Source organism: Clupea harengus, chromosome 9 (assembly GCF_900700415.2).
Source record: "Clupea harengus chromosome 9, Ch_v2.0.2, whole genome shotgun sequence".
Classification (NCBI taxonomy): Eukaryota; Metazoa; Chordata; class Actinopteri; order Clupeiformes; family Clupeidae; genus Clupea; species Clupea harengus.
The window spans coordinates 1,294,515-1,366,084 of NC_045160.1; the positions used below are offsets into that span (position 1 = coordinate 1,294,515).

Genomic DNA, 71,570 nt, shown 5'->3' on the forward strand with positions numbered 1-71,570 from the left:
GATACATGTAAATGTCGGGAAAAGAAAGTTGGTGGCAGACGCTTTGCAGACTTTAAGGGACAAAATAAAGTTGAAGTTAATAAATATGGATCGCAGCCAATAATCAATGCCTTTTCCAAATATCGCTGTCCTTCTGTCTCATTTAGATGTGCTATCAGCTACAGGTCGCTAGCTTGCTCAGGACAGTTTAGGTTTGATAAGACACAGTAATTATTCACGATTGTATCACCGCCAAAAACAAATCCTAAAGGAGACAACACATAAAAAAGCACATGCTTAGATTTTAGTATGAATAGCAGTGGCGATTTTAGCCCGAAATTTCTGGTGGGGCAATTTTGTATGAAGATATGTTCGTTGTCATGACCGTGTTCGCCAGCTAACCAACCACTAGAATTTAAAAAGTCTAAATTTGAAGAAACTATAAACAGAAAACAATACTATTATAATATTATTATTATAATTATTATATTATTACTATATATTATTATATATGACTACCTAGCTACTATTGGTTACAAAAATCTTATAATTTTGATGTGCCCCTCTGGTTAAACACTGGCCCCTCCTTGGCCCCCCTAGTAAAAATTGTCTAGAACCGCCACTGCGCACACACACACACACACACACACACACACACACACACATACACTCCAATGTCTTCCAAAGCCGCGTGCACCAGGGTACCGGTGCGGTCATGGTCCACCTCTGGACGACACCTCTGGCTGTACACACTGGGCATCAGACCCCAAATGATCAGCACCCCTTTGTATCACTCCAGGGAGCCCTTCCTGACCCCTGACCCCTGACCTCAACCCTGGCTCTTTGGCCTGGGTTCTGGTTCTGATTCTGATGGGCACCTATCTGCTGCCCGCCGCCCTCCTGATGAGGCTACAACTACCCAAACCCCAGGCATGGCATGGACTGCGTGCCCTCTCCTCCAGCTGGTACAGGGCATGGCAGTGGATACACTCCTGGCGAGGGGAAGGTAGAGCAGGTTAGGGAAAGGGGGTGTGTGTGTGTGTGTGTGTGTGTGTGTGTGTGTGTGTGTGTGTGTGTGTGTGTGTGTGTGTGTGTGCGCAGTGAGCCACCCCACCCCTGAGCCACTACACCTCGCCACTGCCAGGAAAGAGGAAGAGTGAAGAGGGTGAGAAGTTCAAGCCAGCCACCGTCACCAGTTTAGATAACACGATGCCTGCGGTGCGCCAGTGGCGTCACCGGGGAAGGGGGGAGGCACCGTGGAGACATCGGACGCCAGGACAAGAGGAAGGGGGGGTGGGGGTGGTGGTGTTGGGGGGGGGGGGGGGGGGATAAAAGGTAGAGGGGAAATTCAATACCTGCCATGGCATCATCGTCATCTGTCATTGGCATAATCATTGCCACGACTACACATGTCGAAAAACAAACACTCGCCAGATTCTGGGCAGGGACCCAAGGGTCCAGCGAGAGAGGGATGGGATGGGAGGAGAGGAGAGGAGAGGAGAGAGAGAAATGAATTAGGAGGAGAAAGGGGAAAGAAAAAAAAGGGAGCAACATGGAGGGGGGGGGGCATGAGCAAACATCGGCGGTGTGGTTAGTGCCGAGGCTTTATTGCCCTGGAGACGGGCCGAGTTAGTTGGCTGGCAGGCCTGCTGGCCGAGGCAGTTCATGGCTGTTAGCGCTGACGTCTCTGGTCGCGTCGCTCCTCCGGTGAGTCAGGGCTCGGGTTTCGCACTATTTGTTCCTCTTTAATTGTTTACCGAGCCCTACCGCGGCCCACAGCAGCTGGGCTGACAGGAAACAGGAGACACGCTGACGGCAGCGTGGGGGGGGGGAGCGAAGGAAAGAAAGAAAGGAAAAGAGATGAAAAAAGGAAAAAAGAATGAAGAAAAACAAAGTTGAGACTATGGAAAGTGTTGGGTGTCCACAGGTGATTTGCAGCAGGCCTCCTCCCTCCCTGCTTTCTCACCAATATAACACAACCTGGACTAATACTAATACTAATACAAACCCGTCACAAACACTGCCCTTCTGTCTGTCTCTTACACCACACGGAAAACAATCGGGCATGTTTCTCAACAAAACCGCATTGTTCTTAACGCGCATTATGATGGTAAAGACACTGTCTGTGTCGGTCACGGTCACTGTCACTGAAACACGCATGCCACGTGACATGAACGTATGCTTAAAACAGCAGCTTCCATCTGCTCTTCACCTTCTCTAGTAAAACACAGAGAAATGAGCAAGTCCCTGAAAAAGAAACTTCTAGACTAACGTTATAGTTTTATCAGCTCCACTGGATACGCTCGCTCTTTCAAGTCAGCCTAAGGGAGCTTCTGCATGGAGGAAGCACAAGTGGTACGGAAGCACAAGCTGCAGCAGTAATTAAATTCAACTAAATTTTACCAGGTAGAAATAGAAAGGCGTGTGTGTGTGTGTGTGTGGGGGGGGTTGTCAGAAACATGGCAGATTAAATTCATACACGCATCAGGATACGTATGCTAGCGTACATTTGGTAAATGTACACGAAAAACAAACATAAGGTGGTATATACATGATGTATACAAAATTGATAGTGGATAACATGAGGACAGCCTTCAAGTATTGTAGAGCAGCTTAGTACACACACACACACACACACACACACACACACACACACACACACACACACCTGGTAGGTGTGATCTGCCTGGGGTGGGTGAGTTGTGGAGAGGCTGGAGGGAGCCCTGCTCCTCTCTGTGTGGGTGATGTAGAGTCTGGCTGCGTCAGTGTGGCGTTGTTGACTTACAAAACAAAACACAGATGAAATCCATCTGACTGCTCTGGGAATGACTACACCACCACCCCCCACCAAAAAAAAACACACACACACACACACACACACACACACACACACACACACACACACACACACACACACACACACACACACAGTGTGTTTGTGGTGCTGCCACTGCCGAGTTATGGGTGGGTGGGTGAGTGATGCAGGGCCAATAAAGCCTGATTCGGTTAGCATGAGTCCCCTGGCACAGCACGCTCCATCTCTCGCTCACGCCTCTCTCTTTCCCTCTGTCGCTCTTTCTCTGCCTGTTTCAGCTCTGTCTTCCATCCTCCACACCGAGTCTACCAGTGCAAACCTACCCACACTCACAGCGTAGTCACAAACGCTTGAGCGACTGAGCGACGCGCGCGCGCCCGGCCCACGCCTCTACATCTGTGTGAGGGTGGAACACTACCGAGGTAGTCCCCATCCACTCTTGACGAAGCATATAGCTGATCATGCAAATGCTCACTCCGCCAGTAGTCTTTCACAACCAAACCCAATTTCAACTTCTGACTCACTGAGTGCACAGAGCTCAGAGAGAGGTTTGGGTGGGGGGGGGGGGGGGGGCATGCTGGGCGACTGGAATAACTATATGGTCCAATGTTTGGGCCAAGAGGCTGAGGTTAGGCACACAATAAGTGCCATTGGTTGTGGCTCTGGGTGATTACAGAGGGCAATTAGGAAGAGAAAGGAGCAGTAGAATAGTGCATTGCATATATCGATCAAGAGCCTCTTTTGTATCAGTGACACAGAGCGGAGAAGATTCCAGAGCCTTCATCACTAAGCCGATGGGCGGTCAGTCGCTGTAGGCACCACCAGATTAACCTCCACCCCCTCATGGTGGATTCAGCCAGTTTCCTTTTTTTTCTCCCCCCTCCATTCCACAAGGTGATAAGTTACAGACTCCCACAGGAGAGGGGGAGAACCATTGCTATGGTAACGTTGCTTAGTTCGACAGAGAGAGAGAGAGAGCTGAAGGAAGAGCAGCAGCAGAAGCACTGGAAGCCTGGAGGTGGGTAGGTGGGCTAGAATGACAAAGAAGAGCAGGGAGAAAGAGAGAGAGAAGAGATTAACGTCTGACTGTAAGGATGCGGGGGCGGGGGGTGTCTATTTACGATAGGAGACGTGAGCGCAGTCATAACTCAGGTGACGGGCTGGCAGGGTGACAGTCTGTGACGCATGGGGTTAGCCTACCCCCCCAATACAATGCCCTTTCCATGTGTAGACACCTACCCACATCTGCAAATATCCCCACAGTTCACCTTCTCCAGGGCTGGACTGGAGTCCCTCATCCGCTTCAGTCATTCAGTCTCCCTGCTTCACTGGAATACATGAGAGGGCTGTGGCCACGGGTCTACTGTGGGTCCATTGCTGTGACCTGTGTGCGGTGTGCGGTCTGGGAGTCCTGATGGTTAGACAGGCCAGATCTCAAGGTCTCCACTAAACACTCTACTGACTGAACCATCGATTTGCTCCTCTATGTTAGATTTACCGCACAGGCTTGCTTTCTCGGTCTGGCTTGGCATTTCTAATCTGTCTTCAGAAGAAGGCACAATAGGCTCCATGGCAGAAAGGAACCGCACGCACACGCACACGCACACGCACACGCACACGCACACGCACACGCACACACACACACACACAGAGCTGCAAACAAGGCCAGAAGCCAGCAGCACCCATTTCAAAGCAAACCATGTCAAAACCCATCCACAGATGAAACAGAACAGGCCACTGAGAGAGGGAGCGAGAGAAAAAGGGGGGAATAAGAATCAAACACATATATAAAAGCATACAGAGTATAATGTGTCACACAAGATGGTGGGTGTGTGTGTGTGTGTGTGTGTTTGTGTGTGTGTTTGTGTGTGTGTTTGTGTGGGGGACTGTACGTATCCTAGCAGATGTTTACAAGAGATGTTTAGGGGGGGGTGGGGGGTAGAGCTGGGCACCTGGACCATTAGCTAAAGTATCGATAAACAACCACATGATTGATTCATCCCCAGCTCCACATCCACACAAAGAGGAGAGAGGGAGGAGGGGTCAGGGGAGATAGAATATAACAAAGAAAGAGCAAGAGAGAGGAGAGGAAAAAAGAGACAGGATGCAGTGAAGATAAACGGTACGACAGTGAAGAGAAGCGCGTGTGTGTGTGTGTGTGTGTGTGTGTGTGTGTGTGTGTGTGTGTGTGTGTGTGTGTGTGTGTGTGTGGGGGGGGGGGGGGGGGGGGGTGGAGAAGAGGCCAACATGGGGTGGTTATCATTTCCTTTTGTCAATCATTCCTTCCTTCCTTCCTTCCTTGCTTGCTTGCTTGCTTCCTTCCTTTCATTACATCATAGCCCCTCCCTCTGATCAAAATGTGGAGGAAAGAGGGCAGTGCACGTCTCACGCATCACTTTTAAGAGACGTCAACTACTGATGACACAAGTAGCATCATCTCTTGCTAGATTTAACGGACCTGTTGTTTTTAGACGGCATATAGAATTAAGGGATTTGAGATCAAATCAAAATATGAATTCTACTGTATGCAATTGTCATCGGAGAGGCAATAAATAACCTTTAGGGTTGTTTCAATGATTTGTACCGATTTGGATCTACCATCTAATTTCATTATCCATCATAATTTCTTTGGTCTATTTTGCCAAATGCTAACATCACAATGGCCAAGGTCTCCTTTTAAATCCATAAACCAGGCTAAATGTGTTGTTACATGAATTCCATCCTAAATAGAGAACAGTACAATACAAGTTATTATCGTGCAAAAGAAAGACAACTGCACACCAGCAATTATTATTTATATACACTGGCCTTTTAAAAACAACATGTTGTACAAGAAAAAGCTTACAACATTGTAAACAAACTCTGAATTTAATAAGGTCTCTTTGTCAAAGTCTATGGAAATTGCAGACAATATTAATCTAGATAGAAGGCCTACCATACTACAGCCATTGAGATCCACTAAAGCATGGAGAATTTTCTGCTAACAAGTCCTATTAACGGGGTGTGATATTTTGCCGCTCTCATGTCACGGTATGAATGTTTGACCGATCATTTATTGTTGTTCATAAACAACATGCTACATCTTATTTTAAATTGTGGGTTGACAGATGTGAAGAAAGAAAGAAAGAAAGAAAGAGGAGGGGAATTTTCACCCTGGGCTGTACCTCATCCATTGTGAGGTCTCTGCCCATAGGCACCAAAAGGGCACGTCGTGCCTTATAAACGCACTCATAAAACCAATCTCTAAAAAGACTTCCTTATAGGATGCGCTTGTGTTCCATCGCTCGCGGGTCCTCTGGCCTCCCTCAGCACTACTCGTTCCTCGTCTCCCCCGGCAGCAATTAGAAAAATGAGACATCCTTCATGACGTCACACTTCAAGCGATTTCTGGGGCACGCGCTTGAGGACAAGAGGAACGAGGACGGAGGAAGTATGCAAATAACGTTATGGGATGCACCTAGGGTTCAGAGGAGAGAGAGAGAGAGAGAGAGAGAGAGAGAGAGAGAGAGAGAAAAAAAGAGGCAGAAATTGAGGGGAGGAGAAGAAAAGGTCAGGGGCAAGGAGGGGATGATGTAAATGAATGGAAACTGTGAATGGCACGTCATGTTCACCACTTCATTTGAGAGGGGAGAAAAAGCAATAGTCCATTGTGCGTGTGTGTGCATGGACTTGCATCATGTGAGCGCCAATTGGAGGAGATAGAGAAAGGTGGTGATGTGGAAAAAGAGGACACACACACACAGAGACACACACACACACACACACACACACAAGGGACGATGAGTGTGAGCTCTTCAAAAGGTCAGCGATGGAGGGGTCAGCTATCGCCATGGATACACGTCACTGTCACTCCCACACAGAATCACTCTGCAAGCACCATACACACACACAGTGTCTGACCACTCGGCCGAGGACCCCAGCCGTCACTGCATTTACTCTCTCTGTCACATTCTCACAACACACACATGCGCAGAGAGAGAGAGAGATAGAGAGAGAAAGAAAGAAAGAAAGAAAGAAAGAAAGAAAGAAAGAGAGAGACTGAGGAGGTATCTGATGCAGTACTCCCAGAGAATCACCCACACATCCTGTGTGATCTGCAGCGGGCATACATGGTCATGGACAAACGACCACACACACACACACACACACACACACACACACACACACACACACACACACACACACACACACACACACACACAGAGAGAGAGAGTAATTAACATCAGGCCTGCCCTTTTAACACCAGCAAAGGGTAATTATAGTTCTAATTCTGCTGTGCATGCCTGACATGGAATGTATCACACAATCATAGTCATATCAGACTCCTCAAAGGCTTCACACTCCTTTCTGGGGGCGGCAGAAAACAGGAGCAGTGGAGGAGAGGAGGTGTGGAGGAAAGGAGGAGAGGAGGAGGAGGAGGGAATTAGGGAAGGGTCGCTTAGTGTCTTAATCTTTGCTTTCTTTGTATCCTGTCAGCCAATAAGAGGGCCAGCACTGCACCGCAGCGCAGCGCCCCACGTCACCGTGCCTCCCGCATCCCAGTAAATCTGCATGTTCAGGGAGAGCCTCTGATCTGTGTCCTTCATGAGGCTCAGCCTCCCATCTCATCAGTGTGTGTTTGGCTACAAAACATATGAATGAATGATGCTGTGGGGTTGCATTGGAGCTTGAGGCCTGGTGTGGAGAGGTTTGTGAGGCAAGGTAAGTGTGTGTGTGTGTGTGTGTGTGTGTGTGTGTGTACACAGTGCACTTTTTTGGCTCTTTAAGTACCCACGAGCCATGAGGGCACCTTCAGACAGGGGAAGTAAGGTGATTGACGCCCAGGGTTAAGAAGCTAACCGTGCTCCATTAAAATACACACATCCGTCGCTGGCTAAGGCCCAAGAAACAGTGGGTGGATAGGGAGGGAGTTTCACGGAGTTTCTGATCGAAATTGAAACGGAATGCTAAACATCAGAAAAGCTCCTCTGTATACATTATGACTCATATGCCGTAGGATTAGCCCTTTAAATGCTTAGGCTTGCTAATTAGCTACAGTGTAACTTCAATAGCAGCAAAGGGGAAAAAAGGCTTATGCGTTTGATGCATTGATATTTTCACGCCAAAACCTCACTTTTGCCTAGGTTTTACAGTAAGCCATCAAAAGGCAAGGCGCAGCATTTAAATGCCAGTACTCTCAATGGCCCCATCATGACAGCGGTCACAGTCACTTAACATTAAACTTACACAACATGCTGGAGCGGTTTTACACTAAATAATCTAAACACTAAGACATAAAAGCACATTTGTACCCACATTTGAAACATTTATTTATTGTTAATAATACAAATATTGTTCTGCATCAGAGAAAAGCAGCCGTGGTAACTTAGTCAGTTTTTTTTAAATTACATGTTATTCTTTCATTAGACAGCGCGAGTTGGGGTTGGGGGTAGGGCTGAACGATTTGGGAAAATAATCGAATTGCGATTTTTTACCAAAATATTGCGATTGCGATTCGATATGCGATTTTTTTTTTTATCCTCTTTTTTTCCCAACAAAACGTGATGAATGATTTAAATATGACCAACACAATATTAGATACATTTAGTGTAAAATATTCTTTCCCACATTTTACATTTTTATTTAACTGCTCATTACAGAAACAAGAACAACAAATCGGTGGCCACTGTGCATTTAGGTAATTAAAAAAAGTAATTTTAAGTATAAACACTAGGCATGCACTTTTTAAACACTGTGTGCAAAATGTACCATCTTAAAAAAAAAAAAAAATTATAATTTTTTTTTTTTTTTTTTTTGTGACCACGTTTTTTTAATCGCGAACGTTGCGGTTAGAAAATCGCGTTCTATCATATCGCGATTAAATCGCAAATGCAATTAATCGTTCAGCCCTAGTTGGGGGTGTGTGGGGGGGCATGAAGACATCTGCCCTTCAGTGGCCTGCCTCACAGTGGAACAGACAGCTGGCAACAGTGGTGAGGACAGAGGAGTAGTGCGTCAGCCCGCCATCCTCCATGTAAAACCATCGTCACACCAAGGCCATGAGCTCCGTGATGCGGAGCCCCATGGCAACGCACCAGGTTGCCATGACCCGGGTTATAGTTACCCCGGTTTCCATGACACCCCCTTTTTTTTCCCCACTACTGTCTACCATCTCTACCACCACCTGGCACACCAACGTCAACCGCTGCCACCGCTATGCACGGCTGGAGATCACATTTGTGCCATTCAGCGTGAGCCCTGGGATGTCACGGAGAGGGATGAGATGATGTGATGCTTCTTGAGAAAAATGAGAAATGGAAAAACCCATTTGGGTCAGGCCGCAGTGTCACATCCATCAGGGCTCAAAGAGGGTGTCTGGAGGGGGAGGGGGTGCGACCAGCTTGTTCCTGCTATGAGGACCACAGACCAACAGCCAATAGGGCTGTGACTCACAGAAAAGTGCCCAAAATGTCTCCCACACTCATCAGTTAGTGGACAGAATGACCGAGGAATAACAGGCAATAGTAATCTCAAAAGTTACATTCACATTACAGTCATTTCACAAACTATGAGGCAATGATTTAGCAACAAATGAACAAAATGCAGTTGTAATCACAACTGTCTAGTGGATCAGACTCGTTCCTCCTCTCCTTCCATGAACCACAGAATTGGCCTATATGAGGCAGCCCATGAACTCTCAGCCCAGATCAGATTCATGACCTTAGTGAATCGCATGACACTGTACCCGAAACCAAACCTTCTAGGTTATGAATGAATACTGGCCAAATGATTCATGTGTGTGTATTTCCCAGTGGAAAAGCAGCAGAAGACAGATCATGGAGAACCCCTTTGATAGGTCACTAGAACTAGAACTCGCTCAAGCTTTTTATTGTACTCTGTACAGTGCAGTTGCAGCTGTGCTTTACCTGAGCCAAAAAAAAGATGATCATCTCTGTAGCCACAGTGCCCGAAAATCTGAAATCCCTGCTTTGTATTTGTGCACGGCACCAGCAAGTAGAAAACAGCTGGACGGAGTCCCTATACTCGCTCACTCACAATAACTTCTCAAATCCCTCAATGCGCACCGTAAATGACCTCTCCATGCTACTCCTCTCTCACACACATATATATATATATTCCTTCTGGCAAAAGACTTTGTTTCCAAACAGCCTCGCAAGGCAGACATAACAGGGGATTCACAACAAAGGGCCTACACAGGGCCAGCTTCCAAACTATTCAACACCAGCCAAAAAACAGGCGCATTAAAAAGATAAAAGATTCCAACATTGAGGAAGAGGAAGAGGGAGTGTCATACCTGCTGTGGGCCGTCTCCGTTGACCATGGGCGGGGGTGGAGGCGACTGGAGGAGTGGGCGCTCGGGGCCAAGCAGCTGGCCGGACTCCAGTGGGGGGGTGTGGTCTGCCATGGCTCCCTCATTCACACCACGGACCAGGCACTCCCAGCTCCTGCAGATAAACAAGCAAACAAACACACACACACACACACACACACACACAGATCTATGAGTCTCAATAACCGTCATTGTTATGAGATCAATAGTATAACTGCCATGTATGGCACCACTAACTTCACGACATTACTTGACTACCACATTTTCAAGAGCATCATATTCAAAAGACCCTCTAGGTACATTTTCTCCCGAAAACACAGAATTGAATTCAACAAACAATCAACAAACATGACCGAGGTCTCACACACCGTTTTACTTTACAGCTATATCGATGTTCACATGGGTCTACCGTTGTGAGAGTTAGTGAATTGCCAGATTGTTTTTGGTTTGCAGAATACACTGACGGAAAATTCTGAGCATTCTTTTGTCCTACATTCATGTGATATCTAGTATTTAAGGCCAACATGGTACTCTTTTCATGACAGGAGATAACCGATGCGGGGCACGGATGAATTCTTCGTCACTCAAGAGAAAGAAAGCACCCTAGAAATGTACTAAACTTGCACACAGGTAGACATACTACACAATCACACCAACAGCTGTGACAGCTGGACTGTCCTGTTCACAGTACTGAAGCCTTGAATTCATTTGCATAGCCTCTTACAGTAGTCAACCTTAGGGTTAAATGAAAGCCTTTGTTAGTCTTTTTTAAGTTTATTTGGTCGGATGCCGACTTCTCTGGGACTTATTTATAGAATTCCAACTAACTAAGGAACACAACCACTTTTGAGTTTCGTTTTTCAATGCATCTATCTCTATCATGTGTTTTTTTGGCCTCATTACGTAGTGAAAGTTACATAAAGACTTCTTTTTTTTTTACAGCAGTAAGGTTATCTAGGGGGAAACATTCTGACTGAAGGATAACATGCAACCTTGTGAACCAACTTTTTATGATTAGAAGGACAAACAGTTCCCGACATTTATTGGCGGAAGATCAGTTCAAGCGGAAAGGTAAAGTGTACAAATCAAAAGACGAACCCAGACCTGAGAGTCCTCCTGTGAGCCAACACGTCATGGCAAACTACGCCTGTGCACTTTCCCCCAACGCTATTTTCCACTTAGCCAATCGAAGGTAAAGTACTCTTGACCATGTTGACGTAGCGACCATGAATTATAGCACTGGCCTTTTAGCATAGTCCTGGGATGTCCACGACAACATCGACAGCATTGGGAGCCTCAACTCCAAGCAGAAGCCACAAAAGGTATAGAGAGGGAGCCACAGAGAAGGTGTGAATGAGAGAGAAAGATGGGGACGGCGAGAGAAGTAGCATATGTGTGACCTTGAACCTAATTAGAATCTAGTGCACTGCTAAACCCGGGGGTGATCTGGCTTAACTGCTAGCCACACCCCCCCTCCCTAAGCTCAAACACTGCCAGGTTACAAGGTGCTGGTGAATGGACACAATTACACTAAGACTGCACCTCCTGCTATAGTGTTATGTGAACAGACACTACCAGTTTAGGCAAGAAGCCCATTGTTGCTGGTTTACTATGCTCCCTGGCATTACGTACTTGGATATAACTGGGAAAAAGAACTACTTAAGAGGCCATGTTTTGCCAAATGCATCTCTGCAGAAATGAAAGTCTTTGTAAAAGCCTGATGGTTATGATGGTGATGTTGAAAGTCAAAGCAGTCATGCCAACTGTTGCATGCTATATCCACCTGCTTCCCCCACTGGAACGTTTGTGATTGTTTTGTATCTTACAGCTTTAGAGCTTTAGGCCCGCCCATGCAAAGGATATGACATAAGAAGGCTTGCACTCATCCAGGTTTAAAGTGACATTACACCCCATCAGGCTAAGTAACTGGAACAACTCAGTTCTTTGCTTGACCATACACCGATTCATCTTCACAAGTCTTCCAAAAGCTTCAAGGTCAGGGGTGTAACGTCACCTTAAGAGAGACAGGCAAGGACAAGACGAACCAATGTAATCATTTGGACATTTCTTCTCATGCCGTCTTGTCAGTGATGAGGCAAAGAGGACACGCCACCTCCTTTGACCTCTAACTGTTGCACAAGACCATACTGTTAAAATGACACCATCACTGCTAGATCAACTTCTAGATGGCTCTGCGTCGGTTGATTTCTAAATAAGGGATGCAGCATGATGGCAGTGACATAGCAGACGTAGGCCTGCATTACTCAGAAGGGCCCTTGAAAGAGCAGAGGGAGTCCTGGGAAGTGGCAGTCACACGTCTGGGGGTCCAAAACCACTTGGCAAATGAGTGCTCTCCGTCGCCATCTCCCCAGCATGACCTCGTGGGGCAAGAGGCACTGAGAACATCATCAGTACAGTTTTTCCATATGAGTGGTGAGCTTGGTGTGGCTTCGCTTAGCTTAGCCGGTCAATCAAGCACAGCCTGAATGTGCATTTCCATACATCAGGGTCTGCTCGCTTGAGGGTGTGTCTTTAGATAAGGGATTAAGGCCACTGAGGTGTCCCGACCATAGACATAGATCTATATATGTCTATGGTCCCGACACCTTCAACGAAGTAGAGGCAAATCGGGCAACGTAAATCTACTATTTATAGCCCAGTTGCCATAGATGTATTCAGGTATGTATAACATTAACCCGCAAACTAAACATTTGGTTTAGTCCAAGGTTTCCCATTAATTACCAAAATGATGGTGGTCTACCATAGCCCAGTTTGTCCTGTCAGTTTCACAATGAACCAAAAAAATCTTTACACTTCTCGTAATAACATACACAGTGTTGTGTTTCGCCCCATTGCTTCAGCAAAGCAACGATCTAAGTATCTTACTATAAGTCAGACCCCCTCCCCTCCCCCGCTTTGCACACGCATGCTCACACACACACATGCACTGGACTGTCAGGTCACCTGCCTGCATCCGAGACAGGAGGCACTTTGAGGACAACATCGTTTGATGAGGTAGGTAAGGTTAACTTAAAAAGTATCCAGTGCAGTTATCCACTAGTCCAACACAACCCAATTGTCATCAGTGTAAGACAGCAAACAGATAACGTAAATGTAGCGGTTATCATTGATAATTAATCCTAATTAGTCTCCTCGCTTAAAAACAGGGCGCTGTTCAATTTGTGAGGTTTTAGCACAATTCACGAGTCAGAAAAGTTGTCATCAATACTGCCAAAACATGCGGTAGCATATTTTCATCCTTCAAAATAGAAATGCATGATCTAACCAGTGCTACTGTGCAGGATGGTGCATGACTACTGAAACTGAGGAAGCCCCAACATGAATATGGACATGGGGGTGGGAGGGCGGTGGAGTATTTAGCATAGGATACAGAGGGTTGACTATGAATTTGCAGTGGTGTTGTCATAACTGAATTAATCTAGATAATTTAATGTTACAAGTATATCACAGATACCTGTGGGAAACACTGTAGTCTAAAAAGAGACCAACCTGTTAAGGTGTTGTCATGACTGGATTAATCTAGACAATTTCATGTTACAAGTATATCACAGATACCTGTGGGAAATACTGTAGTCTAAAAAGAAACCAACCTGTTTAGTTTCCAAGCTAGCACTTTTTTCTTTAGTCAAATACAACAGAGGTGGCTTGGTTAATATTTATTCCATTATTTGTGTTAGCTAGTTCCTCATCCTATGTGGGCTATTTTAGCAGCTTGCTAGTTCTCCAGATAACATTTTAACCATGGACTTTATCGAGTTTATACCACTTGTCACAATGAAAAAATACATTTATTTAGTTAATTCCAATGTCTACCTAAACACACTCACTGTAGTAGAAAAGTTCACCATTTACAATCATTGTTATAGTAACTATTCAAACTTTCCAGATGAAACTTTTTAACTGGATCTGCTTCATACCCGTCTTATACAAAAACGCAGACACACTATGCAAGTACTGAATGATGACTGAGCCAACCACAAAAGAGATAGGATCTTTGGCTGAGCCAATCACAAAAGAGATAGCATCTTTGACGTCATTTGGTGCGTTTGGAGGCAGAGTCAGACCCAGCCTAATTTGGCCCTGTTCAGGAGAGGGTCCAAAATGAGCGGTGTGCAGTTTGGCGCCGTTTACCTTGTAATGGGCCCAACCCAGCTAGAACCGCAATGGAAAAACCCCACTGAGAGTCGCACCGCCAATATTGAGGGAACCCTTTGAGGAAGGACGGAGATGGGCCTTGGGAAGAGGGTGACTGCTTACTTGCTTGCTCGTCTGTCAGCCAAGTTTGTCAGCCCCAAATTACTTCACAATGGGAGGAATTTTTTCAAATGATATTTGATGCCTCTTGTGTGAAAGAGACTTCTTATTTCTCCGTTTTCAGATTATATCTTGACCTCAAAGCACTGCAGCTCAAAACAAAGCAGAAAAAGAGTGCCCCCTACACCATCTCATCCACTTGAACACCCCCTACCTCCCCACCACTGTTCCTGGTTTTTCACATTGTGAGAGGATTATAAAGCCATGCCTACATTGCCAGCATTCAGTGACTCTCAGAATTTCAAAACATACCAGAGGCAGCCATTTGGAGAGCATGAAGTTCTCCTTTATGATACGCTGCATGTTTCATGCAATCATACTAGAATATTTCTTGACGTATAAGTCCAAATTCTGAACCAAATTTAAGGCGCATGGGAAATATATGACAAGGGCTGGGAGAGTCCACTTAATCTCCAGACAGGCCAACACTTCCTTTACCTTCTTACTGTGAATACAGTGGTAAATTCCATCCGTCATCATTGGATGAAACAGCTCTCAATCAAATTTTCCCCAGTTTATCAATTTCAACAGTGTCCACTTAATCCACAGGCCAACACTTCCTTCATCTTCTTACTGTGAATAATGGGGGACATTCCACCGGTCATCACTGGATGACACTTCTCTCAAACAAACTTCCCCCAACTCACCATTTTCAACATGCTGAGTGCACATGAATTGGTTTTGATAATTCCACCAATTGCCAATCCGAAAAAAAATCTTCAGAGTGACCACATGAGGTAAAAAAAAAAAAGGCATTTACAGTCTTATGCATATACATAAGCAGGAATGTCTATTTATAAGTATGATGAATGAGAGCAAAACTGAGGGCAATGGGAGACACCTGGAGGTGTTAAAAAACTAAAACAAGAAAGTGAGAATTGAAAAAAAATGTAAGAGAGAGACAGAGATAGCATCTGCTTGTCTGTACTTTGTGAAACCGGCCATCACTACATAACATCGATAGACCATGCAAATAAGCACCTGTGGGCACTTGTTTAGGCCTAACAGTAGTGCAACAATTAGACATCAATTCATGAGCGAAATCAAGAGACAAAATGTGTCCCTGTGGTAACGGGGTTATGGTAACCAAATGTTCTACAAACCCACATCACAGTTATCAACATAGCCATGGACAAAACAGCACACGCCCCAGAGAGAACCCATTAGGCACCACACCTGTGATGCATAGGCCAATCTCTAAATGATTCATTTCGACAAGGGAATATTTGATGCCTCTTGAAAGAGACTTCTTATTTCTCTGTTCTCAGATTATATCTTGACCTCAAAGCACTTTTAGAAGGGTAAGTGCATGTGTTCCACTTAGTAGACCCACTGTAAACTTGGAATCTGGCCAACGCACAAATCTTAATTTTGTCCAAATTAGGCTAAGAAAAAAAAAAACCTTCAAAAGAAAAAACATTTTCAGCAAACATTCCATTTGCAGGCCAACCTATGACAGGTGGTCTGAATTCTGTGCATATCATGTACTATAATCAATAGATACAAAACTGCCACAAGATACAGTGGTAATGAAAAAGTAAAATGCTCAAAGAAAATCCCAAACAGATTAGGCCTCTGATCACAATTTAATACTAAAGAGCCTAGTGGCAGGTGGCCACAGCCTGTACCATGACAGATCTCAACCTTTTTATTTCATCCAAGAGCTGTTCCTTCATGTAGTATCAAAGCCTGAATAACCTGAACACAATTGCTCCTTTATGCAGAGTACTGCAACACAGCACTTAGGTAAATAATACTGCAGGACATCGTGGACATTACATGCCAGAAGTATTGCATTTGCTAATTCCCGAACTTTATTAGTTGACTTGTGAGAATGTTTCAAAAGAGTGGTAACCAGGTGGTAACTTGGGTTTGACACATCTGTCAATTAACTCAATGGTTCAACCAAAGGGCTTTGTGACACTGTTGATTGTTCAGCAACTGTTTTCCCTTAAGGCGCCCAAGACAGCTTACAAACAAGCTACCTAGTTAACGTTAGCTATTTATCTTAGGTAACGAAATGATTGACCATGACTTCATGAAACGTTGCCCGATGAGGACATGTTAGTGAGCGGTTTTCAGATGATATTGATGACTGACATTATCTGCACTTCTCTCTTAAAAGTCATAATACCGACAATCGCGTCATTATATCTCAGTGTTGACGTGGACATGTAATGCTAGCTAGCGAGCTACCAAGCTAAATAATTCCTTACAGGACAAACAGTTAGCTTGTAAATAAGCTACCTAACCAGATGCCATTGGCTGGGAGACAGTACATAAATGTTAATTTAATCTTTGATTCCAGCTTATTGATCTACGTTTAAACAAATACCAAGGTCCACTACATGGTAAACGAACATCTATAGTCAGCAGAACTGTAGCTAGCAAGCTAAGTTAATTTACAGCTAGCATGTATACCACGAGTAAAATCTCATAAACTAAGTACACAGATAGTAACCATATGCAGCTAACGTCAGTGCCATAATGCTCGGTAACCAGGCTCACCAGTCAGTTAGTTGGCTAAATGACACAACCACGCAGGGTATGTATTTTCAAGACTGAAACCAGGCAACCCGTTTGATTTCATAGCTAGCGAGTTGGCAAATGCTGTTGGCTACCTGCGCAGCTCGGCTTAACGCCGTCAACATTACTAATTTAAAGTCGATGGTCAGTATATAATAACGAGTACCATTAGAGTGAAAAGCAAACAGTAATGGAATGTGACATGTGAGGCTAATTTGGCTAGGTACAATTTTGCGTGTAATCCAGCTACTTATCGTTTGATAAACTTGGCGGATCGAATAGTTCAGACTTCGACATTGGGCAACAATGCTGTCTAGCTTGCCTGCCAGCCAGCTAAAACCACTACAGAAGCTAACATTAGTCATGCGTCCAACCCCAGTTTAGGTGGCGAAGTCTGTGACAATTAGATACCAAGGGTTGCTAACTTAGTAAGGGAAACAGTCTTTGCTACTCACCACAGCTGTTTCTCGCTCGACCCTTGTCTGCAGGCACACAAATAATACCGTCACACTCTTTGGCTGCAGTATGACTGAATTTAATCTGTCAGCGTTTCGAAAACTAGCCTCCTCGCATTCACTTGGATAACTAGCTAGCAAGCTACGTGGCTCCTTAAGCACACTTAATACATGTCTCGACTGCCTTCCTGATCCTAGAGTTTCTGATAGGTGACATCATAGAGATAATCGTGTAAAATGATATAATGATGGTTGGAGAGGTTCTTCAAATCCAGAAATCAATAGTGTTTGTGGGTATCACTAATTTCTACCTACAACAGTAAACCTCTCTGCACGTTAGTGCACAGGGCCCTTTAACCATCTGGAAGAGCGCCATCGTTTTCCCTACAAGAATGTACACAAAGCCTAAGGCGCATGCGTATCTTGGAAATCAACCATATGTGGCCTTCTCACAAACGATTTTCACAGGCGAAGTTCTAATATCACAATTGTTGCACAAAGTCATATGGGAGTCATAATTATATGGCATAGAAAAACCTGATAGATAACTGATACATTGAACAGTTTTATAACCTCTTTTTACAACGCACTGAAAATGACACGTAGGCGAACAGGACGAACACTAGGCTAGGGAAAGTCCACTGCTATCAGAGTAGTCATTCTGAACCGACATTGGCTGACATAGACAAAGCCGCCACATCATGGCCATCCACGTTAGGGGCATTTCAAATACAAACAAAGAAGATTTTATAGGATAAATGAAAACCAAGAGACACTCCACAAGTAGCTGTTCTCATAAATGTTGTCCTTATAGGCCTACCTTTATGTGTGTGTGTTTTGTTCACTGCTCACGAATCGGTGAAAGGTTTAATTTATGTGTGTGTAAACATCCTTGGCCAATAAAGTGATTCTGATTCTAATTATCTTACTAATTCCCACAGAGGGCGCAATTTACTCATGCAACTGTTCAAAATTGCATGGTCTATCAAACCACAGGCCTTGTGTGCAGTTCGAAATCTTAGTCATTGATGTAACAATGTGCATTCTTGCGAATCTCGTATTTATGTTAAAAAAAATATGCAATAAAATGGAAATTTGGTTATTTTGGAATAAAATGGAATATTTAGTTAGGCTAAACAGCACTGCTGTTAGAGTTTAAGCAAACACCTTGTGGAAGAATTGTTTTCCGAGAAACAATTATTCTGTCAGACCAGAAAACATTATTCCCTGTGTAGCCTACTAGACACAGGACAATACAAGATTCTATACTGTAGTTTCACACCAACCTTGGATTGCAATACTGCCGTTATATAATTTCTTAAAGAATACAATATGGGATATCGACCTCAACATTTTTTTTATCAATGTATTACAAGTTTTCAGATTGACAACATTGTTATTGAAATTATGAATGTTTACAGTTCAGTCAACAAGGACAAGGTGGTTGTAGTCATGTATGATGCTTTATTTGGACAGCTTTTTGTTCCCCCTTTGCTTTGTTCTCCCTTTGCTTGTTTTTACATACTGCATCACCATTTTTACTTGCAATGAAACAGATATTCAATAGACATTTTGAGAACATTTTCAAAAACTTTTAAAAAGAAAGCCATAATTTAGAAGACATATTATGAATAGAGTACAACCCATAACAAAACATACATAAACACGTTAAGAAAAAACAAACATAAAATTATGTTACACAGGGTCGATGTAGACATCTTTCTTTTCAACTTTCGTGCTGTTCTTTATATTGAAAGAGGTAAATAGAATAAAGTGACATCAACTGCCATGTTTATAGACACATAGCTATACACAAATTAACACACAATTCTGATTATCATGAATTGTGAGCTATGAAAGTCCTTTGATTATGTTGTCGAAATAATAAATATGAGCATTGTGTCATGGTCTCACACTCACTAAAGCAGAGTGCCACAACCCCCAGTGTGTTGTTTGACAGTTTCAGCAAAGTGCATGTAAATGTTTGATCAACTATGATTCATATATTTGAATACAGAGATTGTCCATTGGTCATTTGTGCGTACATTTACCAATAGAAACAAAATCCAAATCCACGGCATGTGGTTTTTTCCCCTTTACGTCCACCCATGGAAGATAAATTGAAGTTGACTGCAGAATAATTTTTCAGTTGCCTGTAAAGCTGCAACAAACACAGTGACCCATGAATCTATCTCACACTCCAAAACAATCTATCCTCTGACCAATTAAGGCAGTGTAATACATACTAATGTTTGCTTTGTTCCAAAACTACTTGTAACATTTTTTATTTGATATTTAATTGCATAGCATACATTGTACAAAAAGCCTACATCACAAGTAAACCATCAAATACCTGTCAGCTTGCCATACCCCTCAGTACCTATCAACTAACCCTTACCATAACATGTCCTTAATCCAAATTATATCCCTAAGCCTAAGTCTTTGCTTCCATCCTTACTGTCAACAGTGTATCAGCAGTATGTGGACAAAAATAACTGGCTGTCCAAACATCCTGCCCCATAATGCATTCCTGGATGTCATGTTCAACATATGCATACTGATGTATATAGGGCTGTTTTAAGTCGTCTTCTTGGTGTTTCAGCATGTCCCTCTGAAGTGTGCAGTCAGGGCTTTCTTGGAAAGAACATTTTCTTTCTCAGGTGAAATAATTCTTGACACTTTTATTTAAACACACAAATCATCTGCATGTCACAGACAGATGTAACCTTAAAATTCCTTCTGTCCATGAACCGCCAGGGAAATAGTTTGGGTGGCCTTCTGCAGCAGCCACTGTCAAGATTTTAACTTACACTAAACCTGCCCCTCAACTTGAAAGCAATTCAACCATTGATAGATTACGTAAATGCCAGAAAGGCACTTTATATTTCTTGAAATCTTTGTTGGGGCCATTTTAACAAATCTCATCTTGGGTAGCTTCGCAGTTGCACCTCTGTTTTTGTGACATCACCCATTTTCCTTTGTTCATTGTTATGGTGTATTTGTCTTTTACTTTTTCGCCAGAACTTCCTGAAATTCTCTCCAACAATAAAGTAAAGGAGGGGATCCAGACAACTATTTGCCGCAGCCAGACAGTGTGTGATGACCGCAGCTTTACGTACTCCTGTTATGTATCCACACGAGCCCCTGGTTCCGCTTGTACACAGATCCCATTCCGCCTGCAAAAATATGGTCCGTGCCACATGATAGGGGAGAAAGCAGACCAGGAAGATGAAAAGCACAATGATGGCAAGGGAACCTGCTTTTTTGTATTGCTGCCTATGTGTCGTTACATTGTTGTGTCTCAAGAGGCGATGCACCACAAAAAGGTAGCACACAAGGAGAACCAAAAATGGAATGAGGAACCCAAACAGTAATGCCCCATAGTTCATGATGATAATGGTGTTCAGTAGGTCTGCCTTTGGGTTCAGAAGCTCCAGGCACATCACCTTGTCCTCACTCTGTTTTGTGCCACTGAAGAGCTTTGGAATGCTTGCCAAGGACACCAATAACCATATGGAGAGGCATGCTAGCCAGGTGTAGCGGTAATTCTGTTGGCGCATATAGGTGAACGGTTTGTTGATGGCAACATAGCGAATCACACTGAGAACCATGAGGAAGTAGATACTTCCATACATGTTGACGTAGAAGACGTAGGACATGAGGCGACAGATGACGTCCCCGAAGACCCAGTTCGAGTTGTTGATGTAGTATGAGGCTCGAAAAGGTAGCGTACAGATCAGCATGAGGTCAGACACAAGGAGGTTCACTATGAACAGGTTGACCGATGAGAGAGTTCTCTGTGTTCTCCACATTTTCAGGAAGAGGCACAGTGATATTAGGTTAGCACTGAGCCCAATTACAAAGATGAGCAGGTATACAGCTGGGAAGACACTGTGCTTGAATTCGCTGATGGAACAGTTCTGGCCATCTTCAACGCAAGACCCGTTCATGGTTGAACCTATTCAAAACAATATGAGGAAACATTGCATCATGGCTTACAGAGAGTGGATAAAGGATACTGTAGATCAAAGTCAGTATGAATGCAGAAGGTTTTGTGCATAAACATCACGTAGATGCCCTATATTTGTGAGATATTCTGGGAATCATCTGAACTGGTATAATGCTGAGTAATGCATCAAACCATGAGCGTTCTGTGGAAAATGTTTGTCTTTGAAGGTGAGGTTTTTAGAGATTAATCTCAGTACATAACAGGAAACTGACTGTTGAAAATATCTAGGTCAGAGATCTATTCTTCTTTATACAAGGCTTTTGTAAAATCCCTTCACCGCACGATCAGTATGTTCACAGCAATCCAGAAATATTTTCACAGATTTTGCTCCTGCTGAGCCGTTCAAATGTCATATCTCATAATCTTGACAAGACACTAGTCTTAGTTCGAAAAGCATACTTCTAAGCTTAAATAAGTACAGTCTTGAAAAAGTAGTAGAAATATTTCGTCTCTGCCCAGATTGGTAAAGGTAAAACTGAAAGTGTAATTCAGTAATTACAAGCTCTCACTGAGATATCAAATGAATATGGCAACAACAGACTGTTTTGTGGCCTGCATTTCAATGGAAAGACCTCTGTAACTATGACATCTTAACTTCTATTTTATTTCCACAAATGGAGAGCTGGACAAAGATTTAGAGATCTTTTAAATCTTTGTATATATCTGTCTTTTCTGTTATCATCATCACCACTGCGAATAAGAACATTTACCAAGATGCTCTTACATTCAACATAAACCCATGACATTCGTTAAGTATCTTTATGACAGTATTGTGAAAATCACCTACCTGTGAAGAAGAGCAACTTGCATAAATTTGGAAACCCCTAAAAAGGAAATCTCTTCTCAGAGTGTGACAGCCAGACAGAGAGAGAGACAGCAGGAGACACCAGCCACAGACCATATAAATAGGAGGTTTCGTGTTTGATGCATTTAGGGGCGGTCCTGGTTGTTCTATGGTAGCGGTGTTTGCCCACGATCTGGCTCTTGTTTTGCATCCTCATTCCTTTCATTCAAACATGCATGCTCAAACCTGTACATATCTATGTTGATTGTTAGTGTCAGTGTTGCCAAATGTAATGGCAGTTATCCTATAAAGACAAAAAAAAAATCATGCTGCAATAAAACAGATGTTTACAAGTATCTTGTGCTCTAAGATGAACAGTATCCCATACAAGGAGATGTTTGTGTATCTTAAGAATACCATACTTTGTTCGCCAGTGAAGCAGGCAGAAAGGTGGGGTGGGATGAGAATTAAAAAAATAACTCACCTTAAATGGACATTGAGGTTGTGTGGAGAGGATGTGTTCATTACTGCCTCAAATAATGAATACATTGTTTTACAGGGCACACCTGTGTGGGCCATTAGCCTACAGCAGCAGAAATGTGTCAAAGTCAAAACTGTGCTTTACACTGACAGCTTTTGACTAAATAGCATATTCTACAGTCTTGTAGATTATGGCCAGCCTGAGAGGGCACTCAAAACCACACTACATACTTACTTATTGTATTTTTGTGTCAAAGATTCATATCTCTAACAATGCAGCAATCTTTTCTCCCAAGTTGTGACTTTGTTTTCAGGTTGTGTGAATGATTTGTATTCACAGGCTCAGTGTTATTGTTACTGTGCCCTCACTGTAAGTTCCCTAGACAGTGTCAGCCTGTCATTTGCAGTTCCCCTGTGGGCAACTGATTTTGGGGAACTGATTTTGGTCTGTGAAGATGACAAATCATGAGCAATGGCCAGGAGACATGAAATGAAAGATACTTGTAACAACACAGGTGATGCAGTATTTAGAAGGGTGCTATAGCGGTTTACTGAGCATACGGTATAGCCACTATAATTTCATTTTGACCATTTACTTACTTTTCTATTGGTGTGTAGATATACATGTGACATATTCACAATGGCGATATAAACAGTTTCTGTGGTTGTTTGTCTTGTGGTTTATGTTGTACCGGTTTATGTAAACCTGTGGTTTATGTTGTAGCAATGCTCTTCGATGAAAATGCTGACCATCCACAAAAGACAGCACATAAAGGAAAACTTGTGTACAATCTTTTTCATTTCAAACAATACTTCAAAATGTGCAAAGAAACAAAGCAAAGGTGCAAAGAAATAAAAAAAAGACCGTTTCTTACTTCACAGGATATGTCGGAACCCGACGTACTGCCTTGCAGCATCAGGAAACTCCCTTCTTATTACCAGAAACACACATGAAGGGATGACAACACACTTTTTCCAAAGAAACCCCAGCACCAGGTGAAAAACCACATGTAGGCCAAGTGTCTGAATCATTTGCAGTGAGAGGAGAGGATGAAAGCACATGTTTGTTTTAGTATTTATTTGGTTCGGAGTTTATTAATGGGTGTCACATCAATCACTATGGTGTCACATCAATCACTATGTTCGTCATTATTACGAGTTTCGTAAACCAGTGAATCAGAGCAGAGCTCATCATCATTGTTAACGAGCCTACCAAATAAGGCCAAATCAAATAGATAGACGTGTAAAACCACATCTGGACATTTTCTCCTTGAAGGGTGTTGCTAGAGTAGCCATGGTGGTTGCTATGGTAAATGAGATAGAGTGATTGAAAGAGAGAGACAGATTGAAAGTGAAAGAGATAGAAGAAACGAAAAAGATGGAGGGATGTTAGATATTACGATAGAGTGAAAGAAATAAAGAGAGAGACAGAGTGAATGAAAGAGAGTGAATGAGTGAAAGAGACTGAGTGAGTATAAAAAAGAGGGTGAGTGAGTGTGTGAAAGAGTGAGTGAGTTAAAGTCAGAGAAAGCTGACATGAAAACAAAAATAGAGTGGGAATTGATGGACAGTGTAGTAGACAGTGTAGTAGAAAGAAAAATGAAAAAGAGTGGCTATGCATAAAGAGAGAGTGAAGAGACAGAGAGAAAAGACGGAAAGGAGAGAAAATGGAGTGATGCAGAGAAATTCAGTGAGAGTAGACCGAGAGGATAGAGAGATAGAAAGAAAAACTAGTAGAGTAGGGAAGGTGTCTCTTATCCCTTATACAGGTAGGCCTATATTGAGAGGAACAGAGAGAAAGGGTGCCTTATAAGTGAAACAGGTGCAAGAAGAAGAAGAAGGCACCTGATAACAGTACGCGTTCGTGGCGTCCGCAAGCGAGTATATTCAAGGCTACACTTGTACACATACAGCGGCTGTTTGCAGCCCATGTGGCCGTGGTGTCACTATGTGAAGCGGTAGTCTGTTGTCATTAATGACTGTATAAATGACTAAACTGTATTTATACGAATATTTTTCGGGGCACCAGATAATTAAGTTTGAGCACAAGGTTACTTCGCAATTCATCATTCATTTTTAAGTGAATGGAGTACACTACGTTTAACACGTATGACAGAATACGTACGGCGTTGAGGTAGCCTGTCAGTATGCGCGCGACAGAGGGGTGGACAGTTTTTACACCACTGCCGGTCCGCAACAAGCAACATTGTACTTTAGTCGTTGGAAATTGAACTGTGTAGGGAATTGTGGAGTTCACCCAACTTTGGGAAAATACCTAGCGCGTAACTCTTAAGAGGTAGAGGTAATTTTGTAACCTCACACCACAGTAGTAGCCAACGTTAGCTGTGTAACAAGTTATTCTACTTTAGCGCTGGCTGTCTAGCTAGCTAGCTACTTAGGATACCATGTTAGGGTAATGTTAGCAGTGGAAAATAAAATGTTGCCATGTCAAAGGAATCGCCGGCGGAAAGACTGGATGAGGAAAGAGAACAGCACTAACATCTAACACGGGTGAGTGACGAGAGGTACATATATCCTTTAATTTCGACGCAAAAGCCTTAACCAACCAAATTAAACTGGACTTTGGAAAACTCGCTGTTTGTGAGCTAACGTTATCTAAAACCCAGGTATTTATAAACGCCTGACTAGCTATCTAGCTGGAATGTAATTCTAAAATCACATTTGCATTCTTTGGGATATGCTAGGTTTAACTTACCTGGATGGCGAAGGATAAGTTATCGTTTAAAATACTGGAGGCAATTCCAACCTACGCTCAGCTCCAATAAAGTTAATCATAATGTTATGCTAACTGTTTAAAATCGTTCAGTAACGCCACTATCCCATACCTAAATGTTAAATTAGTTTGCCTGTCAGTTTTCCTAGTTGTGTATTTTGAATGTGAAAGGCAAGATTTGTGCTGTGTGTTTTTGGTTTCTCAAGTGGCTTTGAAGGTAAACAAACTAACGTTAATGTTAATCACTTAGCTAGTTTGCTAGCTAGCAAGGTTAGCTGTAGCTAAGATAAATGAGAATCGCGTTACATTTGAGCATTAAATATGAAGATGTTAGTTAGCTTGCAAATACAAAACCAACTCACACAGAGCCAGGTGGAAAACAAGCTAGCTAACTATGAACTCACCTAGCTAGTGCTATTTAGTAGGTTACTTTGGTGAAGACATCTGTATTATTATTAAGTGAAACCATCGTTAGCTAGCTTAGCCGTTTAAACTGGCTAGTCTGCTAGGTAACATCATTCGGATTGCATTTGATGGCAATTTAATATTCATCGTGTATTAAAAAAATATATAATTTCTGTTGTGAACAGCTGGCTAGTATGCTGGACGTGGGAAAGTGGCCAGTGTTTGCACTCTTGCCCCCCGAAGAACTACGGCTCATTCGCCAGGCGTGTGTCTTTGGAAGTGCGGCTAACGAGGCCCTTTACGTCACTGTCAATGATGAGGTAAGCTGCCAGCAGACAACCATGAGTGAAGACTGTCAGTGTGGCCTAGTAAACAAGGTTAGAAAACGGAGTAGTCCGAATTGAGTCAATAACGAATGCCCAGGAGTCAGGACGCTGTCTGCTACTGCTTAGTGTCCAGCCTCAGCGGCCCTCTCGCACAGTAAGTGACAGATATACGCTAAGCAGATAGAGTGAGGCTATATTTAGGTTTATAATGCTAATGCAAGCCTTGTTTTTATCCACTGGAGAGCTTTAGTGCATGTCTACGCCACAGCATTTACCCTCTTAGCCTGATTGTTTGTGCTGGGGCATGACAGAGTTTTGAATAGTTTGTTTAAGGCTCAGTGAGAATACATTATAAACACCAGATGCAGCTTTTCCAGTAGTGTACACTCATCTGAGGAAATGTGGCACAGTCCCTATTCATTAGTGGTTTCGTTTATGACCAAACACCAATTGCTGAAGCGATTATTCTACTGTCTGTCTTTCCCCTGTTGAAATTGGATGCCCTTTTCCTTGCACAGGTGTTTGCCCTCGGCACCAACTGCAGTGGCTGTCTGGGACTTGGGGACGTGCAAAGCACCATTGAGGCCCGGAGGATAGACGTCCTCTGTGGGAAGAAAATTGTGTCTCTCAGCTATGGCACGGGACCTCATGTGGTCATTGCTACAGCAGGTGAGACATGACAGTGACTACACAAATGTTGCCTAAGGATTGGTGAGCAAACAGTGAATGGTTGATTGTCCCCAGTACCAGGGTCAGTGGACCTCACTGTGAAAGTCCTCCATGGTGGCTGGGTCTGTTAAACAATATGCAAATGTTCCTGTAGAGCAGGTTGATTTTCGGTTTTCAAGCTGAATCTGATTGGCTCTCTTATGTCATTATATTCATTAAGTGTTGCCATATTGTTTGGCCAGATCAGAATATATGGCCAATGTTAAGAGATGATGCTCTAAAATTGCGGTAGCTCATATAAGTAACGCACAACAGTTTCATCTGGTATGAGTAGTCAGTTTTACACTCAAAACAAATCATTTTGTGTGTTTCTAATGTGCTTGTTAAGGTTGGTTTATGCCTTTAATAGAAGAAGCATGAGACATGCTCAGGGGGTTGCACTGGGAATTCAGAGGCAATACAACATGACCAGTCACCCAGAATCAGAGCTGACCGAACATGCCCCCCGCCTCCACAATGATAGGCCAGATAGTAATATCGTTTCAAGGATGCTGGGAATCGAGAGCACTGTTGACCTCTACTGTGTTGTTTGGCCAAAGACATCATCTGGCACAACATCTAGTATTTCTAGTTTTATTTCAATTTAATTACGTTTATATAGTGCCAAAACGATCAAATTGTCCCAAGGTGCTTTACAAAGGAATACTGGACCGATTTTGATCATTCATTTTCCCTTGTGAAAATTATTTCCCAAAAATAATTTAAGAATAGGGTCCAGGTTCAAAGATAAAAAAAAAACTAATTTATGAATCCCTTCTGAAACATTTTATTATATATATTTTTTGCATCCATGAACTCCCTTCTCCCCTTCAGATGGAGAGGTTTACGCCTGGGGTCACAATGGTTACAGCCAGTTGGGCAACGGCACAACCAACCACGGCTTGACTCCGGCACTCGTCTCCACCAACCTGCTCAACAAGAGGGTGACAGAGGTGGCCTGTGGGTCCCACCACACCATTGCGCTCACCACAGATGGAGAGGTACTGGCTCTTTGGCGTCCAACAGGAAATATCTTTTCTGTAAGGGAGTAATGAGGGGGAAAAGCGTTTGAAATATCTTTCACTGAATAAGAACGTACACATGTACGCATTGCTTCCATAGACAACAAACTTCAGTTCATTGTTATGTTGAGCCATTACGACAAAAAAAAAAGGCATGTGCTTTTATTCACTCTCCTGTTTGACCTTCCCTTAAAAAGCATATTTGTATGTGTCTCAGTGTACTTTTAACACCCAGTGTGTCCAGTTTGAAGAACACATGTATTCTATCTATGATGTCATCCATCGATGCACACCAGGCCTTTCCATTTACACACCTGCTTGCCTTTCCTCGACCCTCATAATGAACCCATTGTCTGTGTCCAGGTGTATGCCTGGGGCTACAACAACTCCGGACAAGTGGGCTCCGGGTCCACGGCCAACCAGCCTACGCCGAGACGGGTCAGCAGCTGCCTGCAGAACAAGGTGGTGGTAAACATCGCCTGTGGACAGCTCTGCTCCATGGCTGTGCTGGATAACGGGGAGGTACGGTCCTGTTGACTCACATGTACACTGCCTTAACAGAAATAATTAGCTCAGCTCTACAACTAAACTCTGACAGTTAGCAATCTACAACAGTCCTTTTTACTGTGTAAAACCTGACAAGCTGATAATGGCGATGAAACTTATGTTGACATTATTCTAAGAACAAGTAGGAAGAGTGTCTGAGTTATACCAGTTGCTTACCTGTCGAGTTAACATGACTGATATCTGTGAGGTCAGCGATTGAAATCTGAAAATCCGTGAGCCACCCCCTCCGGCCCCCACACACACACACACACACACACACACACACAAAAAAAGAGAACACATGCAAGCATATTGTTACGTTTTTGAGGCATTTCGTAAACAGGGCTATGTTCGCCCCATAGAGATAATAAGTTGGTCAGTGATGATGGTGCATACCTCTTGAATAATGAAACATCGCTAAACAGATGTAGTGAGCCTGTGTATTGTACTAGCAATTATTATTCTATGCTATTTGGAGTGAAAATCTGTGAGATTCCGTGTCATGTACGTAAGACCTGAGAGATGTTTAAAATCGGTGAGTCTCGCGGATAAAATGTGAGATTTGAGAGGTGTGCAGTTACTAGACTTTGACAAAAATCAGCATTTTGTGGTGAGGCTACAGCATCACGTCATTTTTGCAAATGGTCACTTATAGCTAGGAAATATTTTGTGATGAGCGTGACTAGTTATGAGTGTAGCTGTATTTCTATCTTTACCCTGTATATAATTCCTGGTGCCTGCCTCAGACTTCTTGATCACCTTTTTCACCCCTGCTGAGTTTGACTTGTATGAGCTATCATTGTACACTGTCCTTGTATACTACCATGGGCCAACTGTTGATGTCGATATGCTATTACCCACTGAGGTCTGTTTTTAGATGCTGGTTGCGTAAGTGAAGTGGTTTGATTGATTTTCATTTGCATGCTTCTATAATGCCTGAAGTCACTGTTCATGACATGGACTCTCCAGCCAAACAGATATTGAAAAAATATGTTACATAGTCTAATTGCTTCTGGTCATTGTGACTTTGTGTAGGGCACAAATGCTCTCTCTCTATTTGTACCTAGTGATTTTCCAAGCATACTCATGCAGTCAAACTGTAATTCAGTTCTGCTTGTATCTCTGCTTATAATTTAATGATGCTTGATTACAAGGGAAGGTAATCAACACGGTCCTCACAATTACATTTTGTCATGTTCATGAAGTGAATATGAACTTGTGTTAATATGAAGCTGCACAGGCACCCAGAGCATTCCTACCTATTGTAGCTCTTTAAATATCCTGGGTATCTTGCTTAGGGAACCGTCTTCACAGTTGGCAGCTGCATTTGTATGTCTGTGGAAAACGGTATTTCCTGGTTGCTATGGTTGTGAAGTTGCTATGCTAGCTGACCTGCTAGCTAACTAAGACAAACCTGTGCAGCTTCATATTCATATCATATAGTTCATATTCACTTCATATACAGTGCCCTCCACAATTATTGGCACCCCTAGTGAATATGAGCAAAACAGGCTATGAAAAAATATGTCTTTGCTGTTTATCCTCTTGGTCTTTCACTCGAAATATTTATAAATAAATATTTTTCCCCAAAACATGTGTGCCACAATTATTGGCACCCTTTAATTTAATGTTTTGTGTAGCCTCCATTTGCCAAGATAACAGCTCTGAGTCTTCTCCTATAATGCGTGATGAGGTTGGTGAACACATGGCACGGGATCTGAGACCATTCCTACATGCAGTATCTCTCCAGATCCTTCAGATTCTGAGGTCAACGTTTGTAGACTCGGCTTCAGCTCATCCCACAGATTTTCTATGGGGTTTAGGTCGGGGGACTGTGATGGCCATGGCAAAACCTTTATTCTGCGGTCGGTGAACCATTTTTGTGTTGATTTTGAGGTTGAGGATCATTGTCCTGCAGAAAGGTCCAACCACGGCCCATTTTAAGCTTACTGGAGGGGGCTGTTAGGTTTTCATTTAATATCTGCTGGTATTTGATGGAGTCCATGATACCATGTATCCTAACAAGATGTCCAGGGCCTTTGGAAGCAAAACAGCCCCACAACATCAAAGATCCACCACCATACTTCACATTGGGTATGAGGTGCTTTTCTGTATGGCTATCTTTCTGTCTACTCTAAACCCACCTTTGATATTTGTTACCAAAAAGCTTTATTTTGGTATCTTCTGACCATATAACTCAGTCCCATTGAAAGTCTGACTTACATTTGGCAAACTGCAGGCGCTTTAGTTTGTTGTTGATTGACAGCAGAGGCTTTTTTCTGGCAACCCTCCAAAACAACTTGTGGTGATGTAGGTGGCGTCTGATGGTAGTTTTGGAGACTTTCTGATCCCAAGACTCAACTAACCTCTACAATTCTCCAGCTGTGATCCTTGCAGATTATTTTGCCAGTCGAACCATCCTCCTCACGGTGCGTGGGGTCAATGTACAGACACGTCCTCTTCCAGGCTGATTCTTAACATCTCCTGTCGGTTTAAACTTCTTGATTATTTCCATGATAGTGGAAATGGGTATTTTCAACTGTTTAGAGATTTTCTTGTGTCCATTTCTTGATTTGTGCAGCTCAACAACTTTTTGTCGCACATCGTCACTGTGTTCTTGGGTCTTTCCCATAGTGATGAATGACTAATGAAATTTGGCCTGTGTCACCTTATATTTGTACGCCAGTGGAACAGGAAGTCATGGTTGACCTCATAAGAGTTCCTTATCAAACAGGTGAACTTAAAAATGTAAAACATGACTGGAACTACTCTTGAACTACTACTTCAGTTAGATTTTAATTACAAGATTGTTCTAGGGGTGCCAATAATTGTGACACACATGTTTTGGGGAAAAATATTTATTTAATGTCAACATTTTTTTTTTTTTTTTTTTTTCAATAATTTTACTTTAATAAAAAGGTAAGATTTTTGTGAATATTTTGAGTGAAAGACCAAGAGGATAAACAGCAAAGACATATTTTTGTATAGCCTGTTTAGCTCATATTCACTAGGGGTGCCAATAATTGTGGAGGGCACTGTAACAGGAGTTCACATTACACATGGTAGCAACTACTAACTGTTAAGATCGTTCCCAAAGCTAGAATAGTTCATGACACGACACCTGTTACTTTATCGGTGTGGAAGACTGAGTGTGAATGAAAATCTGTCCCATGTTGTTTTTGCCTCATACATCAATGGGATTTGTATATGAAAGAGGTAGGGAGAGAGAGACCCATTAACCCTTTACCTGGCAGAGTTACTGTGCGGATTATTAACTTAGCATTCCCATCAATAAGCTGCACCCTAGCTGCAGAGATTTTACAAAATCAGTGTATAATCTGTGGTTAATAGTTGGGAAATTAAAATACTTTGTAGAATTGGCCAAAGTCATATAGTGCATGTAATGACTGATATACTGTTAGTTGGTCCAATGTGCTGCTGTAAGTGATTCAGTTGTGATGTATAGCTCAGGTAAACACAGTGGTACTCACGTAATCTTTTTCTCTCTTTGTTACTGTGTGCAGGTCTATGGATGGGGCTACAACTGCAACGGGCAGCTGGGCTTGGGCAACAATGGAAACCAGCAGACACCCTGTAGAATCGCCGCGCTTCAAGGCATAACCATCGTACAGGTGAGCGTTTCAGTATGGAAATGGTTGACTGCCTAAGTTTGGTAAATACTTCATGGTTTTGTTAAAGGGGACAAAAGACTGACTGATCACAATTCATGGCCCTTTCAAGTTTTGCCAAGACTTGCTAAAACCAAACATGCTGCAACACAAGTTGCCTGTCCTGAGGTGCCCCCTTTCTAAAGAAAACTCTGTCTGCTGCTGTTGGGAAACATTATTTTTTATTATTATTATTATTATTTATTTCTCTTGGTACTCCTTTGTTGTTTACTTTGTGTGATGGTTTGATATATTTCTGTTCTTTGACATTTCACATGAAGACAACAATGCATTACAAACACGTGTGCCTAGCATTTCAAAAACGATATTATCGAAACCGGTTTCCTTTGTTTTCATACTGCTCTTGTCAACATGCAATGATAACATGTTTTAGTTTCTTTCCCTTCAGTGCCTCTGCATGGGGAATATATACTGCATTCGGCGCCCTCTCTAAGCCTTTCTGCTTCCCGCTCAGGTGGCCTGCGGATACGCACATACCTTGGCAGTCACAGACGAAGGCTTAATTTACGCCTGGGGTGCAAACTCCTATGGGCAACTCGGCACAGGGAACAAGAGCAATCAGGCAGTTCCCACACTTATCAACATGGAGAAGGAGAGGTGAGGACTATGTTTTAAAAAGAATGTTTATTCACACCAACAGGAATTTTAGCACCTAAACAGGGGTGCAAACTTGGCACCTTTCAGCGAAAATCGCTGACTTGAATCCAAAATTGATGTTTTGTGTGATTTTAGTTTAGATCTGATACGTTTTTCAAGGGGGGGGGTTGTATTGTTAATTAGCCTGATGAGGATGACTTGTTTTGATTTAGTGAACACGAACCATTACAATTTGGATGTGGTGATAACCTTAGACTCCATGGAGTCTAATGTTATTCCAGTTTCGCATCTTGTCACCTTTTTTCACCATTCCTGAGTTTGCTCCCCTGCACTTATATTTATGACTTCTGCAATGACTGCGCTCAAGTGCCACGTTCATGGGTCTCTCGAGTGGTGGTCTGATCCGTTAATTCCTATAAAATCTCCCTGCAAGCGAGCTAGAGACCATCTTTTTTAAATAAGGGATGATTTGGGATGTTTCATTGGAGAAGGCAAATGGCTAGAAAAAAGTAACATTAGTAACATGTGGAGATTCATTTTAAATGGCAATTATTACTTGGAAATTACTTTTATGTTTGATCAGGACATTTTGACTAGGCAAATTTAATAAACGTGATTGACTTGGCAGATTCAAAAGTCAGAATAAGGTTGACCCAATTGGGTAGGCAGAGCAGAAATTTGGGTGACACTTTGAGACCTTGTTACATGCTGCAAATGCATAATAATACAATGGCTGCAGTTTTTCTCACTACAAAGTTTTGGCAGCTCAGGATGGAGATGTTCGAACATGTTGCTGCGTAACAGTCAATGTGCTCTAGGCAGTAAATAGCTGGTGTAAGAAGTCCCAGCATGCCGTTTCATCATAAAACACATCTGCCATCAGCTGATAGACATGTAAGATAAAGATGTGTTGTGAAATATAGGGGTGAGAAGAGTGAATTCTTGTGGAAAAACAGTTTAACAATATTGAATTTGGTTCTTCAGGGTGTCCGCGGGGTTTTAAAAAGTATTAAAAGGTGATGAATCAAAATTGCCAAATTTAAGGCCATTAAATGTGGTTTTAGAGGTGTTATTTTGTTTTAAATAGGTATTATTTTTTCAGACTATCAAGTGTCCTATTCTGATTGAAATTCTATCTGCTAAAGTTTGCGTTAGTTCGTTAAAATGCGGGCTTTAGCAAAGCTGGGCACATAATCAAAGATCTTCCGTATCAATCCTGAAGTCTCAACTTTGTATGTTTGATGCTGACGTCATATTCAATGGTCCTTCGACATCTCAAACACTTTGCGCGCTTCAACTGGGTAGCCAACTGGCTGGCTTACGTTTTTCACTTGCTTAGGCATATCTTCAACGTCCAGACAACCATCGTCGTCGTCATGGGTAAATGCAAGTTTTCTGACAGCTGGGTGCAAGACCCAGCGTTTAAGGACTGGCTCAGGCCGGTAGTAGGGAATAACCGGCAGGCTTATTGTTCGGTTTGTAAAAAAAACATCAATGTCAACTGGATGGGAGCTAATGCACTTCGGTCGCATATGCAATCCACTAATCATAATAATGGAATGCGTGGTCGGCGAGAGCAGTTATTTCTACCACTCTGCCAACTGTCTGTGCTGCTGCACCACCACCACCGAAAACTAGTGCCACGGTACAAGCCAACGCTACGGCTCCAGCAACTACGTCTGATCTCCGGGTGACTATGGGCGCCACACCAACACTGCGTGCGGAGGCTCTGTGGTGTTTAAACACTGCAGTTAAACACCACTCATTGAACTCCAACGAAGGAATTTCAGGGCTGTTTAAAAGAAATGTTTCCCGACTCTGACATCGCCAAGTCATTCACGTGTGGTAAAGACAAAACCGGCTACATCATCAGATTTGGATTAGCATCGTTCTTCAAAAAACAGCTTGTTGATGGCATCAACAAGGCTGGGCCATTCGTGTTGATGTTTGCTCATGAGCTCATATTAGGCCTATAGCACAGGTTTATGTTAAAATCAAATTATAGCAGTTCACCAGTTCACGTAGTGGATGCCAGTTTGTGAAGTGATATCAGCAACAATTCATATAGCAGATGCCAGTTTTTAATGCATCAACAGTTCATACAGTGAATGCCAGCCAGTGTGCTGGAACTATCTTTCCATTGCACATTTAATGTAGTTTGTTTTATTTGTATTCACAAAATGAAATAAATGTCTGCAATATGTGGTCAACATCAGTGAATCTCTAAATCTATTATGTTGTGTATAGTGTTGTATATGTCAAAATCTGCGTAAACGTTAGAAAGGTCGCTGATTAACACTTGCAACTCAGTGTCGTGATGGTTTTAAAAAAATTCAGAAGGTAGTAAAAAAAAGGTATTAAATTTAACTTAAGGATTTCTGTATATACCCTGTTCTTAGCTACTTCACTACACTGCATTTAAGAAAGGGACTTTTAAAAGGATTACTTGTTGTAAGTCTATGCCATCTAAGGCAAGGCAAAGCAAGGTTGTTTATATAGCACATTTCATGCAGAGGCAATTCAACGTGCCTAACGTAAATACAAGCAAAAGGAACACCCAACGGAAAAAGACAAAGTGCTTAAGAGTGCAAATCAATAAAGGATTATAATTAAAAGAAACACAGTACATAAAGTAGTAATTAAAAGAACAGAGACATAAATAATTAAAAGAAAGTACACAGTACGTAATTAAATATAACTGATATAATTAATTTAAGTAAAGTAAAATGCAGTAATAACAGAGTGCAAGTCTTAGAGCTCAATCATAGGAACATGAATGTTGTTAACCTGAATCATGTTTTAACATGAATTTAAAAAATGTATACAGTTGGGGCACATCCAAGATATTCTGGCAGTTTGTTTCAGTCGATAACAGCCAAATGCTGCTTCCTGGTGTTTGGTTTTGTCTCTGGGCTCTACTAGTTGACCTGAGTTCATGGATCTAAGAGTCCTACTCAGTTTATATTCTTTAAACACATCAGAGATGTATACTCAGGATTTAGCAAAGGACTCAATGGAATGGGTAGGGTGTCTGTTTATTCTGTGTATTCTAGGCAGCATATCTGAAGTGCACACAACACTGTGTATCAGATAGGTGAAAAAGAAATGAGTATGTAAATACCTCAAGGCAAAACCGTTTCAGTGTCGATGTAGTGCCCAGATAAACATGCTGGCACATATTTCTCTCCCCTCCAGGCACTGTAACCCCACACCTTAAAGGCACTCTCCTCTCCTCTCTCTCCTTATATCTGCACTCACTCCTTGTGCTGTGTTCAGGATGGTGGAAGTGGCCGCCTGCCACACCAGTCACACGTCCGCTGCCAAGACCCAAAGCGGCCAGGTGTACATGTGGGGCCAGTGCCGCGTCCAGGCTGTGGCCGGCCCACACCTCACCCACTTCTCTGCCACCGATGACGTGTTTGCCTGCTTCGCCACGCCTGCCGTCACGTGGCGCCTCCTCGCCGTGGGTAAGTGGCTTGGGGGGGGTGATGGATTCTCATAAGTGCCCACTTACAGATATGGTTCAGGATTGATTACATTTCATGGAGTCCAGAGATAGAATCGAATAGAAAGCCTTTATTGTCATTGTATTTATACAACGAAATTTTGAGTGCTTCTCCTGTTGGTGTGACGAGGGACAGCATATAACACAACAACAACAACATATAACATAACAATGCTACCAAAAACAGTAGGAAAAAACAAAAACAGTAGGAACAGCCCCCCCAAAAATATATATATACATTAAGAGTAGAACAAAGTGCGGTGGCATAGACTAAAGTACATCAATAAATACATCAATTAATACAGCTTTGTTTATGCACATGTGTAAGGTGACTGAGATGGTATGTGACTTGTAGTCAATAAAGTGCTTAGTGTTTAGTGCATGTCGGTATTTAGAGTTCTGATGGCTGTCGGGAAAAAACTGTTCTTAAGACGCGTGGTCCTTGCTCTAAAGGATCTGTACCGTCTGCCTGAGGGCAGGAGAGTAAACAGGTGGTGGCCTGGGTGAGAGGAGTCTTTTAAGATGTTATTGGCCCTGCTAAGGTAGCGGGAGCGGGCAATGGATTCCAGGGAGGGCAGTGAGCAGCCAGTGATCTTTTGTGCTGTGTTGATGACCCTTTGGAGGGCTCTCTTGTCTGCTGCAGTACAACTGGAGTACCACGCCGAGATGCAGTAGGTTAGTACACTTTCGATAGTGGTGCGGTAGAAGGCCACCATCAGTTTACACTCCAGGTTGTTTTTCCTGAGTACTCTCAGGAAGTGTAGTCGCTGCTGTGCCTTTTTAACTGTCTCTGAGGTGTTGACAGACCATGAGAGGTCATCTGATAAATTGGCTCCTAGGAATTTGAAGGTGGACCTTCTCCACACAGTCCCCGTTGATGTAGAGTGGGGCCGGAACTGCACTTTGACTTCTGTAGTCCAGAATCAATTCTTTCGTTTTTGTGGTGTTCAGTGACAGATTGTTGTCTGAGCACCACACTGTCAGTTTCTGTACTTCATCCCTGTACGCTGATTCGTCATCTTCTGATATGAGCCCGATCACGGTGGTGTCGTCAGCAAATTTAATGATGGTGTTGGTGGGATGGGTTGGAGTACAGTCATGGGTGTACAAGGAGTACAGTAGTGGGCTCAGCACACAGCCTTGTGGAGAGCCAGTGCTTAGAGTGATGGTGGAGGAAAGGTGGGGACAGAGTTTTACAGTTTGTGGGCGGTTTGAGAGGAAGTCCTTTATCCAGGTGCAGATGGAGGGGGAGAGGCCTAGTGCAGTTAGTTTGCTGACTAGTATGTCAGGGATGATAGTGTTAAAAGCTGAGCTGTAGTCAATGAAGAGCATTCTTATATAGGTTCCACGGAGTTCCAGGTGGCTCAGTGCGGTGTGGAGGGCTACGTCGATGGCATCTTCCGTGGACCTGTTTGCTCTGTAAGCAAACTGATGCGAGTCAAATGTGGGGGGAAGGGTTGATTTGATGTGCTGTTTCTCAAAGCACTTCATGATTACAGGTGTAAGTGCAATCGGTCTATAGTCATTCAAGCTGTTGATGGCTGGTTTCTTAGGGACGGGGATGATGATAGCTGATTTTAGGCAGGGTGGGATGGTGGCTAGAGTGAGAGAAAGGTTAAAGATCTTAGTGAAGACCCCAGCGAGTTGGTTGGCACAGGAATTGAGTACCTTTCCAGATACTCCGTCGGGGCCAGCAGCTTTTCTTGTACTCACTGATTTGAGCACACATCTCACCTCGTGTTCTTGTAGGGTGAGAGTGTGGCTGCTGGGGGTTGGAGGAGTCAGTGCAATTGTGGTGGGCCTGTTGACCTCAAAACGGGCAAAGAAATGATTAAGTTCCTCTGCCAGTGAGGCATCAGCGTGGACAGTGCTGGTGTTGCTGTTCTTGTAGTTGGTGATGTTTTGAATTCCCTGCCACACTCTCCTTGGATTATTATTCGTGAGATGGTCTTCGATTTTTTCCTTATAAGACTTCTTGGCATCTTTGATGCCTCTCTTCAGGTTGGCTCTAGCAGTACTGTAAAGGGCCTTGTCACCTGACCTGAAGGCGGAGTTCCGCTCCTGGAGTAGGGTCTTGACCTTGCTTGTCATCCAGGGTTTCTGGTTAGGATACACCCGAATCCTTTTGGCTGCAGTCACAGTGTCTGTACAATGATTGATGTAGGACAGTACAGTTCCTGTATATTCCTCCAGGTCCTGTTGTTCGAATATGTCCCACACTGTATGTTCAAAGCAGTCCTGCAGTTGAGAGAGAGCTCCCTCGGGCCAGATTTTTATGTTCTTAATGTAAGGTTTTGTCTTCCTCCTGAGCGGTGTGTATGCCGGGATGAGGAGCAGTGAAAGGTGATCTGACTGTCCTAAGTGGGGGAGGGGTGTGGCTCTGTAGGCATGCTTTAAGTTGGAGTATACGTGGTCGAGTGTATTGTTCCCTCTGGTAGCACACTTGACATATTGGGTGAACTTAGGTAGCACTGTCTTCAAGCACGCTTGATTAAAGTCACCCGCTATGATGTGCACTCCGTCTGGATGAGCCTGTTGATGTTTACTAACGGTAGCGTACAGCTGAGAGAGTGCTGCGCTAACGTTTGCATCCGGTGGTATGTAAACAGCTGTTACTATGACAACCGTTAGCTCCCGTGGCAAGTAGAAGGGTCTACACATCGTTGATAGCATTTCTAAGTCCGGTGAGCAGTGACTGTCTATTGTGTTGCTGTTGTTACACCAATCATTGTGTACATAAATGCAAAGTCCCCCTCCTCTGCTCTTACCCGAGTCCATGTTCCTGTCCTGCCTATGGATTGAGCGGTCCGCTAGTCTCACTGCAGCGTCAGGAATTAACGGGTGAAGCCAGGTTTCAGTTATGATCATCACGCAACAATTCCGAATTAAATGGTTTGCTGTGACATGTAGCTCCAACTCATCCATTTTATGGGTGATAGATCTAGCATTGGTGAGAGAGATGCTCGGAAGCGGTGGTTTATGGGGTTGTTTACGTAGCCTTGTAAGCAGACCTGCCCGGCTTCCTCGTTTTTGCTTCCTGTCCCTACGCCGCCTACGTCGCTTGCTAGGTCCGCCAACAATCCACGGAGACCCCGGTAATCTTGCAATGTCCTCGGGTATTTTGTGGGTCCACTGAAAATTCCGTGTTACGGATAGCTTCTGCTGCCATCCAAAGTCAATTAAGTCCTGGCGGCTATACACGTAATTTGCTTCACAAATATTGACTAACAAACAAAAAAACGAATACAAAAACATAAAAACAAAACACCAAACTGGAGAACTAGAAGCCGCTGCGTCCATACGCGCCGCCATCACCATGACAACCACAGATCCACAGATCTTTATACTTCAGGAATGTTGCATTGCTCTTATCTACTTCACAGGAACAGATTATACTTACTGTGCTTACTTTGACATGACATCTGAAATTAATCCCACTTTGTGGGATTTCATGATGAGCCAAGTCACCTCATGTTCACAGTGGTTTTTCCAGTAATGAATAAAAAGGAAGGAAGGAAGATATTTCTTGTTTATATGAAAATCTACATGAAAAAAATGCACATTTGTACCCACGTATTCAAACCATATCTACTCTAACAACAGACAAACAGAGCGTTAACAGCCCCCTTTGTCTCCTAGATGGGGATGACTACTTGACGGTCGCCCAGTCACTCAAGAGGGAGTTCGACAGCCCGGAGATCTCTGACCTCAAGTTCCTGGTGGATGGGAAGTACATCCACGTCCACAAGGCCCTTCTGAAGATCAGGTACGTGTTTTCATGTTAAATCATGCTTAGGGACCACATCTACTGATTTAAGGAGATGCTTACCAAAGCACTGGGGAAAAACAGGAAGGTTTTCAGGCATACATTGACTTTAAAATACACAGGTCCTTCTGCTATCGACATGTGATTGTCCACTACATCTTGCCTCATAGCATTCCAAAACAAGCACGGGCTTAAAAAGCTACCACTGGTTTCCACCAACCTAAGATACCTCTGGAATGTTTGTTGAGAGGACTCCAAAATCAACTGCATCCTTATGTTGTCCTCTCAGTTATGTTTTGTACTGCCTGACCACAACGGCAGTCTATTCGTAGTGCATATATCTCTGTTGCGCTAGCAACACTCTGTGACACGGTGTGTGATGTCACAAGGAACCACTTGTTTGACCACTGAATGGGTGACATTGCAAGTACACTGTGGGCATTGCCATATGGTTTGCCACTGATTCTTTGGCAGAATCCATCAGAGGTGTCAAGACTCTGATTGCAAAATGAACAGGCACTGAATAGTCTTCTGAGTGGAACCTTGAAAGTGGTCCCATCCCTCTACTCTCAGTTTAGGCTCATGTGTGGGGGGCATGCAGTGCCATCCTGTTTACTTCAGGAGGAAGCCACCTCGGGGAAACAAGTTTCCCCTTCCGTTGTTTTCCAGCCCCCCAACCACACACACACACACACCTTAGTCTGCACATGGAGTGATGTAGACAATGTTGAGTTAATGCATGTATTTTTGTTATGGGAGTTTTTTCAGAGGTAGAACCAAGCAAGGCACCTCTGTATGTCTGCATGCATATAATGTAACATGGGGAGGACTACTTGGCCTGTGCAGATCGAGCGTCAGGAAAGTAATTGCTGATGCTGAAGTGTTGCCGGGTCGGGGGTAGTTGCAGGGGCTCTTGTTGTAGCAGTCTAACCAGTGTGCAGTATTACAGATTTCATCCTCTTAAAGTTGAGTTTTTTAAGTGCGAAAGCTTCCTTATTTTGCCTCCCCCGCTCGTCTCCCTTCAGGTGTGAGCATTTCCGTGACCTGCTGAACGAGACAGACGAGGACTCCATCGAGATCCACCAGTTCTCCTACCTTGTGTATCGCGCCTTTCTGGAGTACCTGTACACAGACACCATCAACCTGCCACCAGAAGATGCCATAGGTAAGCTTTTCTTCCTCCCAAGAACACATCTCTCTGCCAGGGCAAGAAGATGAAAACATCATTATGAAAAGGAAATGTAGTCTTTATTATTATTATTATTATTAGGTTTGGCTGTGGATGGAATGTCTGGACAGACTGCCAGCCACATCATCACAAACCAAATCGCAGCCTGTAGTCATCTCGCTGCTTTGTGATTGAAAAGAACAAATGGGCCTCATTCTCGAACGCAGTTAAAAACAAGTTTAGAAGAAATGTCTTCTTTACTCCACCTACGTTTACACCCACCTAAGTTTCCAGGACAAATCTGGCATTCATGAAAGTTTTCTCATCTGGGATTGGTTCTTAACTTAGACCAGATTTCCCTGGGGACAAAGGCCTGTTAGACTTTTTTAGGAAGCATGACATGCCTTGATGTTTTTGTATATTTCTTCTACCTAAAAGCATTGCTGCACAAGTGGCATATATGTAGAAGATTAAAGGTTTCTGGGGGTGTTCTTATGACTCTAGGACCAAAACTCACAGAGCTTTAAAGGCATATTGACAACAAGAACAAACATTGAAATATCCCTCTACAGGGATATGAGCCCCAGAGGGCTGAATTTGTGAGAAACCGTGGGTGATTGCGTTCACATCAATTCTACAGACATCCTCGGATATAAATAATTATAATAATAATAAATACGAGAATTTATAGTCATGATTCTACGAGGCATCGCGATGTCCTAAAATAAATTAAAAAAACTACACCAACACTGCACATGTAAGTTAATACGTAAATAAGCACTAAATCGTGTGGATATAGCCATAGTGGAATTGAATGGACACATCTACATTCTGAAACAGTACCTCCACCTCTGTACCTGTGAAGTTAGGTCTGCGTTTACTCGACCGGTGCTCGCTTTCCGCTTTGACATGATTTCAGTCTGATGTTGCTTTCGCGTTGCCTTTGGAGTATGTGGATTGTGCACAGGTCTCTTCAGTTGCATGCCCTTATAAGGAGCTGGCGGGGCGGTTCTATATGAAAATTCAGGTGCACGAGAACACACGTTCAATTTAAGAATCAGTGCACAGCTACGGACACTTTGGCGGTTTAAGAATACATTTCCAGGCGTTCATGAATCCGGCGGAGATCTTTTCTTAGGTTGGTCTTTCGAAGTCCGTAAGAAGATATTTAAGAAGACACTTAAAGCAGCACAACGGAGGAATTGCTAATCGCTAACGAGATGCTAGCGGCTAAACCTAGCAAAACCTGTTGAAATTTGATTACTTTGACACTATGACAAACTAGTGAGTCAACAACTTTCCTAACACAGTCAAACATCAAGCAAGTGCAACACAAGACAAAGCAAGACGGCAAATAAGTTACTTACTAGTCCGGCAGAGAGTAGTACCCGGGCGGCTTCCAGAAACCTACATAGCGCAGTAATAGGCCTACAGACCCTGGTATGGCAATGGCACAGAGGCCATTTTCCAAATTAAACGCCATTGTAGCGCCCCAATTTTTTTTAAGCTGTTATTTTAAGGTAAAATTGCTAATCCTAGCCCTAACCCTGAAGTACAATTGCTACATACTGTTACTTTAAGAAAATGTTTGAGAATGAGGCCCAATGTCCTTATGAAATGGTAAACATGTCAGCCTGTCAGGTCATGTATTGCTCTGAAGAGGGTTTTGTGATGATGACTGTCCATTTTCCATCCTGCTACTTCCCAAAGAAATACAAATGTATTTATTTACATTTACTAGCAACAGTCTGATATACTGCTCAGCTATTTATAAATATCAGACCTCCAAACACAAGGAAGTATCCTTCATTCCAAGCTGAGTGTTTAGTCAGTTTCACCACAGTCTTTTGGCATGTTTGTCTTGCTGAGAGGATATTGTGAAACCTTGGGTTTGTGAAACTGGCACTGGTCATGTTGTGCTGTCTTATGCAGTTGCTATGCAATACATCTTTTCAGTCTTAGCAAGTACTATGTACATACAGAACAAGGTACCCTGTGTGTTTCATTTTGAATAGCTTTCCCTGAATATCCTGTGATGTGGTGTTATACTCTCGCTCTCTCTCTCTCTCTCTCTCTGTGTGCGTGTGTGTGGTCAGGACTGCTGGACCTGGCCACCTATTACAGAGAGACTCGGCTGAAACGACTCTGCCAGGAGACGATCAAGAGGGGCATCTCAGAGGATAATGCCATCACGCTGCTGTCGGCCGCTGTCAAGTATGAGGCCCGGGTAAGGTTGCACTCTCAGCAAACATACTAACGTACACAAATACATTCTGCATGTACAGTACATGCATGTATCACACACATATACACACATATACTCACAGCTCACACACTGAACACTTTCATATACAACCATGAGCATGCACATCCAAACACACACTCATGTCCTGACTCAACAACAGTGTGTGTGTGTCATCATGGGTCCCTGTCCCTCCCTTGGTTTATACCTCCTCCAGCTCTGACCTTTTGGGTTTGCAGGACCTGGAGGAGTTCTGCTTCAAGTTCTGCGTCAATCACCTGACGGCTGTCACTCAAACCCAGGCCTTCAACGACATGGACCACGACCTGCTCAAGAACTTCATCAGCAAAGCCAGCCGCTACGGGGCCTTCAAAAACTAAAAACTCCTGGCCAAGAGGCCATGGAGAAAGGGATGGACAGGGTGAGAAAGAGAGTGAAAAAAGATGGCTGAGACTGCTGAAGTGGCCGTGGCCGTGGACTGTGCACTTTCTCCTGCTGGCATACAGAGCCAGGGCAGTAGGAGAAGGCCAACGCCAAACAGAGACGGTCCAATCAGAGCTGAGATTAAGGTCAGCCTCACTGGAAAGGGTTCACCACACACCTACACACACTTTGTTCACTTTGTTTGTTGTTTTTTTTTTTTGTGGAGTTTATTCAAAGTGAGTGTAGCTGTTATAAGTTCATACAGCTTGTCAAAGGGAGTTCTCAAAAGGAATGCCCCCTCACCCCCCCACGCACACACACACACACACACACACACACACAGACATCGATTGATAAAATCTCCCCCGATTGATAAAATGGACGCAGTGGTCAAATGATTAGACGGGGCTCCCGTGACCCAAAAGAAGGGATCACAACGTTGCCACTCTTATTGCTGCCCTGTGGATTCTTTTCATCCAAAGGAAACAGACTTCATTTTGCTGGTAGTCGGTTTGAAAACGGCAGAGCTCTCCCATGTAATCCATGAGGCTAGTGAGGGATGTGGTGTGTTCAGTTCACCTCCTCATAGGCTGTCGCCTGCGGTGTAGTCTGTTACGAAGTCACTTCCACATCAGTGCTTTCTGTCACTCTCTCATGTCAAAGGAAAACAAACCTTGCAACTGAGAGGTAAACAATACCACAAACAACAGCAGACTGAGTGAATTGGTGAGGTCTTCAAATGCTCAAACATGTTTGGATTCTCCCCCAAGTGTCATTTCTGAAGGACAGCTTTGTATTCATATATATTTTTGATTTATTGTATCAATTTACTGGAAAAATCTATTTGTTGAAAATCCGACAAATGTAAGAAATATGCACTTGTCTGTTACCTGTGGCAAAATGTCTATATTTGTGCTTTTTGTTGAACTTCTGTTTTGCAATAACATCAAAAACGTCCAACTACTGCTTCATGTCCAGTATATGACTTGCAAAGCGATGTCACACATGTTGTAGTATTAATGTGTTACATTGTGCTTTATTGAAATATGTTTTGAATGTACTTCTGTCCGTGTGTTTAGCAAGGATTTAGCGATGGTGGTGTTGACAGAGTGGGGGCGAGGACCTTAAATGACCTAACTCTGTCAAACATTAACTTTCTGTGCGCAGCTGATAGCACTTTCCTGACTCCTGTCGACCATATAATAGACATTATAGCAGGATGTCCACGCTGTTGAGCTTTCTGACCAACATGCCAATGTCTCAGCATTTTCCCATTCTCCATTATCTCCAAATCACAGCCAGCCATTGTATGTTTACTTTAGCTGTTACATGCATGAGCAGTTGATTTATTTTTCTAACTAGGAAATGACAATGGGGTAGACTCCTTTGCTTGCTTATTGTTTACATATGTATGCTTTTTGGGGGGAGAGAAGGGGTGGAGGCTCTTTTAGATGCATCGGCGCTCTTTTGGCGCAGCGATCCCCCTAACAGACCAATGGGTAGTCAGTAGACAGCTGTGACGGTTTGATTTGCCCAATGGCCAGTCCAGTGCAGTCCTGCCTATGCTCCAAAACTGCTGTGCTGGGAACCTCTTTATTGTTTTTTTTTTCAACTGGAAATTTACAATGGCCCAATGGTGTTGGCACACCACTGAAATAAGTGAACTTGTGAAAGAAGAGGTCTAACTACTTGGTGATGTGCAACGAGGGGGTATTACAAAGTATGTGGTTTAGTGACAAAACTGGGTAAGTTAACTCAGAGTAAGTGGTAAACTTCCTCAAAGGAGAGCCCAGTGGCTTTGTTTTGGAGAAGGGGTGAATGAAGCCATAGGGCTCTCTCTGAGTTAACCTACTTAGGTTTGTCAGTCACCAAAACACATACTAGGAATACCCAGTTTACCGCATTTTCAGTGTGTAAATAAACATCCGTGAGAACACAGCCTCAAGGTGGCCCTGTTTATGTGTGAAGGAGGAAGTAGTAAAAGCACTTGTGTGAGCTGTGATGAAGGCTGGCGTTTGAGAATATTTATAAAGCCACCTGAGCAGTACTTGCATCCATCGCTGTGAAGCCATACAGCAATAATAGACCATGGAGTCTACATGGTAGTGCCTACATTCATTTATTTTATTCTGAATAGCCTTTTTTCCCCCATTTAAAAATGTACTTTTGACTTGCACACAGATTCAGACCGCATGTCCAATTTGCAATACGTCCTATGGCCTGAGGAGGGCAGTGTTACACTGCTAAGAGGCAGTTAGGTTAAAGTAGGAGAGTGGCCTACTAAATTCTTACTAAATCCTCCACCCCACTATATATCCTCACCTTGGACTGTGCTGTGACGTGCTCATCTCCATAATTCTTGGGCTGTAGCACCCAGCTTGTTATGAGCCTAGTGACTATGTATGTTGGTGTGTGTTAACAGGAGTGTTGAGAGATTAGATAGGAAGGCCTGAGTGGCTTAACAGTATGTTGTTTTACACATTTCCCAATACATGTCTTTAAAAATTCTTTAAAATAAATGTGGTTACTGTAAGTTTTTTTAAAAAAGGTTCAATGTTCAGTGTTCAACCTTACATGTAGGAACAGCACTTTGAAGTCTTCACAGAGCCCTCACCCGCATCGCATTTCGGTCTTCTATCCCTTTTTCCCTTGGTTTATCTTAAATGTTGAACTTTTAGTGAGATTCTCCTAAGCTGTCATTGCATGAATATCAGGCTGCTCTGGCATTTGTGTTGCGCAAAACAATTTGTGATCATTCAGCTTTCGTCCATAAGCTCTTTTAAAGTGGATTTGCTTCGGAAAATGACCATGCTTGTCTTTTCCCTTTCTTAATCCACTTCCTCTGGCAGACAAATGTCGCATTTTATTTAAACAGTAAGCAACATTATCAATATTTGACAAGCTGTAGAAATAGTCTCAAACACCCCATAGCAATAAGCTAAATGTTTGAAATCCTGTTTAATCCTATAATCTGTCACCCCTCTGCTTTTCCTGATGGTGTTGTGGTGCGAAAGTAGGGGACAGAGGCAAGCATAGGCCTGCCACTCTTGACACGAAGTTGATCTGTATCTGACACATTGCACGCACTCTGCTATGAATAGTTTTATGTCACTCAGATCACTGAGGTTTCTTTGCTGTGAAGTGCTAAAGAATGGTTTTTAGAAACCGCAAGTGAAAGTAAAACAAACTCAAGGCCGTTTGTCTGATCTTAACGGAATTTGATGTGTGTCATCTACAGATCATGCCGACAAAACTTTTCTTGATTTTCTTTATTTGTGAAATTTGTATAGTTATGCGTCAATTAAATTCGAAAGAGTGGCCATTAATGACTTTGTATGTAAAGGTCCAAATGTGATGCAGTCAATCCTCACAACAATCTTTGGACGCATTCCAAATTTGGTGAAATTTCGTTCATAGAGGGCACAACAACATGCACATTTTATTATCATTGCTTAACCCAAGTATGTGGAATTTGGTGTACTTCTCCTTGACCCCATTTGCTCAAATGTTCTAAAGGTTCAATGTATTCTTTAACTTGTCAAATTCTTTAACCTTTTGCTACTTCGGGCACTTCGCACATGTTGCTTGGACCGTAATGATAACGGGGTGTGGCTATATTTATTTGTTAATGTTTTGTTGTTGAAAATGATTTGGTGTCATTTGTAGCCTAGCCAACTAAAACTCATTTAAAGTTTTGTGGTTGCATAACGGCTGATACGACGTTCAAATACCTTTTATTTAAAAAAATATATATTCTCAATGACCTTTAGACACCTTAAACCACAGAGAGACACAAAACATGTCTGTTAGGTAAACAAGGATGACAATAATCTTTTCACACCAACTTCCTCTCCCTGGTGGCGTTCAGGGATGCGTGCTCTTTCAGCACAGTTGGTCCCCAAAATAGCACTTTCGCAATCCCATTTACTTGGCACAAGGAAGCCTTTGACATGAAACAACCAGGAATCCCAATGGCCGCAGCAAATGACATCCCTCAGAAGAACACAAAAGACCCTTGGAGACACGCACACAGAGTTCCCCTTGGTTTGTGTGATGTTTCCCAGCTTTCCTCTTTGCCTGGAATCAATGTCATATCTGTTTGTTCCTTGTCTTGAGTGGTTTCTCTCAAGGCCACAGACCCTGTTGTAAAATAACTGCCCACCATTGTGCACTTCAAGGCTAAAAACATTAGATAGCAGCACGTGGCAACTGACACCAAGAATACATGATGTAGTATCAAGAATGAAACAACCCAAGCATGTTTCCCCTTTTTTTAAATTCTGTATATATATACTGTGTTGTCTGAGGACCTCTTTACTATTTTGATATATTGATAATAGAAATTACATTTGTTCAGTAACAGTTAGATCAGGCACATTAAAGTTTCCCATACATTCACCCTCTCATACATTGACATCGCATCAGTGAAACAAGCCATTGGTGTGCCTCAATGTCTCAATTTCCTCTGATTTCTCACTCTCACTGAGGTTAGTGGTTTCATCACGTGCCACCTCACTTCTCATCACAGCAGCATTGCTCACAGCTGAGTTAGCATCTGTCGACAGCGGCGAGGCTTGAGCAAGCCCCACTGCTGCTGCGTTTGATCAGATTGAAGGAGCTAGAATGGGGAGGCAGCGCTTGCATGCGATGCGGGGGAGAGCGGCCCAGTGGGAGAGCCTTCGTCTGGGCTTGCTCAGGAGGTTCATGGCCACCCCATGTGCCTGTGTCCAAGGCCTTTGTGAACTTACAACACACTGTCCATCAGCATGCTGTTTAGCAAGAATGAGATAGACAGAGGTGAACCTTTAAAACATCACAGCTGCAGTTCTAGTTTACTCATCATAGTGTACGTTTTAACAATACACAGAAACATTTCGATTCTTGCCACGGACATAATCTGTTAAACTAATATGATATATATTGCATCATTTTCAAAGTTCTTCAAGCTGTTTGCTGAGCAGATACAATTCCAGAGGCCACAGGAGAAAAAAAGAATTAGTTAGCTGTTATTTTGGTATCCTGATGACAGAATGATGACTGCTCTGAAAGTGCACCAGAGGAAATGCAGATCATGCTCACACATGGTCTTCTTAGGAAATGTACTTTAATATTTATATAATACATATTTGTTTCACCAGGTGTATCTGCAAAATAAGCTAAAGCTGATGTACTCATTCAAGGTGGCAGGATTAGTTGAGAAAACAAGGATTGAAAGCAAGGCATGTGTGTTTGACTTGCAAATGTGAGGGAGAGGCCAGTCTACAGATGATGGGGAGAGATATTCTCTCTCTCTTTCTTTCTCTCTGTTTAGATTGGCTTATCATTCACTATTCCAGTGGTCAATTGAATAGGCCTGCATTATTTGTTTCCTGCGGAGGTCCAGTTGGAACCAAAAGTGTACATTCACCAAAAATATTCAAACTCAGATTTTCAAAACCACAACTTTATGGAATATTATTACCCAAATGACCAGTGATGTCAATAAACTAGATGCCCTAAACAACTTGCACCAAGACACCTATGATGATGAAACACGAAATGAGCATGTTGTGAAAGCTTCAGCCAGAAATGTTCCTGGGTGTGTGAAAACACAATACCATAGCTGAAGTTGTAAAAGTAATCACATTAGTAGCAGCATTAGCAGTAGAAAGTGTTGTGTTGTAGAGACTCAGATGGGTTTGGAGACATCTGGGCACATGTGGAGTCTAAAAGTGGTGTGTAGGAGTGTCTGCCACCAAGGAGGGAACTGTTGAGGAACCACAGCTGTTGTTTCCTTGCAGCTGTCGCTGTATTCTTGCAGGCTTCCTTTTTACAAGCCTGCTGGAACAGCATGCACATATTCAGCCCCATTGCCTTTCTGTGTTTCAGATCAGTCTCATCCGAGAGCTGTGCGTTCCTGCTGTTTCTCCCTCTGTTTCTCTCTCTAAGACACTCTCACACACACATTCACAAACAACACAAACAGAAATAGGCCTGAAAACTCCCTTTTGGGTTATAGATGTATGTATGATATATATGATATATATGATGTTTCATTTAATTAAGGAGAATAGAAGTAGGGGAAGACCGAGGGTTTGTAAAAAAAAAGGGTGCCTTTAAAATTCCACACATTCTATGTTTGTCGGCGGTACCAGTTGACTGCCTGACCCTGGATGTTCCGGCCTTGGTGAGAAACGTAAACAGATCCTTAAAACTTGAGCAAAGTGCTCGGTCTGGAGACGGCGCTGGTGGTGCCGGCGCACATCAGGAAGTGTTGATCTTATCCTCCCGCCCCGACGCAACCCACCCCTCTGACCTGTGTGTTGCACTGCATCCAATTTAAGGAGCAGTCTGTCACATGATGATGTGGTTAGCATAACTGTAGAGAGTCTGCAGAGAATTCCCCTCTGCACATCACCGATGTCTCATACTTTCCCCTTAGTGGTTGGGTAAAGGTGTGGTCAGGATTTGTTGCAGTGATGGTTACCACCCAGATGACGTGGTCATTTGTTTTTTGGATTATGTACAATTACAATTGTGCTTCCAATGAAGTAGCTGCTGGTTGTGCATCGAAGTTTGTGGGGAATAAAACAAAAAGATAGACCACATCATGTTCACCCTCAAGGATGAGTAATATAATTGTTGCCATCAATCCTCATTATCCATTAAGTATCCAGTCCACCAGATAGGCTAGGGGCTTGTGTGTTTTTGCTGTTGGAATACATGGAAAAAGTAACCTTTTGCTACATAACTCTGTTCTGTTATGTTGTGTTGTCCTGCTGCTCTTGCAGTGTGTGGTTTCTGTCTGTGTCATGTAATGGGGAGAGATGTGTGTTGTCCTGCTCGGCTGGAGTGCAACTGTCTTGGCCTTGGTGTTTTGACAGCTTCCTGGAATTGTAGGAAACTTCAACAGTCCTGGGACATGAAAACCACATGTTTTTATTTAGTGGCCTCGCTTGCATGCATGTGAGACGCTTCTTTTCATGTGCTCAATGGAACATTTTCACTTGCTCGCGTGCAGAGGAAAACGGCACAGGCTTCTTGGTGTTTTTGTGTCCAAGAAAAAAACGTTTTTCTTTGACCTTGATGCTGTTTGTCTCATGGAAAAAATGAACAAGGGGAGAAACAATGGGTTTAAACTGGCCCCAGCCTTTGACCATGTCTGATGGATCACGTGACATTTATTTGTTTGTCTAATTTATAGCCCAACGGCCCCACTGTGGTTTTAATGCCAAGGAAGTCAAAAAGGGAAATGGTAACCGTCCAAACGACCCCAGCCCAGTGACTACAGATGAAAATGAATCATGAAAAGAAAACCAAAGAAATATCAGTCAATATACAGTATTTGGACGAGAAATGCTAGTGACTTACGATATGACTTACGATAGACCACAGCCATTTAAACACAAGCCAGAGGACACTAATCCGTAAAGGTTTAGGTGTCCTCAGTCTGTCAATTACAATCTAAGCACGTTTGTGACAGACAGCTCCATAGAGATTTGGCATGGTGTCAAACAGCCTTGGGAAGAGCCAAACCTGTTATACTCCCAACTGAAGTCAGCTGAAATGTTGTGTGACCGTATCATGCAGGAAACTGTCACTTCTAGAAGTTGAGTCAAATCTGAGGATCACAAAAGTGGAAGTAGAGTGGAAGTCGTGTCTGTGTGCGCCCGAGTAAAGAGGAATAGAGCTTAAAGGTGTTGAAAGGGAAGTTAGAATGGCAACGATGGAAGGAAAGAGGGATAGAAAGAAAGGCATGCTGTGACTTGTAGTCTCCATCTAGTGCCTCACTTCCTGTGGGTTCTTTGCAGCCTCAGACTGGTTCAGTGGGGGTGGGGATGCAGGGAGGGAGGAGGATTGTCTGGGAGGCTCTTTGTACTCTGCTTTCATTTAGGCAGAAACAACACGGATGGAGCCTCCACTTGTTACATGCCATTAATCCCTGAGCCAGGGCGACTCCACTTGAAAGCTGGAGGATTATCCATCAGAATGAAACCCTCTATTTTCACAGCTATGCCTGCCAAATATCTCAAACGTCTGTGGAAGCCATTTAAAAAGAGATTGTGTGTGTGTGTGTGTGTGGAGGGAGTGTGTGTCGGGTGCATGGGGAGGGGTAATTATTTATTAGCCTGGATCTCCCTGCTCTCTCTGGCTAAGCTCATTCATAACAATAGGCCGAATGTCTTTAGGGACTGCAGAACAGCGAGGGTCCATGAGAGGAGGGGGCTGTTGAGCAGCCTGTTTACAGGTTGTTGTTGTTGTTGTTAAAAGTGTGTGTGCAAGCTCATAAAGCCATCTAAACAAGTCCATGTTAGTCCCTGTTTATTAGGGTGTATGGTGTAAAATACTCTTGTTGAGTTTACTGGTTGGGCCAGACCTACAGCAGACAACACACATACATTTTCTCAGGTCTGTTCTCTCTCTCTCTCTCACACACACACACACACACACACACAAAGGAACATGACATTTACAAATTCTCTCACGTGTAGTTTTTCTGAAGAAAAAATAAACAGCTCTTCCAACGGTTGGCTAATCCTTTAGCTTGCTGGACTATTAAAGGGAAAGAAACGGTTAATCTCACTCCTTGCAATACTGACCACATGCTCCTTAACCTGTAGTGTGTGCAAACAAAAACGGAGAGGCGGGTACTCATAAAAGGCTTTGAGGAGTGGCTATACCGGCTTTACAAAAACACCAGCAGTTTTTAAGTCTTGGAGCTGCGAGGCAGTCCTCTCTTTAACTTTCCACTCGGCGTCCCTAAAATGTAAGAAAACATATATCCCTGAGGCTACGGAGACAGGCGAATAACGAAAGACAGAAGAACGAGGGGAGGGGGAGCAGGAAGCCGACCACAGAAAAAGCAGGACGCAAGGGAGGATGACGCTTACTTAAAGACTGACACACTCGGGGAGGCAAGAGAGAAGTTTTGTCTCTCTCGCTCGCTCGCTTGTACATTCACACGCTCAACGGTGCATTTAAATAAAGCACAGTTTAAACAACGCAGGTGCTTCCAACCACCAACGGATTTCCCATGCCACACCAGGATTTTTTTTACGAACAAAAGGACACATCTGTGACACTTGGATAAGTACAGAAAACATCAGACAAAGAGTCACCACGAAGGTAAAGAAACTTCTTGAGGAAACTTTTTGGACCGCAGAAAACGTTTATACATTTTCTTTTCATCACTGTCGAGGGACATTTTTAAAGTGGAATTTGAATTAGCCTATCCTGCGCTTCTGAATCCTTTGTGATACAGCCATCGGGAGGACTGTATTGAGTGGGGCTCGCGTGATTTCCTCTTACTCTTGAGTGTCTGAGTAAGTAGAGTTTTGATTCCACAAGGCTCGGGGGCGTCTGGTGGGGTGTCTGGGCTGCCGGGTAGTGCAGAGGGGGGGAGAAGAAGCTGAAGCTAGAGGCTGCAATCTTTTGGAGGGAGCTCTTTCAACATGAGCTAAAGCAACTCCCCCCATCTCAAGACACACAAACACAACCCTGTAAGGCTTTGGCTAAGCAGCAAAGAATGTGTCAGGCAGCATTTTGATTGTATGCAATCAGCCTCAAAACATTAAAAAAGAACTCATGAAAGACGCTCCTTTGTGTCACTGCACTGCCTGTCAGGAGAAATTTCTACACAAGTTGTTTGAAAGAGCCCCTTCTGTTTGTTGTCGCTTTTGTGCTCCACTGACCATTCATGGTGGACCAGGGGTTGAGGGAAATCCTTTCATTGTGTAGCTGTTGCATAACTGTCACCTTTCGCCACCGGTCCCCCCGTTTTCTCAAGAGATGTACAACGGCACCCAGCTGATGGACAACATCACCCAGCCATGGGCCTACGGCAACAGCAGCACCACGCCGGCGGCATGGGATCTGTCGAGCAGTGCGCCCCCTTCCACGCCATGCCCCAAGAACGACAGCTTCAAGTACCCGCTGTACAGCACTGTATTCAGCATCGTGTTCGTGGTGGGCCTCATCACCAACGTGGTGGCCATGTACATCTTCCTGTGCTCGCTGAAGCTGCGCAACGAGACCACCACCTATATGATGAACCTGGTGGTGTCAGACCTGCTGTTTGTGTTCACACTGCCACTGAGGGTATTCTACTTCATCCAGAGGGACTGGCCGTTTGGTGGGACTCTCTGCCAGCTGTCCGTCTCGCTCTTCTACACCAACATGTACGGCAGCATCCTTTTCCTCACGTGCATCAGCTTCGACCGTTTCCTAGCCATCGTCTACCCCTTCCGTTCACGGGGGCTGCGCACCAAGCGCAACGCCAAGATTGTGTGCGTGGGCGTGTGGGTCCTGGTGCTGTCTGGGAGCTTGCCCACAGGCTTCCTGCTGGACTCTATGCCCCAGAAAGTGAACTCCAGCAGTGGCGTTGGTGGCCAGTTCTGCTTTGAGAACTTCTCCTCCAAGCAGTGGAAGTCGCACCTGTCCAAGGTGGTGATCTTCATCGAGACGGTGGGCTTCCTCATCCCCCTGTTGCTGAACGTGTTCTGCTCCGTCATGGTGCTGCGGACTCTCCGCAAGCCTCAGGCTCTGAGCCGAGGCGGCAAGCTCAACAAGACTAAGATCCTGCGCATGATCATCGTGCACCTCTGCATCTTCTGCTTCTGCTTCATACCCTACAATCTCAACCTGGTCTTCTACTCGCTGGTGCGTACCAAGACACTGAAGGGCTGCCAGGTGGAGTCGGTGGTGAGGACCATCTACCCAGTGGCACTCTGCCTCGCTGTGTCCAACTGCTGCTTCGACCCCATTGTCTACTACTTCACGTCGGAGACCATCCAGAACTCAATGAAGCGCAAGTCGCAGGGGAACCGCGCCTATGATGCCAAGTTCTCAGAGGCCTTGCAGTCGGAGACCAACTCCAGCCTCCGTTTCAATCTGCAGACGCTCAAAGCCAAGGTCTTCAACAACGAGTCCACAGTTTGAGAGGTTTTAATGGGGACGGACAGTTGTTGAGGTTGACAGGTGCTGTGTGAGTGAGCGCTCTGAGACCCGAAGGCTCTGAGAGACATGTCGAACGGGTGCTTGAGTGTGGACATGTGGTGAGACCCAAAGAAGTGTTTTGAAGTTCTCAGGCCGGACAGACATATAAACCACTTCATGATGCACCAACACTTCCCACATATTCCAATGGAGAACAGTTTTTTGGGTGCAAGAGTGCGGCGAAAGGAATGCTTATAATCCTCAACTGGAACTAAAACTGAACACTGGAGTCTATATGGAAAATATATATATGTAAATGTGTGTGTAGAAATGTATTTGAGTTGGTCTTGTGGTAAGTGAAAGTCAAAGATAACCTACAACTACTATTTAATTTCACATTAAACCATGTAATGCATTTCTCAATGCTGTTTCTGGCCACTGGTCCTGTCTTGTATGTCACTAATGACAGAGAGGTATGTGATCCTTTAACCATTAAAACAGAGCTTTTATGGGCACTTAATGTTGGAATTCACATTATATTGCACTGACATTTAATGTCTATGACCAATGCCACTGTATTTTTTGCAAGAAGCCATTAACTGGTCAAATAAAGCAAAATGTGTCATAAGGGCGTTGCCTATTTTGTTATGTGGCATGTTTTGGCATGGCAATTTCCAAATAATTGTTTCTCTTCTCTGAGAGCAGAAACCCTGCACAGATGACTGACACAACTAAATGTCAAGAGGACAGGTTAGCCGGGCAGTGTGAAAGTAGAACACTAATTTCTCTCGGGTCTGTCTGGGGAGTGTCCATCTCCTGCTGGCCTCCGAGGCATTCCTCAGCTACTCTGCAGCATAATCTACTTCCAGTGCCTTTGAGTACCAGGGGCAGGAAATACTTGAAAGACTAAGAGGATGTTACTTATTTTCACAGTATGTCAAATAAAAGCAGTTGCCTGTGACATTTTCTATAAACTAGCCTGACCAGTTGGACACAGGTGTCTCGCACCTAAGGGTTCTTGTCATCTTTACTGTTACTTATTTTGTAGCCTCAGTTGGCGTCACTGCGACTTGCTAATACTGATAGGGAAATGTGCTCACACTGAACCTATTTAGTGATGGTGTATACACAGCCTGGGGAAATGGCATATTGGTAAAAGCATCAGAGGCCAAACAACTGAGATTGGGCAAAAGGTCAAGAGGAGAGCCTGAGAGTGTTTCGTCAGTGTAGTTCATTTGTTAGATTCATGACATCCACTGGCCTGCACCAGTGAGTGAGAACCTCTCCTTGCAGGGGGGCCAGACGGGAGGCCCGGCACCAGACCAGAGACATTCTGCTCTAAAAATATCCTGTGAAAAATACACCGGGTCATGTTGAGTCAGACTCGCGAGTGCTCAGTGAACAGTCATTTGGGGGAAAAAAGGCTTGAAATCTGTGAATCGCAACCATGAGGGCTAAATAAGAATCAAGAATTCAGTCACACTCAAGAACAGTGTGTTCTATTCCTCGGGTTCCTCTGTGCATGTGTGTTTGTATGTGTGAGAGGAGGTGTGGATGACTAGTATGAACGTCTCTTGAAGACTTCCACTTCCTACGTTGCAACAAGTAGCAGCTCACCAAGAGCACTCAAGCCTGGCACATTTTTGATCAACAAAGGATTAGAAGACTAAGCACCCGATTACACTCATGTTTTAAAAAAAAAAAAAAAAGGAGTTATTTTTCCACTGTTTTGCCCCCCTGTGTTCTGACCTGGCAGAAGAGATTGGGCCAAACATCAAAGCTCCGACGAGAGGCTTCAGAAGCAGGCGTGTTGTTGCACTTCTTCGTTACTGTGAAGACCTTGTACCTCAGATACCACAGATCTCTGTGCTGTTCTGAATTTTGCTCAAAATAGCAGTAAGGGATCTCTTGTTGTTTGTTTATTTTCGGTGTGAGGAGGGATCGAGAGCAGACACGATACAGACAAACAAAGGTCGCTGTGACTGGGTGTTCGTTGTGCACGTCTGGATGTGTGGCTTACCTTTGAACCAGTGGCTTTCATGGACAAAACCACCTCTCTCAAGCAGGAGTAGAGTCCAGAAGAAAAACACAAGACAGAGAAGGCAGGGTCTGTGCAGACTGTCTGACTGTAGGAAAAGAGAGATCTTACATGTGTCTCTGGAGTTGAAGATAGCGGCAGGAGGTGGGAAGGTTGGGGTGGTGGTGGGAGGGTCGTATTGAAACATATGCCCAGCACAAGCAGTGGTGGAATGTAACGAAGTATTTTTACTTCGTTACTTTACTTCGTTACATTTTTACGTATCTGTACTTTACTTAAGTAAAAATAATAGTGCATACTTTTTACTTTTACTCCGTTACATTTTGCAGCTATTATCTATACTTTTACTCCGCTACATTTCTACAATATGTGTTGTTACTCGTTACATTTTAATGTTGCCTACACAAAAATATGGATTGCGTTGCTGTTTTGGAAGTTTAAACCAATCAGGTGGCTCTATCAGCTCCAATGACAGCAGAGTGTGCATTTGGCAGCAGCACTAGCAGTAGCCTTGCCTGTTTTGCTTAAACATTCGACAGACAGCCTGAATAACAAACAACTTTTCAACATGGATCCAGAGTCAGCCTCATCTGAGCCCTCGGATATGAGCCACCCTTGGCCCTATTTAAAAAAACATGTTCGATTTCAAAGGCCCCAAGAATGACTCGTGGAGATTTCAATGCCTTTCCTGTCTACCTCAAAAAAAAGGAGTTGCTAGCATTCAAGAATTCACCTTCGAATTTAAGGAAGCATATCGAGGTAAGCAGAGTTCTTGCTATGCTAAGTTAATGTCCCTGACTTTTTGAAAAATTATATATATATTTAATTCGGTTACTGACATGATATTATACTGTTATCTAGCGAAATGCATGTTGACATACAGTAATAGCATCAAAATAACATGATTGTACCTTTTATTTATTTAACGTAGTGGTAAGATAAAGCTGGTAGGTTAGCTATGTCAAGCTAGCGTGATAGCTCGACCTCATGGTCTGCTTGGTACAGTGGTGCTTACCGCCTGTCTCATGGTCAGTGGCTCGAGTTCTTGCTATGTTAAGTTAATGTCCCTGACTTTTTGAAAATTAATATATATATTTAATTCGGTTACTGACATGATATTATACTGTTATCTAGCGAAATGCATGTTGACATACAGTAATAACATCAAAATAACATGATTGTACCTTTATTATTTATTTAACGTAGTGGTAAGATAAAGCTGGTAGGTTAGCTATGTCAAGCTAGCGTGATAGCTCGACCTCATGGTCTGCTTGGTACAGTGGTGCTTACCGCCTGTCTCGTGGTCAGTGGCTCGTCTTTTACTAGAGATGGTGATCACAAGACACCACGTAACATCGGCCCTTGTCTTTCTAGGTTGTTAGATAAGTGTTAATGAACTTTGCTTATAAGGTGCTATATAAATTAGTCTTGTCCCTGCAAATGTTTTTAATTAGGTTGTGAGAATTTGAGTTACAGGTTAAATAAATTATGATGAAGATTAACAGTATATTATTGTAATTGTTACTATTTTTATATAAAGCACAGAACACTTCTTGGGAATTACAATGACCTGACAGCAAACTCAACCAAAAGGAAGGGGACATTGCCTGCTGGTGAGGGTCCTTCAACAAGTAAGCAGTTGAAACTTGAGGACATCAAAGCCTCTCAGAAGAGCACAGATCTGGCTGTACTGAACTTTGTTGTCCAGGGTTTGCACCCTTTTGGTGTAGTAGGGCAGCCTGGCTTCATTGCTTTAATGCAGCATATGACATCCACACCGAGTACAACATTCGGGATAAGATTGTGAGGACCACGACTGACAATGCTTCAAATTTGATAAAGGCCTTCAGGGTTTATGCTGGTGAAGAGGGAAGTACAACTGAAGAGGAGAGGGAAAATGGGAATGACAGTGAGAAGGATGATGAAGATCTGGAGGTGGAGACAGAGGCCGTTGAAGTGGAAGCTTTAATGGAAGAAGAAGATGAGTGCTCTGAATACCAACTACCAAAGCATCACCGTTGTGCCTGTCATCTGCTGAATCTGATATCAACAGTGGATGCCAAAAAAGCAGAGTCAAATGATGGCTACAGGAAGATCTCCCGCGCAGCATTTGCCAAGTGCTCAGCTCTCTGGAACAAGACTGCCCGCTCATCTACTGCTGCAGAGGTAGTTGAAAAGGAGTGCAAGCTGCAACTCATCCGCCCAGTAGACACAAGGTGGAACTTTCACTTTCTATCAGTTGAAAGAATACTGAGAATAGTTAGAGAGAGTGGAGAAGGAGCCATCAGAGCGGTTACCATGGCACTCAAAGTCCCCATGTAAGTATGGCTCGGAGCAGATGCGCAGTTATGATATGGGTGTTGTAATATTGTAGTTGACTAATCATGTACACTTCATTCAAGTCAACTGCAGTAGAGTAGCCTATTATTATTTAGATAATTTAGAACACTATTAGCTTATCAGCCATGTCTGTGTCATGTCTCAATGCCTATCCCTTATTATGAGACGGGCTGCTGATAATATGTAGCTGAACACATAATCTTGCATAAACATTTTGGTTGGAATTGCTATTGTTTTCAGATGTATGCTCATGCATGTTGAAATATTCAGAATAGCTGAATATTCACTTGTTTAATAACACTGTGTATATCTAGGTATGTGAAATATTTCTCATATATCTCTTAATGACATTCTGCATATTCTGATATTGTGTATTACAGGTTCAGCCCTGCAGAACTTTCTTTCTTGACAGAATATGCATCAACCATGAACCCAATCTCAAAGGCACTAAACATATTGCAGGGAGAGGTGGATGTTCACATGGGATGGCTGGTGCCCACTATAACCCTCCTACCTGTGAAGCTTGACCGCCTCAGAACATCATCCAAGTTCTGCCAGCCAATGATTACTGCCCTTCAAGAAGGAATACAGCGACGGTTTGGAGACATGCTTGCTGACCCTGAGCTCATTGCTGCAGCAATTTTACTTCCGAAGTTTCGGACATCGTGGACAAGCAATGAGGACTTGCTGAAGCTGGGTAAGTCATTTAAAAGGTTATTAAATTGACAAGTGTTCAATTGGAAAGGAAGCCTGGCAGAGGACCTACCCTGTTCCAGACAGTTGATCCAAAAATATGTTATAGTCACTAGGAGAAAAAATACCACAGCCATAGTTATCACGATTATCATGATGGTTATAAAGACAAACAGTACTCTTAAAATAATGTTTCCTTTATTCTGTGTTTGGGTTGTTCTATGTAGGCCTGGACTACATCAAGAGAAACATGGAGGAGGATCCGGTCCCATCACCAGTTAGCAATTCCGGGTCAGAGGAGGAGGACTTCTTTGGCCTTATGAAGGGAAACGTCCAGGAAACCACGAAACAACTGGATGCCTACCTGGCAAACTCGGCTACCTCCATGAACACCCTAAAGGCAGTGCCCACAGTTGCCAATGTGTCCCTTAAACTGAACACGCCGTTGCCTGCCTCTGCGGCATGTGAACGGCTCTTTAGAGGCAGAATAGGGTCAAAATTTTTGGAAAATCAACTATTGTTGAAATTGAACAAAAGGTTCTGTTAATGCAAAGTTGATGACAGGGCTTTGAATGGCACTTATACTGCCATGTTCTTATTATGGCCATTGTTTTTGCACTAACCTTTGGCTGCCTGACCAATGGTAAAATTTTCATTTCAGGTCCTTAATTTAAATTTCTCGTTCTAAGATCTGCCTTGTTCTGACCAGTTTTACACTTGTTTTTCATGTTCCATGTTTCCGTTTTTTACACTTTTATAATTAAATAAAATATTTAAAGATATAACATGTTGTCTTCATTGGTTTGGCTTAATGGTATTAACTTTGCAGATAATCCCTGGTAGATAACTTGTCATCCGCAGAATTGTAAGATAGAGTGTGCGAAGTATTACAGAGGGTAAGCACAATAAGTACACCAACCTTTCCAATAAACAAATGTTGTTGCTTATAATTATTACTATTAGTGACTTCTGTAGAGGCATAAGTATTACCAGTAGCTATATCTGCCTTCTTTATCAAAATGGTACAGCCCTAGACATGGAGAGACAACCCATTTGCGTGAGTACTTTTACTTTTAATACTTAAAGTAAATTTAAAAGTAAGTACTTTTTACTTTTACTTAAGTAGGATTGTTGATGTAGTACTTTTACTTTTATTTTCCTGGGTACTTGTACTTTTACTTAAGTAAAAAAACGTCAGTACTTCTTCCACCACTGAGCACAAGACACAGACACTGACAAGACACTGTGCAAGCATGCAGAAATATGGGGAAGGTATTGATAGAAGCCTCAAGGCCAGGAGGATAAGGTTACTGCCTCACCCCTAACCCGCTTTCGCAAGCCACGTGACTGGGCCGCCTTGAGTCAGGAGCAGGGCCTGCTGGGCCGCTAACAAACAAATACAGGACCGGGAGGGCGGTGGGAGGGAGCCCCGCAGGCCTTGAAGCCTATCCAGCACAAGCTCCCTGGGTAAACACTGAGGGGTTTTCAGCAATATTGTGATAACAGCATACTTGAAACAAAATCCTTCAGACCAGACCCTAATTCCAGTCGGTGAAGAAGCGAAAGCGCTGGAAAGAAAAAGAGGAGTTAGGAGCAAAACTGTTGACAGCCATTTTTGTTTAATGCCCTTGTTTACTTGTGCTGTGAGCCCCAAGGGGACACATTAAACCCGAGTATCCAGGGTGATGGAAAATACAAACTGTTGTGATGGCGGCAGGGATGGTGCTGTGGGGTGGACACCTACTCCCTGCTTGTGTTTAGGTCAGGCCCTACCCACAAACGTGGATTCCCCTGAATTTAAAGCGACCCTTTTGACCCCAGCTTGGCTCAGACAGACAATGAGCAGGTTGTGATGTTGGGACGTGGCCGGGGGCCCTTATCTGTCCATCAGGTGCAGGGAGCAGAGAGACTTAGGCTGCATGCCTGAGAGAGCATGGGAGGTCAAAGGTCAGCCGAGTCAGAGCGACCTACATGAGACCTGCCATGCACCCTTATCTGAGACAGATGAATTATGGGGTGGGAAAAAAAAATCCCCTTTCCAAATGTCTGTCTGTGTCTCTCTGTATATCTGTATGTCTATATGTGTGTTTACATGAACATTTTGTCATTTGGCAGACACTCAAAGCAAATACCTTGTAAGCAAAGGGCCATGAAAAGTAGGTTTCATTTTCTTAGTGTCAGATAAGAACAAGAAGAACAATCAGAGCTTGACATGCATACGAAGTTGCTTCTTTCTTCAGCTGCTGTTTATATTTAGAGTGGTACCGTAGAGTACTCTCAGAACTACTGTGTGCAGCTCATGTGTGGTAGCTCATTCCACCACTGTGAGACCAGTGTATCTGTTTATCTGTTTATCTGTGTATCTATCTGTCTGTGCATGTCTCTCTGTGTGTCTCTCTAGCTGTCTGTTTGTATACCTGTCTGTCTGCACAGTTGTCTGTCTATTAGGAGCTATGGAAATCCTGGAGTAAGAGACCTCTATGAGAGGCCCTCCAAAGCACTTCATCTGAAGATGGCCTGAGAGTTATAGGGTGAAGAATACCTCTCTGTCACGCTGTACTAACTCTTAAACCTCACTATCTCTCTATCTGCGTGTCCATTGGTCTTTCTATCTCTGTTTTGATCATGGACAGACTCCATATCCATAGTCCCCTTGGCCTGGGAACACAGCATCCCCCCACTCTGTTTGGTCCAGGAGGGTCCAGTCTGTGGAGATGGGGACGGTATCAGGAGGGGTTAGATGCTCCATGGTGAGGTCTCGAAGTTCCCCCTCTGACCCCTTGTGTCCCTGAGGGGTGGACAGGCCTGTTCAGGGACAGGACAGGTTTGGTATCTGTCTGTGTGTGTGTATCTGCTGAGATTCCCTGATTATCAGATGATACGGAGGGACTGACCTCTCTGGCTACGCAATGATGCCACCCGAGGGCCTCCAGCCCTATGATGGACAGGCTGCCTGCTGACTGGAGAAAAGACTCCTGCAACTGGCACTGCTTATGTTAGTTGAATGTGTGTGTGTGTGTGTGTGTGTGTGTGTGTGTGTGTGTGTGTGTGTGTGTGTGTGTGTGTGTGTGTGTGTCAGAGTCTCTGTTAATGTTCTCCTGTCTTGGTAGCATTAATGGTCTCTCCCGAGACCACAGCACACCTCAGAATAAACAACACTCTTATCTTATCATCGCAACTTAAGTGTGTGTAGTGAGAATACCCAGAGCTCATTTGCTACACACACACACACAAGCCCGCGTCTCCACTTCATGTTTGTGTATTTGTCCATCTGAATGTGTCTATATGTATACAAAAGCTTCCAGCATTACTCAGCTGTCAAAATATTTACAGAACAGTCTGTGCACGGACATAACTCAAGCTGACCAGTGAAAGTGAGACCTGTGAGAATTTCTGAACATGTAGTTCTTTGTCTTTGATTTGTAATTAACAACAATTAAATAAAGAATGGGTCTGCCTGTGTACTGTTGCAAATGAGGATGTCCAAATATATTCTATTGTGAATGTTTCAGGCTTTCATCCCTTCGATGGTTAGAGTGTGTGGATATGGTTAGATAAGGCTGGAAGGTCCAAATGTCCTTTAGCAGTTAAGTTTGTCAAACAGCTGCTCTGACCATACACCATACATTCTGCACTATATGCTGGCTAGATTCTTTGAAGTTACTCTTCACTATGCTATGGAGCTCCAGTATGCATGTGTGTGTGTGTGTGTGTGTGTGTGTGTGTGTTAGGCAGAGAGAGAGTATGACTTTATGGGTGAGTAAGAGACGCAAAGTGGATATGTGTGGCTGTTTGTCTTTGTATACATGATATAAAACACATAGGTTTGTATTTGTGTGACTGCGAGTGTTAACTGGATCTGTGTGAGTTTGTGTGTCCTGTGTGTGGGCATACCCTGTCATCACATGACCAGCCGTGTTTTTTTTTGTGTGGAGGACCTGGCACGACTGACTGAGCGCCTCTGGCCCGCCGTAATGATTTTCCTCCGAGGAGCCTTTCGGTGCCCCCACAGGAGGACGCGGTGCAGGAAATGGCCGTTATTATACTGATAGCAGGGAAATTACTGTTACCAGTGCCATTCTCATATACCATTCTCATTCTCAGTCAGGCTGAGGCTAAATGAAAACACCAGTAAAGTATTATGACCTTAGTCTTAATAGATGGGTTTCACAACCCACAACTCACACTCACACACGTGTATGTATAGCACTATAAAAAGCCTCGATTCACATTTGGGGAAGTATCTATGGTGTATTAACATTAACGCACTGAAATAGCAATATGCTGTGAGGAATTAAAAGCCAGCCATTAACATATACTGTAGTTGTTTCCATGCATCAGTGAAAAGGCTTCTATGATACACCACCGTGGGCTTTTACTGTTTGCTCTGCATGCCTAGATCGTCATGCCTAGAGAGGCTCCACAGCCCCCTGATATGGCCAACAGCACAGCGTCCTGTCAGGGGATGGAACGTTCTAGTAAACTTGTTACAGACAAATAATCAGATAAAAAAAATGAGGTCATCATGTCTCTGATAAATCGAAAACCACAGGCGTGGGTCCACCGACTAAATGAAGCCAGGCCAGAGGAGGGCCAGTGAGATGAACAGTGAAACTTCAGGCCATAAACGAGCGTTATCAGTTGTGCTGGAGGCAAAGACAGCCCAGCGATGTGTTGCGTAACCGATAAGACTTACACTCCCCTGCCACTGGAAACATTTAACCCCTGTGCTGGAAACGCAAACAGCAAACCGCACACATACTTTCTCTTTCGTGCCCTCTCCCTCTCTCTCTATCTCTCTCTCTCATTCACACACATACAAAGACACATGTCCCCCTCACACACATACAAACACACATTCTTACTTTTCATATCATCTTCCATAATATACACACACGCACACATACATTCATGCATGCATACTCTTGCATTCCAGCAGCCCAGCTTTCTTTAGGGGTGCACTACAGCCTTCTCCTCCAGGTCTATCTGTACAAGTCATTAGGAGGAGGCTGGGATGAGACGGCAAGGAAAGTGTATTCCCCATGGTGCTGGTATCGGCTCGTTCATTATCTTGTTGATTAGGGCGCCAACAATCTCAGCTTTGATCAGATTCTGAGAAACTGTAGTGTGGCACATAAAATTACATTATACGTGGTCTATGATATCTCTTTTAGAGTACATCTCACCATATGTGAATGTGTGTGTGGGGGTGTTAGTTGTGTCTAAATGTGTAAGGACTCTGCTGGGGTTCTATTTACCACAAGGGTGACATCAAGTTCAGATTTGAATGAAAGCTATCAGGCTATATATGCTATATACTTTCGATCCAAGTGGAACACAAATCCAAAGCTCGGGCACCCATGGGCAAATTGATAGTAGCAGTTAAATGTAAAGCACACACATCATTTTCACTGAATTCAACTGAATCATTCAAATCAAACAGACTCCTTTTCCACATCCTTTGGCGGAACACCCAGTTCCTTTTCCTCAGAAAATGTGCCGTAGCCGTAGTTGTACAGTTTATTCAAGCTGGGATATTGGCAAATCCCTTATCACTGCTGCTTTGGAGCCTGAGTGAGGCCCTGACTCGTTCTAACTTGCCGCTGAGGAGGAGAGTCAAACGGCACTGACTGTCACTCGTAATCAGCAGTTCCGTGTCACTCCTTGGCCGAGGCTCCTTCCCAGCAGACGAACCAAGCGGAAACTCCCTAACTTTGGAACGTCAGTTTGCGGTCATTTTTTCCCACCCTTTAGATTATGGCACGTTGATTTGGCTCGTGACACCTTGGGTCAAAAGGTGATTTTCAGTTTCCACAACTAGTAAGTCCTAGAAATTAACGATTTTTTTTTTTAGTACTTTCCGTGCCATTTATCCATAAGAAGAACATCATATTCCCAAAAGATTCCCAACAATGGGTCACTTCCCCTATACAGTGAGCATGTGTCACGTGTAAGAATGAACTCTGGGAGGCACTTAAAAAAAAACGAAATATGTACAGTGATGATCCCCCCTGTGACAAATGAGTAAACTGTTTGGAAGAGGATCCCAGATAACATTGTGTGATTTTTTTATCTGTCGAATTCTGTTTACATGAGCCTCTCTGTACAGCTTTGACATGGTATCACAGTATCTGAGAGGGTATATAATAACATCCATGGTTTACGGGAACAGACAGGAATTGTGTGTCTGTGTGTGGGTGGGTTTGTGTGTGTATGTGTGTAGAATGAGTGTGAGTTTGTGTATGTGTCTGGGGCTTCTCCCTGTAGGAAAGTACCTTAAGTATGAAATGTTAATGATTGACCTGCCAGTCTGTCAATAAGACTGAGGCATGTAGTGTTGCTGTGTGTGTGTGCATGCGTGTGTTTATGCGTGCAGCTGTGTGTGTGTGTGTGTGTGTGTGTGCTTTTACTGTGTGCTCACAGCCCTAGGGGGAGTGCTGGAAAGCACATGTAGTTCTGTCAGACACCCCTCCACCCATCCATCACAAGGGAGGAGAACGCCCCTTTACAAATTACCGACCCCCCCCCCCCCCCCCCCCCTTCCCTCCTCTCCCCTGCCCCTCTCCCCTCTCCTCTCCAGGACAGCGTGACCAGCAAGGCTCACATTGAGGCCGTAAACAGAGCTCATGCGGGTCTCCTTCACCCCGGGTCAGATGGAACACATCAGGGCTGACACTCTCAGGTCACCACCATAGAGGGTCGTCGGAGTCGCCGGCACGAAATTCCTCACGTGTTTTTAGTAGAACAAAACCCAACCCACTGACCCACAAATCACAGCCAATGTCTGGCCACATTTCATGCTCTGTCTCAAACAAGATGTGTGTTTGAACAGAGTATATATCCACAACGCTGTGTTTTGTCACTCTCCTGGCGCCATTTGCTCTGACGTTATAGTGTTCTGTTTGGGGTTATACTCACTGCAAAAGGATGCCTTCGTGGATGAGCTGAAATGCCCATATCCGTGACACAAGCCCACGGGTCTGTCAGCCAGGCACGCGGTGTGTTCGACAGAAACATGATGGCTGGCGACAGGGCATGTGGCTGTCTGCTTGAGAAGGCCCCGATTGTGTGGTGTGATTCCTAAACACGACGCAGTGTTCCAGCTCATTACACCCATCAGCTCGAGGTGATTACTGAGTGAGAAAAACATTTGTAAACACTCTTTCTCTTTTTTCTCTCTCTGTGGGGTGAAAGAGAGAGAGTGCAAGTAAGAGTGGCTGACTGTGTGGTTGTAAGTGCCCTCGTTTGTGAGTGATGTGTGAGCCTGAGTTGCCAAGGTTAGTAAGTGGAAAGAATGTGTGTTTTTACTGGGCTTATCTCTACACAACACCAGAACATTCAGATCTGTGTGTCTTAGCTCTGAGAGCACAAGGTCCGTTCTACATTATCAACCTCACTAATAGGATTCTTCCATTTGACTTCCATTTGAAAAAAATGTCTTCTTGTTTCAAAGAACACTGATAACTTAAAGATCACAGGATTTTAACAGGAGTTGATGGGAGACTAGGCTAGGGGGTGACAACTGAGGGCCCGTCCACACGGAACCTGGATTGCCTGGGTCCGGAAAGAAATGTTGTCGGATCTGCTTTCCGTCCACATGAACCCGGCGGATTGGGTCCCTGAATCCGAACCTTTTGAATCCGGTCTCCAGAGTGGAAAGATTCGAACCCGCCAGCGGATCCATGTTTTTGTGGACGCCCGATCGCACATTTTCTGAACCGATGACATGAACGCACCACCCCCCGCCTTGCAACCTCAACCTGTACCCTTATTAACCCTGCTGCGTCACTTCATAACAGCAACAACATATACTAAATCGATGTTGTTAAGAAGCTGGTTAGGAAAGGGATGACATTAACTGTCACAGACTGGAGACGAAACAAAGAAATAGGATGCAAACGCTCAAGGCGTGTTTTACTGATATAAATCAAAGTGCCACGATGGGCAAACAAGGCAGATATCACAGGACTGGAGAACAGCACATCTTGCTGATCACAAACAATTACACACAAAGACAAAGGAAAAAGCCCAAGGCTTACATAGGAGCTCAGTGAATACATTGGCTACAGGTGAGAACTAAACTTAATGAACACATAGGCTACAGGTGAGAACCAAACTCAATTATCACATTGGCTACAGGTGAGAACTAAATTCAATTAACACATTGGCTACAGGTGAGAACCCAAACATGGAGGGAAAACTAAGTAGTGAGGGAAATACTAAAACACAGGAGAGGATGAACGGACTGGAGTAGCATATGGAGCAAGAGCAGGAACAGGAACAGAGGAGTGTGCAGCAGAGGTTGTGACATTAACAAGCCACACTTTAATCTATCAATCTAGCAATAGCCTATATGAGCAAATCTGACGTGAAAAGATTTTTATTATGGACGGAAGTTTTATAGACGTAGCCTGAATGCCCCCCTTGAAAGGTTATTTCACCAACAAACTCCCCTGTTAGCATGGAGTGTAACAAACAGAAACCAAACACGCATACACACTTGGCAACATGGGGAAGAGAATGGTGAGGGGTTGTGAAACTACCGTGACAGTTGCTGGTAAAATCCAACCACAAGATGTACCGTACGATACGCAAACTAGGTTAGTGAGTCAATTTTCTCCAATGCAATACAGATCACTGTAAGCAAGGCTGATGTTTTTCAAAGAATGGAAAGACTGTTTTTTTTATGTGATCTGGCAGGTATGTATACATGGAAAAACAGTTAGAGGTTGGACTGACACATAATGGGTAAACCCAGACACTGAGCCAAGTGAGTCTGGACCAACTATATAAAAGGTCAGATAAAGCCATACAGCTTCCTTTCGTGCACAAATTAAAACAGACAGGAAGCACGAAGGTTGCATGATTAAAACTAAAAAAAGATCTCTCACACTGACTGGCTGACTGAGGTTAACCATCCTTTCTATCAGGTTTCTTATTTAGAGCAAATGTTTCTTTTTTTTCTAGAAAGGGAGACAGAGGACAAACAGAGGAGGAAAGAAAGAAAAGAAAGAAAAGACATGCATACAGAAAAAGGACTGGAAGGGCTTGGGCTGCAGAGAGAAAGCGAGATGGACAGAGACACAGCGGGATAAAGAGAATGAGCAGGACAGAGGTGGTTAGGGGACACAGAGACGCACCGCAGGCAGGAGTCTGGCGATGTCCAGCTCGATTCCGTGACTTGGTGCTGCATTAGTGCATCCGGAGCTGCGGAGGCCAGCAAGATAAGTGGCCGTAATCCTACTGGCTACGCGCCAAAAATCACAAATTATGGAAAGATAGATGGGGGCAGCATTAACCGAAGAAGAAGTCTCTCGCTCTCTAAAAACAGGCCGCCTTCTCCACAGGCTCTCATTGTCAGTTATTCCACTTTATAGGCACCAGGAGGTTTGACCTAACATGATTTACAGTACAGAGGGCTGCAGGATCAACAACGACGTGTGTGCTCAGGCGTGTGATTTCCCAAAATGTTCACAATGATAAAGCTCTCTTTAAGAAAAGATCTTTTAAGACAAGCAAATATGGCCCTAACCCCCCCCCCACACACACACACACTACAGATGCACATTGCCAACGATGCAAATTTTGCATGTAAACCTTTCAGTAAAAGCAATATATAACATAGTTTTAACATAAACACAGTACATATTTTTGAGGAATAAAGCAAACTACAGTCGCCATTTATGGCCCTGTAATCCTGAGACTAGAAAATTGCAAGTTTGCCTGAGACAAACAGCGTTTCATGGTTGCCTACTACGCATCAATCACACCAGCATGAAACCACAGGAATTCTGGTTTGCCTTGGAGTGAGTCAGGAGGCAAGCTTCAGTTCCATGGAAGTGAAGTCCTCCTACATGAGAGACACTTTCCAATTACAAGTGTGTATGTGTGTGGGTGTGTGGGTGTGTGTCTTTTTTGTCCTCTCTTTGTCTGTCTGAATGTGTCTGTCTCTCTGTCTCTGTTGAAAACAACCCAAATTAGGTTGTTTAAACCACTGGGTAACCATTGTACACACTCAGCTAAATGAGCTGCTAATTTAACCCCAGCCGCTGGGTAATTAGTACCAACCTAACCTAGCTCCTCCAAATGGGTTAACATTGCTATTTTAACCCAGCCGCTGGGTAAATTGGACTTCAAACCATATGCTAGTTCATGTTAAATAATTATGCATTTGATTTGTAAACGCCTTTCAAGACACCCAAGGCCGCTTCACAACAACAAAATGCAAATACAGTTCACAAACGACAGGAAAAAAAATCTAAATTATTTCAGGAATTTAAATGATTCAAAATAAAACACCTATTAGAGAGAGATCTCATGTTAAAAGAGTAAGTCTACATCACAATACACTTTGAAGGCTTCATATATGAGACCGCAGGTGCAGTAGGAGGATAAGATATGTTGTGATGAGGGACAGGGAGCAACTAGTCCAGTAAAGCAGAGTGACGCCCACAGTAGCAGTCTTGGACAGCCATCGTGCTGAGCAGACTTCAGGGCATATTATTTGTACCTCAAGGTTGGATTGGTATTTTCCGTTGCTCATCCATATCAAAGGTGAGTTCAGTGCCACAGTGGATTCAACTTGAACGCCTCTGTCGGGGTAGGCCTGCAGGTGGACAGTATTCGAATACTGAAAGAGCCACACACAAACTCTGCGACACAAACCAAACCCGACAGAAACAGCACCAGTCACAGTCAACCCAATGTGTGGGAGAAGGGAGTTGCACCAGCACAGCCTCAGTCTGGCAGTCGACCTCAGTCAACTTTGTAAATGCACGTTCATTAGTCTGTAAATAAATCTAACAGCGTTGATATTTGTGAGTCGTGTGACATTTACATGTGATTCAGGAATTACATTTGTGATCCGCATTACATTTATTTGTGAATTTTGAAACTATTCTAACTCCATAAGTCCATGATGACTCAGGATCACCTTCTACGGTACAGTTTACATGGGGTCCATGAAACACACCACAAGTCACAAGAGTGGATAAATCCAGAAGAACAAAGTTCTCCCACACAGGAATGCTACATATCAATAAAATAGCACAACTGTTTAGATTCAGTGCTGATTCAATGCATTCTCAGAGGACATGAGTTAGAGAGGATATGACTGTTACAGTCTGGCCTTTTTCATGCCATTATGAGATACTTCTGGTGTTTGGGGATGGGGGGGGGGGCATGATGGTTGGGGAGTCTGGAATTTCGAAACCAACAGGCAAGTATTTACAAGCATTGTAAGAATACTTGGGATACGGTGTGATATGCAACTCTGAGAAAAACAAGCCAAAAGAATGACGCTGGCACTTCCTGACTGGAAACAGCTGAATGCTCCTCACAACCCTGCATAGTGTATCATACACAGAACAGAAGGACATATCAATACTAAGCTATAGTGCACAATAAAAACACTCAATAGCTTGTACTATAGCTGAAAACATGAGGTGATATTAATATTAATATAATATATTAATAAGTTACAGTGAGAAATTACGAATGGAAAGTGTTTGCCAGGGCCTACCTACACATCAAATGTGAAAAAAAAATCCAATCCATCTGTAGCCACATATGTCATACACTGCCTCCTTTTGTCAGAGTGTGGGCACAGACAGTACGTGGAGAGAACAGATTTTACACGTTCACGTTTTGGAATGTCAAACACATCAGCCAATGAAATAGTTCTCTTTCTACGAGCCAGGCGTAATATATCGGAAACCAGCAAAACTTCAGCTCGTACTGCA

The 71,570-nt window shown here is 43.5% G+C and overlaps 5 protein-coding genes across 9 annotated transcripts in view; 3 read left to right on the forward strand and 2 right to left on the reverse strand.

Annotated features, from left to right (window-relative positions):
• fndc3a (fibronectin type III domain containing 3A) overlaps window positions 1–17,840 on the reverse strand; it is a 63,161-nt gene extending 45,321 nt beyond the window's left edge. Inside the window, exons 1-2 of one of the 2 annotated variants that reach the window (XM_012830939.3) lie at window positions 17,441–17,840; window positions 10,089–10,239 (exon numbers count right to left, since the gene is read on the reverse strand). In XM_012830939.3, the coding sequence (XP_012686393.2) occupies window positions 10,089–10,199 (111 nt within the window). In that variant the 5' untranslated portion in view covers window positions 10,200–10,239; window positions 17,441–17,840. Of the gene's footprint in view, window positions 1–10,088; window positions 10,240–11,228; window positions 11,514–17,440 lie in introns of those variants that run through there. The other variant, XM_031573003.2, reaches the window with a different exon arrangement.
• Window positions 17,841–18,884: 1,044 nt separating this feature from the next.
• On the reverse strand, window positions 18,885–22,382 carry cysltr2b (cysteinyl leukotriene receptor 2b). Its single transcript, XM_031574123.1, has 2 exons — window positions 22,237–22,382; window positions 18,885–21,398 (listed from the first exon to the last, which is right to left on the reverse strand). Exon 2 carries the CDS (start codon window positions 21,388–21,390, stop codon window positions 20,362–20,364), a length of 1,029 nt encoding a protein of 342 aa, XP_031429983.1. The 5' UTR covers window positions 21,391–21,398; window positions 22,237–22,382; the 3' UTR covers window positions 18,885–20,361.
• A 2,438-nt stretch (window positions 22,383–24,820) lies between these two features.
• Window positions 24,821–46,391, forward strand: rcbtb2 (regulator of chromosome condensation (RCC1) and BTB (POZ) domain containing protein 2). Of its 4 annotated transcripts, none has more exons than XM_012830948.3 (12): window positions 24,822–25,224; window positions 26,038–26,172; window positions 26,697–26,847; window positions 27,721–27,887; window positions 28,272–28,430; window positions 31,979–32,086; window positions 32,598–32,740; window positions 36,017–36,207; window positions 39,885–40,011; window positions 41,037–41,176; window positions 43,276–43,406; window positions 43,639–43,715. In XM_012830948.3, the coding sequence occupies exons 2-12, from the start codon at window positions 26,047–26,049 to the stop codon at window positions 43,642–43,644; spliced, it is 1,449 nt and encodes a 482-aa protein (XP_012686402.1). In that variant the 5' UTR covers window positions 24,822–25,224; window positions 26,038–26,046; the 3' UTR covers window positions 43,645–43,715. The 4 variants fall into 4 exon arrangements, with proteins under 4 accessions (XP_031428865.1, XP_012686402.1, XP_031428864.1 ...); XM_031573004.2 differs by having other exon boundaries at window positions 24,823–25,238; window positions 43,661–46,391; XM_012830946.3 differs by having other exon boundaries at window positions 24,825–25,224; window positions 43,661–46,391.
• A 5,950-nt stretch (window positions 46,392–52,341) lies between these two features.
• On the forward strand, window positions 52,342–55,386 carry lpar6a (lysophosphatidic acid receptor 6a). Its single transcript, XM_012830949.3, has one exon. It carries the CDS (start codon window positions 53,613–53,615, stop codon window positions 54,759–54,761), a length of 1,149 nt encoding a protein of 382 aa, XP_012686403.1. The 5' UTR covers window positions 52,342–53,612; the 3' UTR covers window positions 54,762–55,386.
• A 3,497-nt stretch (window positions 55,387–58,883) lies between these two features.
• Window positions 58,884–60,616, forward strand: LOC116221919. The gene is made up of 3 exons (XM_031574124.1): window positions 58,884–59,114; window positions 59,517–59,833; window positions 60,057–60,616. Exons 1-3 carry the CDS (start codon window positions 59,095–59,097, stop codon window positions 60,374–60,376), a joined length of 657 nt encoding a protein of 218 aa, XP_031429984.1. The 5' UTR covers window positions 58,884–59,094; the 3' UTR covers window positions 60,377–60,616.
• The last annotated feature ends 10,954 nt before the right edge of the window (window positions 60,617–71,570 follow it).

Bases quoted from the DNA above. Each gene is read 5' to 3' on its own strand.
- cysltr2b (XM_031574123.1), bottom strand. From the start codon at position 21,390: ATGAACGGGTCTTGCGTTGAAGATGGCCAGAACTGTTCCATCAGCGAA.
- rcbtb2 (XM_031573004.2), top strand. From the start codon at position 26,047: ATGCTGGACGTGGGAAAGTGGCCAGTGTTTGCACTCTTGCCCCCCGAA. The intron at 28,431-31,978 runs GTACGGTCCTGT...TACTGTGTGCAG, and splicing joins CTGTGCTGGATAACGGGGAG to GTCTATGGATGGGGCTACAA. The intron at 41,177-43,275 runs GTAAGCTTTTCT...GTGTGTGGTCAG, and splicing joins GCCACCAGAAGATGCCATAG to GACTGCTGGACCTGGCCACC.
- lpar6a (XM_012830949.3), top strand. From the start codon at position 53,613: ATGTACAACGGCACCCAGCTGATGGACAACATCACCCAGCCATGGGCC.
- LOC116221919 (XM_031574124.1), top strand. From the start codon at position 59,095: ATGGCACTCAAAGTCCCCAT. The intron at 59,115-59,516 runs GTAAGTATGGCT...TGTGTATTACAG, and splicing joins ATGGCACTCAAAGTCCCCAT to GTTCAGCCCTGCAGAACTTT. The intron at 59,834-60,056 runs GTAAGTCATTTA...TGTTCTATGTAG, and splicing joins TGAGGACTTGCTGAAGCTGG to GCCTGGACTACATCAAGAGA.